Here is a 65645-nt window from a genome sequence, read left to right on the forward strand (position 1 = left end):
GAAGGGCATGAAACGGGGATGAAGGTTAAAATCTATCTCCATGCAGGGATGAAGGCGGGGATGAACTTACTCTTTCCCCTGCCCCACCCCGTCCCCATCACAATTCCCACCTTGCCCCGTCCACCTCATCTCCAATCCTTCAAGGGATGACTATAGACTGAGGGGAAACGGTGCTCCACCCTGCCTCACCCCCATTTGGATCGGGGATGGAGGACTTGAAACAAGGATGGAGGCTGGCAGGGGCGTAGCTAGGATTCATGTGAGGGGGGGGGGGGGGCAAACAGGGGCGTAGCAAAAAAAATTTATTTGTGCAATAGTCTGGGGATTCGGGGGCAGCGCCCCCGAAAAATAATTTTTTGAGATAAAATAAAAAATGGCTACAATTATTAATAAAAATCTATTTCATATGAACAAATCAAACTATTTGCAGCAGTCAGGGCTGGGCTGGGCTACAAAAATGGATAAAAATCTATTTCATATGCCAAACATCCATCCCTGTGTGGAGATGAAGGCATGGATGGATGTTTGGATTTTGAGATGGGGCGGGGGACTGCCATCCCTAATGGTGATTAGGCCATGGACACTGGTGATTTTGAAATACAAAAACTTGTATTTTGGCATATCACTTGATCTGACCTCCTGAGGGCGCCAGCAACCATGAAGTTTTACTTAACGTGGCACAAGCCATTCAGTGCAGCGGGTCTAAAGATGAGAGAGAGAGAGAGAGGGAGGACAATTTGGGTATATGATAATGACTAACCCACCTATTGAGATGAGTCAAGTGGCCAACATTATCTGAGGGCTTTTATAAGACCACCAAACCAACATTATCATTAGGTTGGTATATCTTTCCCCATCGATATACCAACCTAATCTCCTACCTAAAAAACAAGATATATATATCCCGTTTTTTTTTTCAGATTTTGTCTTGCAAACTGATGTAGGTTTAGGAAGAAAACCTATTTTTAAGGTATTCATTTGGGAGACTTCATGATTCCTGGATTTATTGACTTTATCACACCCATTTTTATAAAAAAAAGAATTATTTTTTTATTTTCTGTTAACTTTCTTTTTTGGTTCTTTATGTTTGCTTTCACTTTTTGGGTTTGTCATGGTTAGAGGTGTGAAAAGCTCAGGTGCAATCACATGACACAAAAATGTGTGAAATAAGCACCTGATCACCCTCCATCTTGGCACGGGCCTGTCAGGTGTGGGGCCCAAGACCTAATGGAGGGCAATCAAGTGCTTAATGAACAAAAATTGTGCCATGTGATTGCACCCAATACGGACTCGTTGAAGGTTGTCTTATTAATTATGTGCAAATCTTTGTAGGTTGAACTCTATTTACCTTTTTTTTCCTCATGCCATTCCTTTCTGTTTAAGCCCAAATTCCTTTAATTCATGGTATCATCTATGTTTTTCATAGTTTTTATTTTTCATTTCTGTTTCAGTTAGGGATGGCAGTGGACCGGGGGACAATGGCCCCACCCCGCCTCGCCCCGTTTGGACCGGGGATGAATGGCATGAAACGGGGATGAAGGTTAAAATCTATCCCCATGAGGGGATGATGGCGGGGATGGACTTACGCTTTTCCCCACCCTGCTCCATCTCAATTCCCACCTTGCCCTGCCCCGCCCCATCCCCAATCCTTTAAGGGATGTCTATAGACCAAGGGGAAATGGGGCCCCGCCTCGCCCCCGTTTGGACGGGGGATGGAGGACATGAAACCGGGATGGAGGCAGGGGGTGGAGGTTAAAATCCATCCCCGCCTGGGGATGGAGCCTAGGAAGCATACTTTTGCACTGCCATCCCTAGTTTCAGTTGAACATTTGCTGCAGTGAAAATTGCCTTTTAAGAAAGCATACTTTTGCAGTATTTTCATCTAAGTTCACATGGGTTTGTATCTGCATATTTTTTGCTTACATTTCTTTTTGATTAAAATTACCGACGGGGGCTCAGCTTGTCTGGCTGGAGCAGTTAGTGCACGTCACCTTGTGTTGGGACGTTGAAAGTTCGAGCCCCAAATGGTATGGTTGTATAACTGGTAAGGGTTTGCTTAACCCCAGCTTTCTCTGTCGAAAAAAAAATTAACTAATAGTTGCAACTAATGAAATTAATTTAGTGCCTCAAATTTACTTATTTTTTATGTATTTTTTAATATTAACTAAGTTGTTGATAAGTTAATGATACATATGCTATTTAGATATGATATGCTATATGGGTTGCAAATGATAAATTGCCGATATATTAACTTGTGACCATGTAGTATATTTACCACACCTGGTTTGCTTCAATGATGGTTAGTAGGCTTAGCGATGTTAACGGGCTTTGCAGCACATTAGTGATAATCCTTTTTTTTATTTATAACCCGAAAAAACTGCACCCTGACCGGGTTGCACGGGCTCAGTCTGCCATACCTACGGTCATTGTACCGGAAGTGTAAAACTCTAAGGCCAGGGCTCCTATCCCCGAGGCCTATGCTAGGCATTGGCTTGCGCAGAAGAGCGACCCCCATGAGAATCGAACCTTGACTGCCAGTCTAGTAGCCAAAGCCCCCACCCCACTAAGCCAACCCCCCTTGGGGCCACTAGTGATAATCCTACCCACAATTCTATTGTTACATTCCATATATATTCCATCACAATTCTGCTTTTACACATGAAAAGATTTTAAACCTTCTTGCAAGACGGGCAGCTTACACAATTATGAGGGAAAGTCTAAACCAATGCCACAACTGTCGTTCTCAGAAAAATCCTAAAGATGTAAAATCTTAAAATATTTTGAAAAATATGGATTTTGAATAGAAAATCTTGGAAAACTATCAGCACATATAAAAATACAAAAACATATAATTTTTTTGTATAAAATATGAATAATATAAATATACTAAAAAAAGTTTTTATCATGTTAATATCATGTGCGATATTTTCAAAATAGGAGGATAGTTTGAAAATATCACGTTCTTTCATCAGTATTATATGCCTTTTTCTTATAAAACGCTTGCTATTTCCAAAATAGCGATGATATTTATGACCTTTGTCACAAAGACACATGGACACAAGGATGCATGACACGGCTTCAACTCGCAAGTTCGCTTTTTTTTGGAAATTAGGATACAGATTTTTTAATTTTTAATAATTAAAAAACTAATTTGTTGATATTTTAATGTTAAAAAGGCATTTTATTGCAATAAAATGTTAAAATATTATCCATACATGTCAGTGTCCGCTCGGGTCACTGGGGACACTCCACCAAAATGGCGTATCACTGTGACATAGTTTATGACATAGGTCTGAACGCATGGATCATCCTAATTTTATCAAGCATAGCATCCTCCAAATATTGAAATGAATGATTCATAAACATGTTACTGCTGAGTCTGACTTTAAAAAATGGCCTCTTTAATTTACTCCTTCAATAAGCATCATCCACTTAATAGCTTAACCCATCCCCATAATTATTACACCAACCAACCAACGGGTGCTCCGCTTGTTTGGTAGGAGCTGTTAGTGCACGTCACCATGTGTTGGGACGTTGCAAGTTCAAAACCCAATGGTATGTTGTGTAACTGGCGGGGTCTGCCTAACCCCAGCTTGCCTATAAAAAAAGAAAGATAATCATTAGACCAACCAGAGGCTTTTCTATGATTGAACATGGAAATCCTTTCCAATTGATGGCTTTGGCTGAAGTTGTGGAGTCTTAACCAAGTGATCTTGATTTCGGTTCACATTTCAAGCCAATCCAAAAGTTGCTAGAGAACCAAGTGAGAACACCCGATATTTGAACCTCAATGTCAACTTATGGTCCAAGATCCACTTGCAATTAGAAATGTACCTAAGTTGGACCCCAATCTACACATTCATTAGTTTTCTAGATTTGATTCCACTAAGAAAGTACAAGTGGACTTCCATCTATATCTGTTTTTGGATCAGCCCAAAATAATTAAAGATAGAATCACATATTGACAAGATCAGGACCTTTTTTTTTTTCAACCAACACCATTTGTATCATTTGATGAAACTGATCCATTCTCACCTTTAGTTACAAAAAAGAGTGGGTTGGACATGTAGTCGCACTCAGATGCTGCCAAGATCTGAAAATTCCTCTATGTGCCTCATGGTAATAGAAAAATTCAGAAATCAGAGCTTTCAGAGGAATCCAATTGTGCCACTACAATTCAAGATATGCAGTGGACCACCCCGAGGGGGTTTGGTCTAGTGGGGTGAGGCCTAAGCCGGTAGATGGGGGTCGAGGTTTGATTCCTGCAAGTATCACTTTCTTGCACAAGCCCAGTCAAGAGAAGTTGAGGCCCTAGGCATATTTCATTGGAGGCCCATATTTCTCCATATTTTTTTGTCATGGGAGGCCCTGGCACATGTAGGGGTGGCAATTTCTGACACGACCCACCAACCCGACCCGCCAACCCGCCTCTTAGACGGGTTCGGGTTGGGCTTAAGCCAACCCGTTTAATAAACGGGTCGACCCGCGTAACCCGTTTATTAAACAGGTCGGGTTCGGGTTGGGGTATGCCAACCCGCCAACCCGCCTCTTAGGCGGGTTCAGGTTGGGCTTAAGCCAACCCGTTTAATAAACGGGTCGACCCGCGTAACCCGTTTATTAAACAGGTCGGGTTTGGGTTGGGGGTATGCCAACCCGCCAACCCGACCCGCCAACCCGACCCGCCAACCCGCCAACCTGACCCGCGAACCTGAGAACCCGTTTACCCGACCCAACCCATTTATTAAATGGGTTGGCGGGTCGTGTCGGGTTACCCGTTTATTAAACGGGTCGGGTTCGTGTTTGCCACAGCCGACCCGTTTAATAAACGTGTCGGGTTCGGGTTGAGGTATGCTGACCCGCCAACCCGTCGGGTCGACCCGCCAACCCGACACGATTGCCACCCCTAGGCACATGCATGTGCCATGTTTCATTGGAGGCCCTCAGCATGTGATTATATATATATATATATATTCATTTGAGGCCCTAGGCGGGTGGCCTCAAATATCAAAAAGGCCAGCCGGCCCTATCAACATCCAGCATAGGCTCTGAGAGTGAGGATCCTAGACTCAGAGTTTTATTCCTCTGGGCTAACGATTGTAGGTATGGCAGGCTGAGCCAGAGCAGCCAAGTCTTCGAGCCCAGCTGCGGTTTATTCGAGTGATAAGCCATTAAAATAGAAGATATGGACTGAGCCTTTGGGCCTATCCTAGCCTTGTTTAATGTAAGTTTGGACACCGTTGCAACAAATGACATTGAATCTCCCAATTTTAATGTATGGATAAGGGAATGCTGATTTATATGGGCACTTCATTTACCATCTCCGTATCTTGTGTTGATAAGACATGAGTGACACGAGACATGCCATGGCACTTAGTGAATATGGTCAACCTGTGTTGGATGCTTTACTTGCATTTAGCTTATCATTTACTGTATAAAATTTAATTATTATTACTAAAATAATAGCTTAAATTAGTTATTCAACAGTCTGCATTATATATATATATATATATATATATATATATATATATATATATATATATATATATATATATATATATATATATATATATATATATAAAGGGTGGGTGTGCATGGCTTAGGTGCACATGTAGGGCTGGTAAACGAGCTTGAAGTGTTCGAGCTTGGCTCAATCTTATAGCAAGTCGAGACAAGTTTGAGCTCATATTGAGCCTGAGTTAAATGAGCGAGTTCGAGCTGGCTTGTTTATAGAAAAAATATATTCGTTTAGAGCTAGAAGAAACAAGATTACAAAAAATACAAGTAAAATATATGTAAAATGCATTTTTTAATACTGAACGAGCTTACATGGGTCGAGCTTAGCCAAGTACCTATTGTTCATGTTCAGCTTGCCAAGCATATTTTACGAGTTTGAGCCAAGCCACGAGCAGCTCAGCTTGTTTCCTAGCCTTATTTACATGCCCCCAGTGCATCAATGTTAGACACTTTTTTTTGGTGATTCGACCATATGGATGTGTTCAACATCTTCTATTTGGTAGGAATTGTGTTTTTTCAATAAAAAATATGATTTTATAATATTTTAAATAAAAAATTTATGGTCCATTGATTTTCAACCTAAAAAAGAAATTGCTTACGTTAAGGGTGGGTGTGCATGCCCTCGAGTGCACTGATGTTAGACAATGGTCTCTATGATTTGAGTGTACAGATGTGTTGGGCATGATCCATTTGCTAGGAACTGGCTCTTGATTTATGTTTTCAAAACATGATTTTATTACATTTTGACCTAAGTGAAAAAGGTCAGGACCTTTTGGAAATGTAAACTTTTTTTTTTTTGGTTCGGCAAGCTAGGGTTAGAAAGACCCCTTAGCAGTATAACACAGAAAAGGCAAACCAGTCCGGTGGTTTATCCTTCCAACAATGATCTTTACCTACGACCCCAAGCTTTACAAGATGCACCGTAGTGTAGATGCAATCCTTTGCGATCCATACGCATCTGATTCTCTCAAAATCGGGAAGAATTCTTTTACATTGGGATCTATCAAATGACTGTTAACTCTCCCTGCCAATGCATTATTCATCGTGCACACCACATCCTTCCTATTACTCTCCACTATTAGGTTTGAGACTTGAACATCCTCTAGGATTTCCTTCCACCATACCCACTCTCCTATTCACTTTCGATTGACGAGTCATCCCTCCCATCTTTTAAGAAAACTCCCTCCTCATTATGTAACCCACTCACCACACACCCTGAAATTTGCTAAACACTGATAATTTCACCAATCCAGCAGGAAGTGGTCGCCATCTATACGCATATATCCATTGAAGAGCCCTCAGATCTGTATTCCCACACATTACACTCCCAGATGCGATTCATGATACTCATAACTTGGCTCTCCATTTGACTTTCCTCCCCTTGAAAAATAGCCTGGTTTAGTGCTTCCCAGAAGAATCTAACCTCAGATTTGCCATAGCCTACGTCACATAAGAGTATACCTGCATGGGAAAGTTTGACAAATATTGAATCATAAATTTTTCATCAGATAAAATATTTTGGACGCACCTCTCAAGAAATGAAACACTTCTCTCTTAACGTCATTCTCTAGGGGACTTATGATGGAAAAGTGGCCAACCCACTGATCATGTTGAAAGTGTAAATCTATTTTGGGTTATGAGTCAAAGTCAAGTGTTTAATTTGTCATGTAATTAGGAGTTGTGTGTAGTTTTGTCATAGTGAGATGTGTGCAAATTTTATGGGTAAAGTTGATATTTTCATAATATAATACCGACAACATAGACATGAAAAAATTGTTAGTAAGTTACCCATGCTCATAGTGGGTAACTCTAAAGTCATGTAATGGATGTAGTGGGGCATGTAGTGAGACATATATCAAGTGTAGAGCCATTGAAATGACATTTGAAGATTCTAGAGAAAAATTATGTGAGTTAAAGAAATGCAAGTAGTGGTCATAATGGCATATTATTAACAATTATTAAATGAGTCATTAAGATAAAAATCATACTTAGAAATGAAACTCATTAAAAGAAGGCCAAAAGTTGTCATTTATGCAAGAGAAGTGTATAGAAAGGGTCATCAACTCTATATATACCTTTGAGCTATGTATTTTGAGTATGAGCGAAAAGTATTATTCAATAAATTGATATTTTTGAGTGTTTATCTCTCTTGAACCTTTCTTTGTGTGAGATTGAGAGACTTCTCTAACATTTTTGTCTTTCAAAGTGGTATCAAAGCTACAATAACATCCAACAACATGCTTTAAACTCAAGTTTCTCATTTATCCAAAGACAATTATGAGAATTGGTACATCCAAATAAAAGTTTTATTAAACTCTCAAGAGTGTTGGGAGGTAGTCAATGCTGAGTATACTCTCAAACAAAGAGTATCCTATCAAAGAATGATAAAAAAAACTCCACGATGACTAGAAATATAAACAAGAATGCTCTCTTCCTCATCTACCAAGGTGTAGAATCTACCTTTGAGATGATCGCACTGGCAACCAATTAAAAACAAGCATGAGAGATTTTTCAAAATTACTACAAGAGAGCCAAAAAAGTGAAAAAAGTTTGGCTTCAAACTTTGAGAGCCGAGTTCAAGGTACTTCGAATGAAGGAATGGTGAGTCAATATCATACTATTTTCAAGAGTTATATGGTAATTTCTAATCAATTGAAAAAAAATGGTGAGAATTTGAGTGGCATTCTAATTATGAACAAATTCTATAATCTTTGAATACAAAATTTAATTTCATTGTTGTAGATATATAAGAGTCTAAAGATCTAAAAACTATAATCATAGATCAACTCATGACTCAATCTCTAAGCTCATGAATAAAGACTTGCAAAGAAGACTAATAATTCATTGAAACAAGTTTTGAAAGACAATATGTACTTAAGAGAAGTGGTGAACCTAGATGAAGAGGCCAAAGAGGTCGTGGTCAACCAAATAGAAGTGAAAGTGGATTTGGCAATATCATATGATGTGGAAAAGGGACATACACAAGAAAATAGAGGTCATGATGGTATAATGGATAACTGACAAAGGTATGATCATTCCAATGTTCAATACTTCAATTATGAGAAGTATGGTCATATTAGTATCGAATGCAAATTTAAGGACCAATGAGAATTAAGAACAAACAAATCTTGTATAAAATAAAATTGATAAAGTGACTTCAAGTATCTTGTTGGCATGTAAAAAATGTGATAAAAAATGAGACTTTGATTAATGCAATTCTTAGTATCTTAATAGTGAGGCAAACAATCACATGTACGGAAAGAAGGAGATGTTCATGGAGCTTGATGAATTGGTTAATAGAAAGGTGGTTTTGGTGAGGTTTCCTAAACTTTGGTAAAAGAAAAATGTAATATTTTGATTTGGTTAAAGAGTGGTAAGCAAGGCTTCATCTTTAATGTTTATTATGTTTCATATTTATTATATTCTAAACATGAAGAACAATATTTTGTGCTTGGATCGACTATCAGAAAAAAGACATAATATTCAACTAAAGACTTTAATCTTCACTATCAAAGATCAAAATGATAGCTTGATTGTTAAAGTTGGCATCTCAAAGAATCAAATGTTCTTACTTAACGTACATATTGATATGCTAAAATTCTTGAGTGCTTGTGTAGATGAGAAGCTCTGGCTGTGGCATTTGAGATATGGACACCTCAATTTTGATGTTTTTAAATTGTTTCATAAATTAAGCATGGTGAAAGGGTTTCCCCTAATTTACCATCATAATCAATGTTGTAAGGGATTGTCCTTGGAAAATACCATCGTGAGAGTTTTCTATATGATATTTCAAAAAGAGCAAAGAAACCTCTTGAGATAATTCATAAGAAACCTCTTGAGATAATTCATATCGAGCAATCCACTTAATTCAGTATCTTTTGGAGAGCATAAATATTTTTTCACCTTCATTGATGACTTTAGTAAAAAAATTTGGGTTTATTCACAAAGGAGACAAAGGTTTTTGAAATTGTAAAAGCCTTGATTGAAAAACAAAGTGAGTATTCTATAAAAAAATTGAGAACATATAGGGGGTGGTGAATACTACTCAAAGGATTTTGACAACTTTTTACAAGGAGCATGATGTTTTGCATCAATTCATGACACCTTACACGTCCCAACAAAATGAAAAGCAATTTTTTTTTTTGAATAATTCTTGACATAACAAGGAGCATGTTAAAGTGCAAAAATATGCTCAATGAATTTTGAGCCTAAGCGGTGCATGTGCGGTATATCCCTTGAATAGATATTCTACTAAGAGAGTATGTTTTATAACTTCACAAGAAGCATTGAGTGGTTATAAACCAAGTGTTAGCCATTTGAGGGTTTTTTGTTGCATCAAGTATGCTCTCATTTCATATAAAAAAGTATCAAAGTTTGATTATAAAAGTCAAAAGTGTGTTTTTATTGACTACCATGAAAACTCAAAAGCTTATAAGCTTTATGATGCCGAAAATAAGTTGGTCATAAGTAGAGATATTGAGTTTGATGAAAATGTGTCATGGAATTAGAAAATCAATGACGAGAAAAATGATATGGTTGAACTTGAAGGCAAGGGAAAGAAGCCAATGTTCCACCATCTTCACTTCCATAAGCCCCAAGAGTACCTCCAAATCTCATTCGTGATGGTGAAAAATCATTAGAAACAATAAGCTTGTATGAAATTTATTCTTAAACTGAAAGCACTAACCATGAGCATGCTTTGTTTTGCTTATTTGTTGATTGTAAACTTTTAGGTTACGAAGATGTCATTCAAGATGAAAGATGGAGGAATGTGATGGATTAAGAAATCAAAGCCATTAAGAAGAACAACACATGATAATTGACAACTCTTCCTAAAGATCACAAAACAATTGGTGTGAAATGGGTGTACAAAGCAAAAAAGAATAAAAGAGGTGATGATAAGAGATTCAAAGTAAAAATGGTGGTGAGGTATTTACTTTTATTGTTAGATTGAATATCATTTGACCAATTATTGTAGTAACTGCCTAAAGAAGATGAAAATTATTCCAAATAGATGACAAATCATTATTCTTGAATAACTATTTTGAAGAAGAAGAAATATATGTTGAACAACCACCGAGTTACAAATTGCATCAAGCACTCTATGGTTTAAATCAAGCTCCTAAAGCTTGGAATGCTGGAATTGACAAGTATTTTCATAATAATGCATGGGTTCTCAAAATGCCCATATAATCATGCATTATACTTAAAAATGAATGATGATGGCGATATCTTGATAACATGCCTCTATGTTGATGATGATATATACCAATAGTAATCTCATCATGATAGATGAATTAAAAAAAATCTATAACTAATGAGTTTGAAATGATGAATGTTGGGCTCATGAACTATTTTCTTGGCATTGAAGTGAAGCATTTTGATGATGAAATTTTTATTTCTCAAAGTAGATATAGCAAAGAAATTCTCAAGAATTTTTAAATGGAGAATCGAAAATCAATTTGCACACCGATTAAGTGTAAGATGAGTCATAAATATGATGAATTTCATGTTTATCCTACTTACTTCAAAAGCATAGTAGGAAGCTTGCATTATCTCATTTGCACAAGGACATTTTATATGGTGTTGGCTTGTTAAGTATATCCATGGAGAATCCAAATCAAACTCACTTAAAAGCCTCCAAACGATTTTTTTGATACTTGAAGGGAACACTTGATTTTGGCATGTTTTATTCATCATCCAATGAATTCAAACTCATTGAATATTGTGATAGTGATTGGGGTGGAGATATTGAAGATAAAAAAAGTACTATCGATTATGTATTCTATGTTGGTTTTACGATTTACTTGTTAAAAAAGCAACATATTGTGATATTGTCTATTTATGAAGCAAAATATGTGGCAACATCTTCATGTGTTTGTCATGCTATTTGGTTGTGCAACCCTACTACAATCATGGTGGACAATAAGTCAACAATTGCATTAGCAATGAACTCGATATTCTATAAGAAGAGCAAACATATTGATATTCAGTTTCATTTCATTCGTGAGGTTGTAAAGATCAAAGAAATTGTTGAAAGTCGGAGGAGCAGGTAACAAATATCTTTACAAAGCCATTGAATAGGGAGACTTTTTGCCATCTAGGATTGCTTTTTGGAATAAAGAGCTCCTCAAAACGGGTTTAAGGAAGGTTGTTGGAAGTGTAAACCTATTTTGAGTTGTGAGACAAAGTCAAGTGTTGAATTTATCATGTAATTAAGAGTTGTGAGTAATTTTGTCAATTTATGGGGTATAAAATTTTCATGAGCAAAGTTAGTATTTTCATAATGTAATATGGGCAACATGAATATAAAAAAATGTTAATGTGAGTTTATTATATAGGTTACTTATGCATATAGTGAGTAATGTAATGGATATAGTGGTCATGTGTCAAGTCATTGGGATGACGTGAAGAATATATAAGGAATTCCCATTCTTATGGACTTCCAACCCCACGACATACGACTTTTCTTTCGTTCAAATGACAAACTATTAAAGTGTAAATATTTTTGTTTGCACCAACTGCGACCAAGGATTTGAGTTTTTGCAAGCAACTTTCCATGCTCCTTTCGCCTAAAGAGGTAAATTAACATCCTCAAACTGCCATTTGCCTTTCTGTTGAGGTTTACACACATTATCCCAATTCATAAGATGCATCCTACATTTATGGCTAGAGCCACACCACCCATTTTATTGACAATAGTTTTAAGAAGCAACACATCATCCAATACACCGAAAAGATGCTAGCACCAAGATTATAAGAACCACACACCCAACCATAGCTAGAAGAAAGACAATCCACGAATCCAGCTTATTTTAAAACTTTGTAAGAAAATTTTGGCAATGATTGGCTTTAAGGCTACCTTGAAAAACCAGCAAGCCTAAGGGCATGTTTAGAAGCAAGAAAAATTTTGATAGGAAAATAAAAGTTTCGATATGAGAAGTTTTCCAAAATAAAATTTTTTGCTTGTTTGTGTAACATGAGAAAAACAAAGTAGGAAAAGCTTGAAAAAATTAGAGATAGGAGGAGAGTGGTGGTGGCGTTTCTTGGTTGGGGCAAGGGATGAAGCCAAGTGCGAGGTGCACTAACAAGGTGAGTGCCGAGCAGGGGCTATCCTAGGAGGAGGCAGACTACCGTCGAGCGATTTACGACCCCAACAAGCTTGAGCGCCCTTGGTGCGGTGCCTGATCCGAACATGCTGGTGTGGATTCTGCTGGTCATCATTGTCTTCTCATTTGTGTTGGCATGGTACGACAACGGCGAGAGGGAGATATAGGCATCATGACCTTAGTGGAGTTGTTGGTCATCTTCCTCATCGTCACTGACGAGAGCATCACGATGAACAAGATGCTCCGCTGGTGGGTGGTCACTGGTCTCCCATGATCGACCGATGGTGGTGGGTTGTAGGAGTGGGCAACTGGCCTGACAGCCCGATGGACCAAGTTGACTCAGTCCGCCATGGGCCATGATTTTAGGCTTGGGCCCATTAGGTACCCGGCTGAAACACAACCCATTATATACGTGGGCCGAGCTCAGGCCAGACCGCGGGCTACCAGGCCAGCCTGATGGGCTTGAGTTAATTAATTTTTTAATAATATATTTTTTTAAAAATTAACTATTATATAGTAACTTGGATAACTATTATTATTTATCTAATTAGTTGCATGGAAACTTGCTATTTGTTAATTATTACTATTTACCTAATTAGTTGCATTAATTAAGAATTTGTTGCATGGGAACTTGCTATTCTCATTAACTCATAATTTCAGTCAAGCATTTATGCATTTTAAGATTGTGCCAAGCCAGGTCGGACCTGGCCCGCTTCACATTGGCTCGTTGGGCCAATGGGCTGGGCCATAGGATTCTCTTCAAACCCGAGCCCATTAAGAACCAGACCAAAACCCCGTCCATTGGTAAATGGGCCAGGCTGACCCTGTTTATTAGCGGTTCGGGCCAGCCTGATACCCTCCTCTAGTGGGTGGTGGTGGTGGTGGTGGTGGTGGTGAGATGGGTGGTGGGGAGTGTAAAATTAAATTTTCTCTTGGTAGAAAACATTCCTCCACCCTCCATGGAGGAATGTTTTCTATCAAAAATTGTATCTTTTAAAAAACTCTCTTAGAGAGAAAGTTTCTCTAGTTTGAAAGGGTCAAAAAATCCGTACAGTTTTTTCATGCATTTTGCCTCGCTTTTCTTACATCTTTCTCGCTTCCAAAGGTGCCCTAAATACTTGAAAGGGAGACCTCTGCCACTGACAAAGGCTTTTAAAACTTAATCCACACGAGAGCCATTAGCTCTAAAAGAAATAATAGAAGACTTTTCTTTGCTAACCCTGAGCCCAAAACCTGCCTGGAAATGTAAACTTTGCAACGCTAGATTAAAAACCTTCTAAAGTTTAAGATCTAAGCCTAAATGTCATGATACCCAACACCAGGTATTCTGACAATCAACATTTGAAACATTTGATTCCTTGGTTTGGGAAGCACATGTAAAGGGAAAACATTAGCTACCCTCGTGGATTGCAAACCTTCTCGTTGAAATTCATATGAGGAAGTTGTTTTGACCAAATCTGACTTTATGGACATGTTGAGAATGGTGAAGGAAGTAGGAGTTAACCCTTAATTGGTATATTTTTGACATAAAATATGGTTTCTTGAGGGTTGAAATTTTGGTAGATCGTAAGCCATCCATTTTTTAACCCTAAAAAAACACGTCATACATATACAAAAACATGAACTGGTGTGGGCCTTACTGAACTTCCACCTCTCTAAACCTCTCCTTCAAAAGCCATCTTAATAATTTGGTTTGTATCTCTTTGCCGTTTCCATTTGAACATACGGGATGACTTCTTTTTTCACCAACGAGGCTTCTTGTGGTGGGATGTTTCTAGTTAAGAATCCAATGGTACGTTGAATAATAACTAGCGCTATCAACGGGTCAGGTTTGGTTTGGACCTAGGTGGAATCAGATCTGACCCCCATTTTCGGGTATAGTATTAGGTCCAAACTTGGGTCTAATTGAACCTATCATAAGAGAAACCATACCCGAACCTGATAAGAACTACATGAACCAGACCCGGTAAAATACTATATTTTATCATTTTTACATTGAAAATTTGTGGGTCTTAATCGAAACTCGGGTTAGGCTCGAGTCTAGTATAAAATTTCACAAACTATACCTGAATCAATGTATTAATCAGACCTTCAAGTCCAAACCCAAGTCTTAATTGGGTCTTTTTATTTGTCATCATAGTCAGACCCTATAGAGTTTGGTACAAGTCAGGTCCGAATAAACCGGACCGTTGATACTTCTAATAATAATTGGTGGGGGTCTGCCTAACCCCAACTTAACTTACTGGATGTTTTTTTATAACACCCCCAAACTCCCACCCCCCACCCCCCACCCCCCACAATTTGTTCCAATGGCAGTCGAATATTGAACAAGGGGTCAGCACTCAACACCTTATCCAAATGCCTGCTACCAATCAAGTGTTTGGGTTTTATCAACTAGTTTGATGAGACTCTTATGATGACATTCATACATTTAAAAATTATTTTAAGAATAATGACAATGGTTGTCCCGTGTCGATCTTTCAAAATGGGCATGTGCAGTGCAGAGCTCTATTGAGTAAAAAATGCATCGAGTGTAGGAATGCGCGGTATGTGTTCACTTGATCGGTGACGTGCGGTGGTAACATGACATGCGATAGGCATCAATATCATCGTTAGTGCATCACTGTGTGGTGGCATAGATACAGAGCGTTCGGTTAAGCAGTGCCAGTGGATCAGAGGATGTTGCCTTTGGAGATTTGGATAAAGACCTCTTAGCTTGCAAGATTGGTCCCACGCGTACCGGTTGGACGCACTGGGGTGCATGTGGGTTAGGGCTAATTCTCCCAAGAATCACCTTAGGTGATTCCAACCGATTATGGTGACTCGGGGCTAGGTGAGTGAATGCCTAGGCATCGACGAATGTGTCTGGGTGGTGCTCTTCGCTATGGTGTTCAATCATCAACTAGTCTTCAGACTGAGGGCTGCAAGGTCGTGTTCAATCATCAACTAGTCTTCAGACTGAGGGCTGCAAGGTCGTGTTCCTTCAATGGCGAGGTTTTGTTGTGTCGTGCGCATGGAGCTGCAATACGCTTCATGGCATGCAAGGATAAGGAAAATTTTATGCCTATTTTGGAAGTGATAGTTGGTATGAGACAACTATGCACTAAGCGACATGGACTACATGGAATGCACATTTGAAAATACGCTTGATCAGCTTCCGCTAGGTAGTAGCACGTGAGGTGGTGCGCAGGACCAATGAAAATGATCCAGCACATGGAAAAGTGTTGGTATGTGGCCTTTGACTGTTAGGTTGGTCATCTTGACGCATCACGGGTTTGCAATACATTCTATGTCCGTGACAGAGCGATAGAAAAGCTTGCGACGGTAAGGAAGGACCGACGTGCCATACTAACTTATTGGAAAAAGTAAGCCCGTGACAAATTGGCATCAGAGCAGAAAGATTCACGGAGACCTTGTTCTTCATTGTATGTGACACTGAAGAGGACGACGATGATTTATCTTGGTTACATAATTTTGTGCAGTTGAAGTGTGGTTGGCCAAGCATAGAAGCAAAATGTTGTCAGGATGGTATGAGACATCTTGTTGATGACAAGCAGAGGTGTAAGGTTGTTGTTCAATTGGCTAAGGGAACGTAGATAAGTCAAAGATTCCTATCAGTTGTGCGTTAGGCTCACAGATAGAGTGTGACGTTTGCCTTGTGTATGCAGAAAATGCATGTTGGATTTGACTGGATGAATTTGCACCTTTGGGTATGAGAGACTCAATTAAACTTCTAGATACTCGCCCAAGAGTGTGGGTTAGCGGAGTGCCCACGTTGAGCAGAATGCTTGTTGTTTTGGCCCCTTGAGTTGGCAGATCCTCAATGGATTGTGTGTACAGAAAAAGTTATTATTCGTAGCTCGTTGGTTTCTGCATAAATGTTTTGCTGACTCTAAGAAAGAGTTACAACATGCTGGCTTCGGAAGGGGAGTTCCAGTGTTGAGTCAAAGGCGCCCATGTGTGGACGAGTGCCCAGGAAGATGCTTTGAATGATCACTTTGAGGTGATACGCAAGAAGGCGTCCTCCATTTGAGGACTAGTTTGGACCATTGGAAAATCGTAAGTTGGTGCTTAAGGGAGTTGATGTCTCTGCGGCACACATTGGTGGTCATCTTTCTCTATGAGGACCACAAAGAGCTTGAACTTGCCCTTACTGGGGTTGGAAGGCACCCCAGCCATGAGCATGAAGATGACAAGTTTGTCGTGCAGGCGAGGATGACCCATTTGTGTTTGAGACTATACTGGGGTCTCACGAGTAGAGAATTTTCGATATTGATAATGTAGAAGACTGTCGTCTAAGTGATCGAAAATGCGTTAAGGAATGAGATTTGACGTGTTAAAGGTTGCGACGATGGTGAATGTAATCTAGAACAAGTTGAGTAGACTTAAGAAAAAGAGTAAACCAAAGATAAGTACAAAGAAAAATGGCATATCAGTGAAGACTGTGTTCTTACCTGTACCATCATTGTTGATGACGACAATGGTTTTGGGTGGGAGAGAATGTCCCTGGCCGATCTTTCAGAATGGGGAATGTGCAGTGCGAAGCTCTACTAAGTGAAAAATGCATCGAGTATAGAAACACTCAGTATGCATTCTCTTGATCGATGATGTGCGGTGGTAGCACAACATGCGATAAACATCGGTATTGTCGTTAGCATTGTTTGGTTAAGTAGTGCCAGCGGATCAGAAGATGTTGCCTTTCGAGATTTGGATAAGGACCTCTCGGCTTGCAAGATTGGTCTCACGCATAGCGGTTGGATACATGAGGGTTCGTGTGGGTTAGAGATAATTCTCCCAGGAATCACCTTAGGTGATTCCAACCGAGTATGGTGACTCGGAGCTAGGCGAGTGAATGCCTAGGCATCGATGAATGAGTCTGGGTGGTGCTCTTCGCTATGGTGTTTGATCATCAACTGGTCTTTGGACTGGGGGCCGCAAGGACCTGTTCCTTCAGTGGCGATGTTTTGTTGTGTCGTGCGCATGGAGCTGCAATACGCTTCATGGCACGCAAGGCTAAGGCAAAGTTTGTGCCTCTTTTGAAAGTGATAGTTGGTATGAGACGACTATGCACTAAGCAACGTGTACTACATAGAATGCGTATTTGGAAATGCGCTTGATCAGCTTCTGCTAGACAGCTATACACGGGGTGGTGTGTAGGGTCAATAAAAATGATCCAACACATGGAAAGATGTTGGTACGAGGCCTTTGGCCATTAGGCTGGCCAGCTTGGGCAGCTTGGCACGTCGCGGGTTTGCGATGCATTTTATGCCCGTGATAGAGCGATAGAAAGACTTGCAGCGGTAAAGAAGGATCATTGCGCTGCATTGGCTTATTGGAAAAAGTAATCTCATGATTGTGTGTCACGCATGAAAAACATTGTAGAAACACAATTTCAGAAAATGTACTACAAATGTATCATAAAAGGTTTTTTTTTTAGGAAAAGAAAGCTGGGGTTTGATGAAACCCTATCTGTTTATTGCTTAGATGAAAAATATGTACAACCATGCACCCCTACAATAGATGCATTTAAGTTGGTTTAAATTTTCAACAAAACAAGACAACTTTTATTGAAATTTAATAGAATATAGAATCGGACCTTAAAAAAAATGATAGAAACTTATTGTCTTAATGGATTTCAATGGGATCCAAGGTTTATCTCTATGTTTGGATGTGGGCCGGCTCCGACACTGAATTCATTTTTTTTAAAGAAAAGCTGGGACAATGAATTCAAATTTGATTAAAGAAAATCCTATTAGTCAAATTTAATATAATCTATATCCAGATCGAATCTGACCCGCTTACATTCCTCATCACTCGCACTTTATTGAACTCCTATTTTGTTTATTAAGCTACAACAAATATCGTTAGGTGCCTAAACTAAGCCTAGAGACTTGGCCAAGCAAGGTGTGCAAATGGATTAGTATGATCAGATCTCTAATCAGAATCTGACTCCTTATTTTCATATATAAATTTAAATAAAATCCGGATGTACAATTTGAACATGACTCAGACAAATTTGAACAATCTTCTTTTATTAATTGAGACCAAATTCCAATTAAAAATTTCTGCTAGATTTTTTTTTTCAAATATAGTTTAAATCCATTTTTTTGTACTTTTAACATGAAAATTTATTGTTTTCAACATTTTTTTACCGGATTCAGCAATATACATAAAATTTGAATGAGATAGCTGAATGGCTAAACCGCATCATTATAAGCCAAAGGTCTCCAGTTTGAACCCCACAAGAGCTATCATCCAACGTGCTTTAAAACACCAAAAAAAAAACGAATTGAATTCAATTCTACTTCATCAAATGTAGTTCAAGTCTAGATTACAATCAACCATGATCCCTCCCATACCTGGTCTGTTTGAGTGGAATATGGTCCAATTTTTGCCTTAGAGCAACATACTGACTATAGTTAATTTGTCGAGCAGTGGGAATCGAAGGGGTGCTCACAGTGCATCCTTTTCAAGTCTTCACTCACACGGTATGCTTGGGAGTTTTTTTTTATATTTACACGAAAACCATCCAATGGTGTCTTCTATATCATATCATGATCCACTCATGGTAAATTAAATTCATTTGCTTATTGAAAAAATATTTGGAAAAATATTAACGAATTTAAAGCATTGAAAAATATACCAAATATTTAATATAAAACAAAAAACAAAAAGATTACAGCACTGAGTCTCATAAGTACCATGACATTTTCAAGATGGTGATATTTTTGGCTTATGTCGGCTTCCGAAAATATCTCTATTATTGTTCTCAAAGCATGAAAAACTCGTATCTTGCCAAAATCCTTACAATTCAAATTACCCTAGTGATCAGATATGGTCAATTAAGGGTACGAGTCTAATGGGTAGAAAAGGCTTTTCAGATGCATTTTAACCATGGGAATGGAACAAACAAAAAGACAGTTTTTCCAGAAAATGAAACATAAAAGTGTCTTTTTTAACAAAACAGAGCTCTGTTTTTTGAAGCACCAACAAATAAATAAATTAAAAAAGAAAGAAAGAAATACTGACCGGGCCACCATGATGAAAGCTTTTTTGAAAATCATTAAAGCCTAATCATCCTTCCTAGGCCTCTAGTTTAAACCCATAGATAGCGTGGAACTCCGTGTGGATCATGAGACTAAAAGCTTCTCTCTCTCTCTGGGGACCCATTGTGATGAAAATATTAAATAAAAAAGTCCGCAGTAAAAAGGGGATCCTAGAGAGAGAGAGATTTCAAGTTGGATAACCAAGGGGGGAGCTTTGATGGCGGATATCACCATGAATCAGTGGATCAAAATCCAGTGGATTGAAAGCGATTTCGATCGTGGGGTGCAGAATAAAAATGTTAAATGGACGTGGGCATTGAAAGAGATCCCTCTAGCTTCATCCGAAAGAGCAATCCAGATGTGGTTGTGACAAATCCACCCTTTCCTCCAACACCCATTTCGCGAAACGAAGCTTTTCCTCTCCATTTGGGTTCGTCTTTGTTGTAACTGTTGAGGTTGCTTCTGAAATGGCCGGCGTTTTTGGTGTGGAGCTAGCTTCCTGCAGATTTGTTGCCGCCGGAGATCTCTCTTCTCGCAGGGCAGTTTTTCCCGCCGGGAAGATCGACGGTGGCGCGGCGTCGAAGCACTCCGATGATCACTTTCGCTGTCTGATTCGATCCAGTAGAAGGTATAACTTTTGCATGCTCCACTTTACTGGACTTTGTTCATCTGAATTGTTGGCTGTTTATCATCTGCTTTGAGATGTTTCCGTTTCTTGGTGCTTAATTGGACTGTCTTTCAAAAAAAAAAATTGAACTGCCACTATTAGGTGTACTAAAACTTGTGGGTTTTTATATGATAAATTGTTTGTTTCACCCTCTCATTCATTTGATTTTTTTTCTCAAGTTTTGTCTCTCTTCAAAGTGACATTATCCTGTTATGTGTTGAATATGGTTTTTGTTAGCTTAAGATTGTTTGTTATTTTCTCAGATTCTTTATCCTATTCGCATGCTTATTCCTTCTTCAGACACAGATCCGTATCTCTCGTATATAAATCTATGATGAGCATTATAAGAAGATTCATTTTGCATCATACCTACCTGATTCCTTGGTTTGACGTCACTCAGAAATGCTTTTTTAAATTACTTGGGAAATTTATTCTTTAATTCTTAAATTTTATTTATATATGCCATGTTGGTTCATTTTGATGGTATTGGTTTCCATTTCACAAATGGCCATTTCACGACCAACCTAATATTGTCCCTCACACTTGGCTTTTCCCCGCTATTCTGCACATTTAGAAAGTCTGCCTGCTTATTTCTTTAGAAATTTGGATTGCACTTCTTTTCCCTGGATTTCTATTTGGTGTAGTTTCTTGAACAGTCTTCTGAACTTTGCATCAATTGGTTGCTTATTAGATACTCCCCTATTTTCTGAAGTAACACGGACTTACATGTTTTATGTATGATTAAATTTTTTGTTCATTTTTCTTGTAATTTTGTAGATCTGTGTATGTAGTGGCTAAACTTTCACAAGCTTCATCTACGTCAGCTTTGGAGGTATTTGAATTGTTTCTTCTATTGAGATGGGGATGACTCAGTCAGTTATCTGTAGTTTCTTAATTTCATGGATTAACAGGGTGGAAGTTCTAGTGAAATTGAAACAGTTCCTACACCGAAAGTCATAATAGATCAGGATTCTGATCCTAATGCCACAGTTGTGGAGATAATGTTTGGTGATCGGTTGGGGGCTCTTCTTGATACTGTATGATAGTGATCCTAACTCTTGTCATACTTGCATGTTGTTCTTAACTGTTTTCTTGTTGTTTTCCCCAGAAGTGGTAGTTTTGTTATTCTCATCTGAAAGTTCAGGAAATTTTTTAGCATGATCTTCTTGTAACGTGGCTTGAATTTCTGTTGCAGATGCGTGCACTTAAGAATCTGGGACTCAATGTTGTTAAGGCTAATGTTTTCCTGGACTCTTCTGGCAAGCACAATGTGTTTGCGATTACTAAAGTGTAAGATCATGACCTGATTACTGTAATTGTAGGTTGGCACGCTATTCCTTTTCCATTTTTGAGCTTTCATTTGCAGGCATTGGTTGAACTGAGGAGTTAAATCTAACAAATCTTCAAGCTATTAATTTTCTTTTACTTGTTCAATATTTCTGAAAGCAGCAAAGTTTGTGCTCAAACCGTTTCTTTTGATATAGATAGTTTGTATGATGCAGGTTCTCTAAACTTTCCTGATAAATCAAGTTATTTCCTAATCTGGTCTTCTGTGTCAAGTGGACACTGCAAGGGACATGCAGAGACACTATTCTTGTCTAATTTCTCATTAGCAATAGATAAGGGGACACAACATGGGAGTAAATTTGGGCATCCCTATGGTTTAGCTGGTCACATTAGCTACTTTTGTTAATTATGGCAGCCCTTGAAGCTGACAGGACGAGTTAACTTAATATTTTGTCTAGAAGGGTGGGGCATAGGCTCCAAGATCAACATGTGCTTTTCTTCCATCGAAAACTATGAAAAATGTGTTCATTGTCTTAAAGATTACTGAGATGTTTCATCATCCAGAATTTTCTTTTTCTATGATCGTTCAATTGTCTGGTCACAGAATACTTGTGCATTCCTTATCAAGTACAAGGGCCTCACCTTGTTTTGGTGGTGGCTTTTCTCAAGTATTGTCGATATGGATTTCTTACCAGTCAAAGCCTGTCTACTTTGACTTTGGCCTGTTCTTATGATAACTTGCCTTGTATTTACCACTTCTTGCTGCTATATTTATGTCAATGCATTTTATGTACTGATAAGATATTTGGATATACCCTCAGTCATCGATTATCTTCATTTGTTGTCAATTGTTGATTGATCCTTCAAAGAGGGATATGTTAGAGGAGTGTGTGATTTGAGATAATTGACCACTCCCGTTCTAACATGAAATTGATTGTTGATAACCCATGTTGGATACTTTTTATCAATGGTTAATTGATGGAAGCTATTTCCAAGGTTTTAAATGTAGCTGTCAGTGTGCGGCCGTGCACGTGCATGAAATTGTTGAGCCTTTTTTTTTTTATGGAAGGTAATTTAATGTAGAGAACCTGAATGCATGCTGCTAGTCTTTGGACATCCTTCTTCTTGTAAGGCTACTCATGGAATGTGGATGTCTGGTCTGGTGAGAAATTTATTTAGAATGTATTAGAATGCTTTATTCACTTAGATTTCAATTAGAGATTGTCTTCATCAAAAGGTAAACGATTTCAAGGTAGTGTCTGAATACATGGTGCTATTCCTTGAACATTCTTGTTCTTGTAAGACTACTTCTCATGGAGTGTGATTTGGGTCGAAACTTTTTGGGGTTAATAACAAAGGGCCACCCAACTTATCAGCTATTTTGGAAGATCCACCCAACTTTTTTATTAATAGATTTATAGATTTAACCACCTATTTTTTCAACTTTGTTTCAGTGACATTTGATCCTAGAGTCACTCAGTTGCTTATTTTTAAGCAAATAAAATACTAAAATACCCTCAATAATTATTTCATCTTTATCAACAAAGGGCCAAAAGTAATTTGTGAATATTGGGTCGTTATTTGAAATGCATTGTGAAAAAGCATGCAGCTGAATGTAATAACCAAAATGTTGGGTTGTTCTTTCTAAATTGTTGATGTTGGGTGGCTTTTCGTAATTTATTTAATCACTTGAGAATTTTACTTAGCTTGGGTTAGAGTGCTTTAGAAGCAATACGATTGACTACTATCAACTTAGATATTCATGGAGGTTGTCTCAATAGGGATACTGGACGAAAAGTTGAAGACCCTGAATTGCTAGAAGCAATACGATTGACTATTATCAACAACATGCTTGAATATCACCCGGTAACCCTTTTTGTTTGTTTTATTATTAATTTTTGGAGTTTCTATAATAATGATTAAAAAAAGTTTAAAGAAGGATTACATCCGTGAAATTTATTTAATTTACAGGAATCCAGCGCTCAATTGGCAATGGGAGCAGCCTTTGGAGTGGTACCACCAAAGGAAAAGGTATGCATAAACATTTTATTATTTACTCTGGTAGGATTTTCTCACTTTTAGTCCTAAAAAGGTCTGTGGCATGCTGCTAAGAAATCTGTTCACTAGAGAAAGCATAATTACGTGTGTAGTCTATATGATTATACACTTATGTACAAATTGGACCAGACCAATCTTTCTGCTGATAATATAGGTGATTATATTCAAGTCCAGGTTTGGTGCTATCATTATGGGTTAGAAATGCAGCTTCCATCTCACCCTTGTCTATGCCTTTCTTGAAAATACACCGACTTTCCATGAATTTACTATCCAACATCTGGGTAGGACAAAACAAATAAAGGTGTTAATTACCATCTTTCTTGATACATATTTCATGAGATGTTAGAAGTGGAATATGGAGTATCAACAGTTACTATGCGACGTGTCTCCTTGGAGACATCCGATAACAGTTATTATGCTACGTGACATTCCTAATCTGTTTTGAGGGATGACAACTTTCTCCTTTCATGCAAGGGTCAAGTTGGAATTCCCTGTCGGATTTTACATGTTCATTTTTTCATGCAAATTTTGTAGAATAATAGTTCACTAATGAACACCGTTTCTCCCTTCTGAAAACTGTAAGAGTATTATGTGTTAAAATGTATCTCCTCCTAAAATCGTTGATGTAAATATAAATATATATACTTATATACTTAGAGATACATATACATATAATATTTATATGTATATGTATCTCTATATATATAAGTATATATATTTATATATTATTTTCTTTTTGTTCACCCGATAAGGGTATTATTGTAAATTTCCTTTTTGCGCATATTCCAATAAGAATATGTTGTATCTTTTCTTTTTATTTTTTATCCTTTTTATTTTTATTTTTTATTTCTTTTCACCTTTTCACAAAAGGTGCATTGGGGATCCCCCAATAGAGTCGTTGGGGGGTCCCCAATGGTCACAAAAGTGACCGTTGGGGGCTCCCCAACGACTCCTTTGGGAGCCCCTTTGCACCCTCTTCTTCTTGTATAAATAGGGGTGATCCCCTCTAGTTTTTCCTAAGCTTGAGAGTCTCAAGCATTCGGTTCCTTCTATAAAATACATGCCATTGTGCATGTTTATTGTTTTTACGCTTTTGCGTATTTGTTCAAGTGTTGTGAGAGTGCCTTCGTGCACATCTTTTCCATATTTTTTGTGCTCATATGCGTATTGTCTTTTCATAGACAATTTCACATGGTATCAGAGCAAGGTTGATTATTGAAGATCGTGGGATTCTCCTTTTTTCGAGTGCCTCGAAAAACGTGCCTTCCGATCCTTGAAGATTGAAGTGGTGGATCTTTCTTCTCAAATATTTTAGAAGAATCTTGTGCAAAATTGGTGTTGGAAATATTGTGTTGGTACGCTTTTTTCTCTATCTCTCTTCTCTCTAATGGGCGAAAAAGAGTCCCATTTTGCTCTTGGTTTCAAATTAAATGGGTCCAACTATCATGTTTGGGCCGGGAATATGGAGGCTCATATAAAAGGGAAAGGCCTATGGGGATATGTTCTTGGCACAATTCCGGAACCGGAACCCAAGATTACAATAGTAAAAGAAGGCGAAATCAAGATTCTTGAGGGAGAAGAAAGAACCAAAGCTCTTGAAGAATACTCCAAGAAACACGATGAATGAGAAATGAAGAATTTCAAGATTCTCTCATGGTTTTTCTCATCCGTAGAAACCAAGATTAATGCCAACATTATTAAATTCAAAAAGGCATCGGAAGCTTGGCATTATCTTGAAAAAATGTACACCTCAAGGGATCTCTCTCATAAGTATTACCTTCAAAAGAAGGCTATCTCTCTCTCCCAAGGTGAAATGACGATTAGGGAATACTTTGCCGATCTTTCCTCTATTTGGGATGAGCTTGCAATGCTTGAACCAAAATGGAGTGGAGAGGCAATTGAGCTCCGTCATAAGCAACTTGAAGAAGATCGGTTCTTCAATTTCTTAAATGGGCTAAGGCCCGAATTTGAGCAAATAAGGTCATCTCTTCTCTCCTCTTTCACTCCCCCTTCTCTTGAAGATGTTCTCACCAAGTTAAGTGGTGAAGAGACTCGTATGAATTTATGTAAACAAGGACCAAATGTCCTTGCGGTCCCTTGTAATATTGAAGAACATAGTGAGGTCAATGCCGTATCAAGACCCGGAAACAATGTAAAAACCTATCGTCCCCCTCACTTTAAATTCCAAAATCAAGGTGAAAATGGTGGTCAAAGAGGAAGAAGGGACTATAGCAAAACTATTTGTCATTTTTGTAAAGAACCGGGACACATCAAACCCGTATGTCCTAAATGGAAGAGACTTCTACCTATGGCTACCACTGGTGTACCACAGAAGGATGAGGCATCTTCAAGTGGGACCCTTTCTATAAATCAAATAGTGGAAGCCCTTCAACCTCTCCTCAAGGGATCTACCTCCGGTGCGGCCGTATCCACTTCTTCTCCTCCAGGTAAAATCTCTTGGCTTTTGGACTCTGGTGCATCTTTTCATATGTCCCCAAACTTTTTGTCACTTTCCGATTATTTGAAAAACCGTTCCCCATCTTATGTCTCTACTGCTCATGGAACCTCTCTTGAAATTAAAGGAATAGGTAATTTTGAAACTCAAGAGTTTTCTATTCCGAAAATCAGATTTATACCTAAACTTAACTTAAACCTCCTCTCTGTTTCTCAACTCACGGACCATGGCTGTGATATTAAATTCTCTTGTGACAAATGCTTAATACAGGATCGCCAGTCCGGGAAATTGATTGGGGAAGGCTTTAGAAGAGGAGATCTATACTATATGGAATCTCTTCAAGTTCCAAAAGTTTTGTGTAATGTTGCCCGACATAAGGATATAAATGTATGGCACAAAAAACTTGGTCATCCTAATATCACCAAGTTATCATATTTACATTTTGCAAAAGACTTATGTAAAAGCTCTTTTTCTTGTAATGACTGCATTCTCGAAAAAATGCGCAGCTTACCTTTTGAGCAAAGAACTATGTTCTCTTCTAAAACTTTTGAAATTGTTCACTCAGATGTTTGGGGACCCGCACCTGTTGTTTCAAAAGGAGGTTTTTCGTATTATGTAATATTTGTGGATGACTTTTCCCGTTACTCGTGGATATATTTTCTTAAGTTTAAACATGAAATGTTTTCATGTTTTAAAAATTTTCACTCAATGATTAACAATCAATTCAATAGCAACATAAAGATTTTTAGAAGTGACTCTGGGGGAGAATATCTCTCCAATCAATTTAAGGTATATCTTGAGGATCACGGTATTATTCACCAAAGGTCTTGTCCTAAAACACCTCAACAGAATGGGTTGGCTGAAAGAAAACATAGGCACATTATTGAGACCACTAGGACTCTTCTTATATCTCAAAATATTCCTAAAAACTTTTGGGCCGAAGCAGCCCTTGCTTCTGTTTATTTAATAAATCGTCTACCATCTAGGTTATTAGGTAAAATATCTCCTTTTGAGATATTACATAAGCTTGAACCTGATTATAATAGGTTAAGGGTCTTCGGATGTAAGTGTTTCATACTTACGGATAAGAATGACAAGCTTTCACCCAAGGCTATCCCTTGTGCTTTTCTTGGTTATTCTGAAACTCAAAAAGGGTTTCGTTGTTACGATCTTCGAGAGGATAAGCTATATGTCTCTAGAAATGTAACCTTTTTAGAAAATGAGAGTGGTTTTGAAAAAAATGTTTCTCAACAAGAAAATTTTGATTACTCCTTCTTATTTGACTTGTTATCTAGTAATGATGACATATCCAGTGATGATGATGTATCATTAAACCATGATGAGGAAAATGATGAAGATATTGGTGAACATAATGATCCAGAAAGTAGAGTTCCAAGTGAGCCTATTACCTGCTCTCGTAGAAACCAAGACACCTTTAGAAGTGCTATTGATCAATATAGTGAGCTTTCCACTCCTCTTGACCATAGAAGATCTGAAAGAAATAGAAGACCTCCAACTCGCTTTGTATCGTTTGATTCTTTTTCACCCCGATATAGGGCTTGTCTTAGTGCTATTCACTCTTATTTCGAACCAAGAAATTTTGCAGAAGCTAAAAAATGTATAGAATGGCAAGAAGCCATGCAAAGTGAACTTAATGCTCTTAAAAGGGCAGGAACTTGGGATTTTCAAACTCTACCTATAGGAAAGAAAACTATAGGCTGTCGATGGGTCTTTAAAGTTAAAACTAAGAGTGATGGTTCTTTAGAAAGGTATAAAGCTCGCTTAGTTGCTAAAGGGTATGGGCAAGAGTATGAAATTGATTACGAAGAAACCTTTGCCCCTGTAGCTCGGATGGTTACCGTTAGGTGTCTTATTACTATTGCATCTATTAAAAATTGGAACATTTTTCAAATGGATGTTAAAAATGCCTTTTTAAATGGTGATCTTAACGAAGAAGTATATATGGATGCCCCACCAGGCATGATAATTCCTAAGGATAAAGTTCTTCGTCTTCGAAAGGCTCTCTATGGCTTAAAGCAGACCCCCAAAGCCTGGTATGATAGATTTACCAGTGTAATGTTGGAAAATGGTTTTTCATCGTGTTATACTGACACTGCTTTGTTTACTAGAAAATCTAATGCAGGGATTGTAATTTTATTACTTTACGTTGATGACATGTTAATAACAGGTGATGATGTTCAAGGAGTCAAGGGTATTAAGTCCGTCTTGACTTCAAAATTTGAGATGTCAGACTTAGGTTTTCTGACATATTTTCTTGGAATTGAGGTTGCCTATTCGCAACGTGGTTATTTTCTATCTCAATCTAAACTTGCCTGCGAGATTATTGACAGGTCAGGTATTTCTGATGACAAAGTATGCGAAACTCCTGAAGTTGTGAGAGCAAAAATGAAGATTGACGACGGTGTTCCTCTAACCGATCCTACTCCTTACAGGCAGTTGGTAGGGTCTTTAATGTATCTTAGCATTACTCGACCCGACTTGTCACATGCTATACACATCGCCAGTCAGTTTCAGCATGCTCCTACAACCATTCATATGAGTGCTGTGCTCCGCATCATCAGATATTTGAAGGGAACGGTAAATAAGAGAGTATTTCTATCCTCTTCCTCTGAATTGAAATTGCTTGCTTATACTGACTCAGATTGGGGAGGTGACCCTAGTAACCGTCACTCCACCACTGGTTTCTGTGTTTTCTTAGGTGAGTCCTTGATCTCATGGCGATGCAAAAAGCAACAAAAGGTCTCCCTGTCATCCACTGAAGCCGAATATAGAGCCATGACATCTACCACCATGGAAATTGTATGGATTCGAAGTCTTTTGGAAGATATGGGAGTGTTTATCAGAGAACCAACAAAGTTGTGCTGTGACAATAAAAGTGCAATTTATATTGCCAAGAATCACACCTTTCACGAGCGAACAAAGCATATAGAGATGGACTGTCATTATGTCAGAGAAGAATACTTGAAGAAGGTCATTGATCTTCCATACGTAACGTCTGAGTATCAGCTTGCTGACTTCTTCACCAAAGCTCTATGTTCGCCCAGATTTCATTTCCTCCTTGGCAAACTTGCGGTTATCACACCGTAAGTTTGAGGGGGGGTGTTAAAATGTATCTCCTCCTAAAATCGTTGATGTAAATATAAATATATATACTTATATACTTAGAGATACATATACATATAATATTTATATGTATATGTATCTCTATATATATAAGTATATATATTTATATATTATTTTCTTTTTGTTCACCCGATAAGGGTATTATTGTAAATTTCCTTTTTGCGCATATTCCAATAGGAATATGTTGTATCTTTTCTTTTTATTTTTTATCCTTTTTATTTTTTATTTCTTTTCACCTTTTCACAAAAGGTGCATTGGGGATCCCCCAATAGAGTCGTTGGGGGGTCCCCAACGGTCACAAAAGTGACCGTTGGGGGCTCCCCAACGACTCCTTTGGGAGCCCCTTTGCACCCTCTTCTTCTTGTATAAATAGGGGTGATCCCCTCTAGTTTTTCCTAAGCTTGAGAGTCTCAAGCATTCGGTTCCTTCTATAAAATACATGCCATTGTGCATGTTTATTGTTTTTACGCTTTTGCGTATTTGTTCAAGTGTTGTGAGAGTGCCTTCGTGCACATCTTTTCCATATTTTTTGTGCTCGTATGCGTATTGTCTTTTCATAGACAATTTCACATTATGTTCATGCATATCTGTATAAGCACAAAAGATATTTCATAGGATATTTTCTCTGTTTTGACTAATACTTATTTGAAAAGAAATATTAATTTATTTGCATGTTTGGTAAATGTAACTTCCATCACTTGCAGTGTCTGTCATGTGTGCACACAAGTTTGCTCTCTTTTATCTGCTTATTGTCTCCACCGCAATGCATATTTCTCAATTCTCTGATGTTAGTTATGCATGGCCTATAGATGCCATCTTTTTAACTGTGATGTCTTTAACAGCCTTGGTTGGAAGTGTTGTCAAGGATGTTAGTGTTGTCTTTAATATTTTTAGCTGTTAATATTTGCACTATTAGTCTCATACATTTGTTCCATGTTGTTGAATCATTGGATTTCCACATATCAGGTTGATGTTGATATTGCTACCCATATAAATGTTCAGGACGATGGAGCCAACAGAAGGTACACCGTACACATAGCCGACTTTTTTTCCATTGCGCGTGCGTGTGTGTATACTTTCATCTTTGACATAAGACTCCTATTAAAATCTTTCTCTTACTAATGAGCAGAATTCTCAATTAATTCACATTTCACAAAGTACTGATATTAGATGGATCTTCATGGGGCTCATTGACATCTGGAATTCATGCCCTGCCATGATTATTGAAGTTTACAGATGTTCCTTGCTTGTCTAGGGCGTATCTTAAAAAATTATGTTTAGATGGGTAATATGCTGCGGGTACAACACAGCAATTCCAAAAAATATGGGTACGGGGACACGGTTATATATATTAAATATTATATAAATGCAAAATAAATTCAAAATAAAATGAATATAATTTAAATATATATGCTATATCTAAAATATATATTATATACTAAAAATATAAGGTTATAAACTGAAAATATAATTATAAATTATAAATTGAATACAAACTTGTATGTGCAGAGGGTAAAATGGCATGTCCAGGTGTTGACACGGGGACACGTGTGTCTGTAAGGAAATATGTGGAAAAGAAATATATGTCCTACAATGGACATTCACACATAGAAACCAAAGAACAAGTCCAAAAGAGGACATACACAAAAGCCAACAATGGCTTGAAAGCATAAAATCTTATAAAGGCACAAGAAGGCTTGAAGAAGCCACACATACAAAAGGGGGAGACCCCACTTATTTATAGGCAAGAGAGGAGTGAGAGAGAGTTAGAGAAGGGAGAGAGAGAGACACCATTGGGAGTCCCAACAAGGTGTCGTTGGGCTCCCAACGGTCACGACCGTTGGGGGCCCAACGACTCTTTGTTGGGACCCCCAATGAGTGTGCATTTAATGCACAAAAAATAAAAAAAGAAAAAAAGAAAAAAGAAAAGAAAAGAAAAAGAAAAGAAAAGGTAAAAAAGACTACAATGCCCCTATTGGATTGATTTACAAAAATACCCCTTATCGGGTATGTGGATGAATATTTATATATATATATATATACTTATATATATAAATATATTGATTACATGTATTTTAACACCCTCCCTCAAGCTTTACAGAGATATAACCGAAAGCTTGTTGAGAAGAAACATGAAACGAGGAGCAGCAAGGGCTTTAGTGAAGAAGTCCGCCAACTGGTACTCGGATGTGACATAGGGCAGTGCTATGGTTTCTTTTAGGTATTCATCTCGAACATAATGGCAGTTCATCTCTATGTGTTTAGTACGCTCATGAAAGGTGTGATTGCTTGCAATATAAATGGCGCTCTTGTTATCACAACACATCTTCAAAGGAGTAGAGATGATTATGCTCATATCACTGAGGAGACTTCTAAGCCACACAAGCTCCATGGTTGTAGTGGTCATTGCACGATACTCCGCTTCTGTTGAGGACAATGACACTTTGAGTTGCTTCTTGCATCTCCAAGAAATCATAGATTCACCTAAGAAAACACAAAAACCAGTAGTTGAAACTCTATCATTGAGATTTCCTCCCCAATCAGCATCAGTATAAGCAATTAAATCAATAAATGATGAAGAAGAAAGAAAAACTCCCTTAGTTATGGTGTCTTTAATGTATCTGACTATTCTTAAGACTGCACTCATGTGCACAGTTGTAGGTGCATGTTGAAACTGACTGACTGAGTGAACTGCATGAGCTATGTCTGGCCGAGTGATGGATAAGTATGTCAGTGACCCAACAAGTTGACGGTAGGGAGTAGGATTCTCGAGAAGTGTTCCATCTTCCAACCTTAACTTTGCATTGATAACCTCAGGGGTTTCTGTCTTCTTATCATCCGAAATTCCAGACTTGGAACAAATGTCAGCAACAAGTTTCATCTGAGAGAGAATATACCCTCGGGGAGAGTATGCTACTTCAATACCTAAAAAATATCTTAAGAAACCAAGGTCAGACATGTCAAAATTTTCTTTTAAAACTTTCTTAATATCATGGATTCCTTGCTTATCACTTTCAGTGATGATCATATCATCGACATACAATAGTAAAATAACTACTGAAGTCCCTGCACTTTTCACAAACAACGCAGTGTCAGTATTGTTGAGAATAGGTGGTTCTTTGCTTAAGTTATTTTATATTAGAGGTTTTCTGAATTTTTGTCCTCATAAGGACTTACATGTAATTTCTCTTTTTGCCTCTCTCTATTTAATATAGAGAGAAGCCCTAATTAAAGAGGTTAACGAGTTCTATTCTCACAGTCGTCTCTCTCTCTCTCTCTCTCTCTCTCTCTTCCTCTCTCTCTCTCTACCTAGGGTTCGGGTCATCACTTCTCTTCTTCAACATGGTATCAGAGCTAGCGATCTCAGGAGCGTGATCGGTCTGATCTCAGGAGCGTGATCTACATCCTCGAGCGTGATCGATCTGATCTCAGGAGCGTGATCTACATCCTCGAACCAGGTGTGCATTATTTTTTTTTAGATCTGATGACAGATCTGGCCTAGATTTGTTATCAGACCTAAAGAGCATAGTGGGAGTGAGCCCTCAGGTCAGGCAATCGTAATTTTTTTTCCTCTTGAGCTTCACATGCCGTGACTTCTGGGTGAGGCAGCTGATAGCAGATCCTATCGTCGCCTGCCATGATGTGTTTATCGTGTCCCTATCGTGACTGTTTTGTCCTTTGAAGAAAGGAACTCCCTGCTGGTGGCTGTCGTGAGTTACAACATCTGTAAAAATGATTTCAGCGACTGCTGTCGTGATTTTAAGCCTCTGTCGTGAGTTCAGCATCTGCCGTGACCCTTCATGCTGTTGCTATTATTTTTTCTGTCGTGATTACAACTGTCGTGACCCTTCATGCTGTCATTATGATGTCGTGATTGTTTTTTCCATGCTGTCGTGATTGGTTTCAGCATCAGAATCTCTGTAGTGGAAACAAGTTTTTTTTCTGTTGTGTTGAAAATTCTCATGTTTATGTGAAAGTTTTTGAGGGAGGCTAATGCGTGACTGTTATGTGTGTGGGCTGCTGTTCAAGATTCATCTCTTGTGGCCTGTTGTTCCTTACTGTCGTGGTTTTTTTTTTGGTAAACAGCTGCTAGGTTGCTTGAAATCTGTCCAGATTTTTTTTTTCTGCTGAAACAGAAATATTTGGTTAGTATGGCTGAAACTTCAAAATGTGATTCCAAATTGGAACACATTGGAGAATATAAAGCATTTGCCAACCCCTTCTCGTATGGCTCTTCCGTAAGGTTGAATGAAACCAACTATGCCAGATGGTCCAGAACTTTTATGATGTCGGTATCTCGACATCGTCGAAAACATATTTTGTTGGAAGGCGAACCCACTGAGAAATTGGGAAAATATGTTACTTGGGATGAAAATAATGACATAGTTATGTCATGGATCATGAATAGTGTCGAACCCCATATTGCAGATGGATTGATCTACTATAATACAACCAAACTGATGTGGGACAATCTTCGTGATACATATTCACAAGAAACAAATGTGAGTCGTATCCTGCAAGTCGAACAGGAAATATATAATTTGCAACAGGGAGATCAGACCTTGGCCCAGTACTATGCCCCGGTCAAAGCTGCGTTTGAAAGACTTAATGCTCACAGGCCCCTTTGTTGCTCGAAGCAAAAGGATCATCAAGAACAAACCATGGTTGCTCGTTTTCTTACAGGTCTTTCTTCAGATTTTTCGGTTGCAAAAGTTCAAATGTTGACTGGATCAGATGTTCCCACTCTTGCTGATGCTTACAATCGTCTGAGTAGACTTGCGATCTCTCTGCCCCAATCTCAGCCTGTGACTCAGTCATCTGCTCTTTTTGTCTCATCTAGTTATGGGCGTGGAAATATTCAGAATATCAGAGGACGAGGACGTGGACGTGGACGTGGTATGGGAGGCAGAGGAAAGCTTCAATGTACATTTTGTGGAAAATCTGGACATTTAGAAGATCGTTGTTGGGATAAGCATGGTCGGCCACCCTCTTCTTCAGCAAAGTCATATACTCCAAAAGCAAATGTTGCTACTATCGAGGCAACAAATGTACAAGATAATATCACTGCAAATGAAAGCAGTATCACCCTTAGTCGTGCAGAATATGATGAATTGATCGCTCTTCGACCTGTGAGTTCCACCCCTCCTGTAGCTGGTGTTGCCTATTCAACCGGAAATCATCTTCATCCGACCGACAGTAAGTGGGTTATTAACTCCGGTGCATCCAGACATTTGTGTGGAAATTCACGTGTTTTTTCAGATCTAAAGGATATTAAGGCTCAGCTTGGAGTCTCATTAGCCGATGGGAGAAGCTCCCCGGTTGTTGGTCAGGGAAATATTTCTATATCCTCCTCATTACAGTTGAAAAATGCTCTTCATGCTCCAAACTTTCCTCAAAGTTTACTTTCTGTTAGTTGCCTTATAAAAGAACAAAATTGTAGAGTAATATTTGATCAAATGGGTTGTCATTTTCAGGATTTGCTGACGGGGAAGAAGATTGGTGGAGGCTATGAAGAAAATGGAATTTACTACCTACATCATCCAATGGGTTCGGTTCATGCTGCAGTGGAACATTCCTTCGGTCCTATTCAGTGGCATCGTCGTCTTGGTCATCCTTCATTGTCAAAGCTTCGGTCGGTATTTCCTCAGATTCCTTCCACCACATCATTTCAGTGTGAAGCATGTCAGTTGGGCAAGCATCATCGAAGTTCGTTCCCTTCGAGTCAGAGTTAGTCTAGTAATAAAGTTTTTGAACTTCTCCATGCAGATGTATGGGGTCCTAGTAAGATTCCTACTAGGACTCAGTGTCGTTATTATCTTGTTATTGTTGATGATTTTTCTAAGTTATCATGGGTATTTTTAATAAAAGAACGATCTGAAGTTCCAAGTATTATCAAATCCCTAATTCTTGAAATAAAAACTCAGTTTGAATCTATGGTCAAGATTGTTCGCACTGATAATGCTCTCGAGTTTAAATCAAAAGGTCTGTTACAATTTTACCAAGATCAGGACATCCAACCCCAAACTTCCTGTGCCTATTCATCTCAACAAAATGGGGTGGCTGAGCGAAAACATCGGCACCTCCTTGATGTTGCCAGGACCATTATGATTCAATCAAATGTTCCTGCCTTATACTGGGGTGATGCGATTACCACTGCTTGCTATCTGATCAACCGCATGCCTTCGTCTTCTGTGGGTGATCAAATTCCATTACATATCCTAAAACCTAATGCCCCACTTTTTTCTTTCACACCAAAAATATTTGGATGTGTTTGTTTTGTACACAAACTTGGCCCTGACCGTGATAAATTAGCCGCTCAAGCTACAAAATGCATATTTATTGGTTATCCAAAAAATCAAAAGGGCTATCGATGTTATGATCCTATCTCTCGTCGAGAGTATGTCAGTGCGGATGTATCTTTCCTGGAATCCTCTCCATATTACTCTAGTTCCGGTTCCCTGCTGCAGGTTGATCTAGCTGAATCTTTTCCCTTACCTATTCCTCCTTTTCCTTTGGAATTTGTGCCTACATTACAGAACCAAACTTCATCCTCTTCCAGATTTAATAATCCTCCATTGGTATATGTGCGTAGAGCTCCACTTCCGCAACAACCTTCATCTTCTTCTTCTCCTGAGGTAAGTTCTACTGACAATAATGATCTTCAGGATGATGACAACAGGCCTATTGCTCTACGAAAGGGGACAAGACAATGTACCTTATATCCCATATCTCATTTTGTCTCTCATGCCAGAATTGGACATCAGTTGAAGTCGTTTGTTTCAGCCTTGTCTGCTGAAACTATTCCTCTGAACTATCAACAAGCAGCACTTGATAATCGCTGGAAGCTGGCTATGCAAGAAGAAATGACAGCTTTAGTATCTCAGCATACCTGGGATCTTGTTGATTCCCCAGCAGATGCTGACATTGTTGGATGTAAGTGGGTATATACAATAAAGTACAAATCTGATGGTTCTATTGAAAGGTACAAGGCCAGATTAGTCGCGAAAGGGTATACTCAGACATATGGAATTGACTTCTTTGAAACTTTTTCTCCTGTTGCACGGATGGGTACCATCCGTCTTGTTCTCTCAGTAGCTGTTCAACATGGTTGGAGCTTATTCCAATTAGATGTGAAAAATGCTTTTCTCTATGGGGATCTATCTGAGACTGTTTACATGCAACAACCTCCAGGCTTCGAGGTTGAGGGGGAGTGTCAGAAGGTGTGTAGATTGCGAAAGGCGATTTATGGCTTGAAACAAAGTCCTCGTGCATGGTTTCAAAAGTTGTTTGAAGTAATGTCAAGCTTTGGTTTTAATCGATCAGCAGCAGATCATACACTTTTTCTAAAGAAAACTAGCTCTGGCATAGTTGTTATGGTGGTATATGTGGATGACATCATTCTTACAGGAGATGATGTGAAAGCTATTGAAGCCACAAAGGCTCATCTTCAAAAACACTTTGTTACAAAAGATCTTGGTTCACTCAGGTATTTTCTGGGTATAGAAGTTGCTAGGAGCCGTGAAGGGATGGTGTTGTCTCAACGGAAGTATGTTCTTGACTTATTAAAGGAAACAAGCATGTTGGGAGCTAAACCAACAAATATTCCCATGGACCATAAAGTTCAGTTGTTTGAAGAAGGGTCAAAACCTGTTGATAGCAAAAGCTATCGCTCCCTAGTAGGGAAGTTATTATATGTAACTGTGACCAGGCCAGATATTGCTTTAGCAGTAAGCAAAGTTAGCCAGTTTATGGACAAACCAACTGAAGTGCACTGGAATGCAGCCATAATGATTCTCAGATATCTAAAATCATCCCCTGGAAAAGGGTTATGGTTCAGGAAAGGTGGAACTCTGGAGATAGTAGCCTATTCTGATGCTGACTATGCTGGATCTGTAGTAGATAGAAAATCTACCACAGGATTCTGTGTGTTTTTGGGAGACAACTTGATTTCATGGAAAAGTAAGAAACAAACTGTGGTTTCCAGGTCGAGTGCAGAATCAGAATATCGGGCTATGGCCCAAACAACTGCTGAATTGATGTGGGTTTGCAGTGTTCTTCATGACCTCCAGGTGAAGGTTCCCTCTCCAATGACCATGATGTGCGATAACAAAGCGGCAACATATATAGCAAACAATCCTGTCTTTCATGAGAGAACAAAGCACATTGAGGTTGATTGCCACTATGTAAGAGATATGATTCAAGCTGGGCATATCACTACCAAATACCTAAAGTCGGAAGACCAAGTTGTAGATATGTTCACAAAGCCTCTTGCTAGGCCAAATTTTTCAAAGTGTTGTGACAAGCTGAGCATGATTGATATCTATGCTCCAGCTTGAGGGGGAGTGTTGAGAATAGGTGGTTCTTTGCTTAAGTTATTTTATATTAGAGGTTTTCTGAATTTTTGTCCTCATAAGGACTTACATGTAATTTCTCTTTTTGCCTCTCTCTATTTAATATAGAGAGAAGCCCTAATTAAAGAGGTTAACGAGTTCTATTCTCACAGCCGTCTCTCTCTCTCTCTCTCTACCTAGGGTTCGGGTCATCACTTCTCTTCTTCAACAAGTATAACATGAACGAAAATTTAAGCTAGTCATTACATTGCTAAATCTGTCATGCCAAGCCTTTGGAGCTTGCTTTAAACCATACAGTGCCTTTTTAAGTTTGAGAATTTTATTTTCACCAATAGATACTCCTGGTGGAGGATCCATATAAACCTCTTCGCTTAACTCACCATTAAGAAATGTGTTCTTAACATCTAATTGGTAGATAGGCCATTTTTTAACAGATGCAACCACAATAAGAGTCCTAACACTAGTCATTCTAGCTACGGGAGCGAAGGTTTCTTCATAGTCTATACCGTATTCTTGAGCATATCCTTTGGCTACCAACCTAGCTTTATAACGTTCTAATGACCCATCACTTTTAGTTTTAATTTTGAAGACCCATCTACATCCAATAGATTTCTTTCCAGTGGGTAATGAGGTTATTTCCCAAGTTTTAGCCTTTTCAAGGGCACTAAGTTCTAGTTTCATGGCTTCAACCCACTGAGGAATGTTTTTTGCTTCATTAAAGTGTGACGGTTCATGATAAAAGTGTAGTACAATTAGACATACCCTATACTTAGGTGTTAGGGACTCATAGGAAACAAACCTATTAGGAGGATTGGAGATTCAGCTAGATCTCCTTAAAGAGGTTTCTTCTATGTTGGAATCTTGAGAATATTTTTCTAGAGCACTTATGGGAACTTGTTGACCACGCCTAACATGGGTTTGAATTGGCCTATTTTCAAAATCATTACTTTCATTTTCAATATTATTAAGAGGAATATCCTCTAAATCATTAGGAACTTCCTCTTCGTGAGGAGTCACATCTTTTTTAGAGAGAAGATCAAATAAAAAAGTATATTCGCTTTCATCAATATCTTTATTTTTCTCAAAGCCGTTTTCATTTTCTAAAAAAGTAACGTCTTTGGATACATATAGTTTGTTGCTTTTTAGGTCGAAGCATCTAAAACCTTTTTGTTTTTCTCCGTATCCTAAGAACACACATTCAATAGCTTTAGGAGATAACTTATCTCTTTTATGTGTAAGGACAAAACATTTACACCCAAAAATTCTTAATCTATTAAAATCGGGTGTTCTTTCAAATAGTTTTTCATATGGAGATATATTTTGTAGGGATAAGGATATCATTCTATTTATCAAATAGGTGTAAGTTAAGGCGGCTTCGGCCCAATAACACTTTGGAATTTCTTTGGAAATGAGAAGAGTCCTAGTGGTTTCCAAAATGTGTCTATGCTTTCTTTCAGCTAGACCATTTTGTTGAGGAGTCCTAGGACATGACCTTTGATGACAAATGCCATTTGTTTCCAAGTATTCTTGAAATTCATTTGATAGATATTCTCCACCGGAATCGGATCGAAGAGTAGAGATATTACTTGAAAATTGATTTTTGACAATCATATGAATTTTTTTGAAGAAATTAAAGACTTCGGATTTTAGATTGAGCAAATAGATCCACACATATCTAGTGTAGTCATCAATGAAAGTAACATAATAGGAGTATCCTCCTTTTGATATGACCGGAGAAGGACCCCAAACATCCGAATGGACTAATTCAAAAGGTCTTTTGGACACAAATGTTCTATTTGGAAAATGAGTGGATTTCATTTTTCCAAAAATACAATTCTTGCAAACAAAATATTTCTAATTACAAAATTTCTTTCCAAAGGGAAAGGAGTACATTTTTGAGAAACTTGGATGTCCAAGTCTTTAATGCCAAGTTTTGATATTTTTATCTTGGACATGATTACAAAATGAGTTAGTGGGAAGTTTCAAGTTGTTCATGTAGTAGAGATCTCCCCTCCTATGGCCTTGCCCAATCCGCTTCCCGGACTGGAGATCCTGTATAGAGCAATCCTTGGTTGAGAAGGAGATTTCACATCCATGATCATATATTTGAGAGACAGACAAGAGGTTTAAATTAAGTTGAGGTACCACCCTTACGTTTGGTACAAAGAAATCTTTTGAAAAGTCTAAAGTTCCAAAACTTTTAACTTGTAAAGATGTACCATCGGCGGTGGAAACAAAAGAATTTTTGGAGTTGTTACATAAATTGGATAATCCATTTTCAATAGGGGTCATATGAAAAGATGCTCCAGAATCAAGAATCCAAGAAGACATACCTGGAGGAGAAGAAGAGGCAATGGTGGCTCTCGAAGTTGATGGTGATTTGAGTAGAATTTGAAGTGCTTCGGATAGTTGAGCAAGGGAAAAGGACTCCTTCCCTTTCATTGACTCCTCCTTCTTTTGTGTGGTTTCTTCAATAATTGCAACCTTACCTTTTGGAGGTTCATTTATCTTAGGACAATTAGGTCTTATATGACCCGGTTCTTGGCAATGATGGCAAATGGCTTTTCTATAATTGCCATTATAGTTATTTTGTCTCCCAAAGTGTGGAGGCTTATAAGCTTTCATATGATTGCTGGGTTTAGACACGGCTAGAACTTCATCTCCTCCTTTAATCATGCCAAGACACGTTTCTTCTTGGTATATTTCGGCTATGACATCTTCTAATGGAAGAGGTTTAGATCTATGAAGAAGGGAGGATCTAACTTGTTCATATTCAGGCCTAAGACCATGTAAAAATTGGAAAAAGTGTTCTTTTTTCATTTGTTCTCTTCTCATTTTCACATATTCACTAGACACCCATTTTGGTTTTAGTAGGGATAGCTCATCCCATAAAGGTCCAAGAGTGCTATAGTAATCTCTTACACTCATTTCACCTTGCTTAATGGTACAAATTTTTTCTTGGAGAAAGAATTGACGAGCAAGATCCTTTTGAGTATACATACCTTTCATAAAGAACCATGTTTCATTTGCTAGGCGAAATTTAGCAATGTTGGCGCAAATTTTGAGCTCCACGTTGTTCATGAACCATGCAAGAATTTTTGCATGCTTACTTTCCCAATCTTCGACCTTAGATTGGTGATCTTCAATAGCCTTCATGCGAGCATTTTCTTCTAGAGGTTTTTCTTGATCACCATCCATCTTTGTAAGTTGAAGTTGAGGTTCCCTAATGGTGCCCATAACATATCCCCAAAGCTTTTTACCCTTGAGGTTGTTCTCAATGGCGGCGGCCCACATCATGTAGTTGGTACCATTAAGCTTGAAGGAGAGATCAATCTTTTGTTCTCCTTCCATCATAGACTCAAGAGTGGAGGACAAACCAAAAGAGAGAGAAAAACAAGGTATAACCAGTCAACTAGCTATAAGAATCAAGAGCATAACCAAGGCTTTGATACCATGTAAGGAAATATGCGGAAAAAAAATATGTCCTACAATGAACATTCACACATAGAAACCAAAGAACAAGTCCAAAAGAGGACATACACAAAAACCAACAATGACTTGAAAGTTGAAAGCATAAAATCTTATAAAGGCACAAGAAGGCTTGAAGAAGCCACACATACAAAGGGGGGAGACCCCACTTATTTATAGGCAAGAGAGGAGTAAAAGAGAGTTAGAGAAGGGAGAGAGAGGCACCATTGGGAGTCCCAACAAGGTGTCGTTGGGCTCCCAACGGTCACAATTGTGACCGTTGGGGGCCCAACGACTCTTTGTTGGGACCCCCAATGAGTGTGCATTTAATGCACAAAAAATAAAAAAAGAAAAAAAGAAAAAAGAAAAAAAGGAAAAAGAAAAGAAAAGGTAAAAAAGACTACAATGCCTCTATTGGACTGATTTACAGAAATACCCCTTATTGGGTATGTGGATGAATATTTATATATATATATATACTTATATAAATATATTGATTACATGTATTTTAACAGTATCAACACGGGTACAGAGGGCAAAATGGAGTGTCCAGGTACCATATGTAATATGCTAATAATCTTTTTGAAGATTTTTGTTAATATGTTGGAGTGTTATATAAAAATATTGATTTATTTATTTTTTAATGGAACATGAGCATACCGTGGGCATGCTCACCTGGCTAGGAAGTGAACGTGATTGTCTGCTGCTTCTGGGTCATCTTGTGTTCGAACCATGGGTGGACATCCCTGGCCATAGTGCTGATGAGGGGGAGACTTAACCTAGTGGGAAAAGTTTGGGGGTGTTGAGGAGAAGTGAGGAGGGTGGATAGTGTACCCTGAGGGTTTTGCACCAGAAAATTCTGGAAAGGACGCGGTAAATGTTAATTCTCTTGGCGATTAGGGCTGGGAAACAAGCCGAGCCGCTCGTGATTTGGCTCGCCATGAACTTGTTTGTGTTCAGTTCATGCAGTTGGCGAGCCGAGCCATGAGCAACTTGTTAACCAAAAACAAGCCGACAATGAAGAAAGGGTGCTCGGCTTGGTTCAGCTTGTAAAATTATAATATATAGAATTTTAGTGCAATATCTGTCACAAAAGGTAGTTTTGTACTGTTGGTAAAGACTTATGACATGTAAGAGAGAGGTCTGCAATTCAAGTCTCATTGTTGTCATTGTTAAAATGCATGTTTTTTTAATGAGCCAGCTCATGGCTTGGCTCAGCTGACTTGAGTTCGGCTCGTCTAGTTATGAATATGAGCCAAGCGGCCCAAGCTTGAGCTGAATTAAATGATAAATGAGCAGAGCCTGAACAAGATGGGCTCGACTTGTTCGGCTCATTGACCAGCCCTACTGGCGGTTCCCCTGTCATAACTAAATTAATAAATATATATAACATTTCATGAAAATACAGACTCTTGGGATGATAACTACTTTTAAAAACGAGTGCCTCATCTGTTTGTTTTGCCTATTGCTGGATGTTAAACGCATGGACTCTGTGTACCATTCTGTATACTTTTCTATGCTAGTTGTGTTTGTGTATGCGGTTATACCTCTGGATATGCATGACACAAGTATACAACCTGCATGCTCATGTCATGCAAGAATTCATCTGCATCTCTATCGTCACTCTCATATTTGGTTCATTTGTCTCAAAACGAACCTGTTCACTTTTAGGTTGTGGCTTGCTGTGTTGTGATTGGATGATAAATATGCTTGTTTGTTTAATGGAGAACATTCTTGATCAATATGGAAGCTGCTCCCAGAACCAAATGTTACGAAGTGTTGGGTGACAGTTCTGATCATGCTCCCAGAATCTAATGTCATGAAGTGTTAGGTGATAAGAAATGAAATCATGACTGCTTAGCCTCTCCAGACCCATTGAATTTGTTAGTCTGCTCAAGTAACAGTAGCATTTGGGCACTTAATCATGATTGCTTAGCTTCTCCAGAACCATCAAATTTTGTTTGACTGTTCGAGTAATAGTAGAACTTGGGCACTTGGCCCCCATTAGGTTGCTACTTCACAGATTCTGTATTTTTTGGATTTGGTGAAAACTTTTGATTTATGTAGGTGCTTCCTTTGTGAAGTTACGTTTGTTAAAAAATCATATGGTGGGTATGGGTTTGTGCAATCAACATAATGATTATATGTACACAGATTGATATCATAATGTGTACCAACTTTTTCCTGGCTCATGCCTTTTCTAGTTTGCTTATTGTTGAAACTGTGGACCATCCTGGGCTGTTGGTAGAGATTGTCAAGATTATCACAGATATTAATGTTTCGGTGGAGTCGGGAGAGTTTGATACGGAGGTAACTACAGTTGCACTCTCTTGTTATCTCTAAAATTTCTCTGGCTTATTCCATGTTATATCTAGGGTCTTCTAGCAAAAGCAAAATTTCATGTCAGTTATCAGGGTAAAGCCATCTCCAAGCCCTTGCAACTGGTAAATGTCAAGTTCATGATGTTCCCTTCTGCAAGCTCAAAGGAGAGTTAACTTCTTCACGGAGTTTACGTGTCTGTTTTACAGGTTTTGGCTAATAGTTTGAGGTACTTCTTGAGGCGGCCATCAACAGAGGAAGCAAGTTTTTAGTCCCCTTCCCAAGCCACCCTTCTAATTGCAATTCTGGTTAACCAGTTCAGCATACCCAAAGTCATACAACTCTTTTTTTTTTTATGCAATGTATTAATTCTGTATTCCTCAAACGTTTTTTTACCTTATGGGCATTGGGCTTCATAAGATACCATGATACAACATATAGAAAATCGTGTTCACTATTGTGCGTTTTCTCTTTTCTTTCCATGTGTCATACACGAGCTTTACTGTATATGAAGGCAAAATGTCAACTTCCTATGGCTTTTGCTTTTTGGTAAGGTAGAATATTTTTACTTCTTTCTGGAGGAAGAACTGAGAGAATGATGTGATACTTCTGCCGTTGTGTTTTACGTGTTATTTATGACCTTGTATGTCATAGGAAGCAATGTCATGTATAATTCAGATGTGCTTCTAACATATCTCCATTTTTGCAATTTCTTTAAGGATTAGGACATGCCTGCAGCAAATTGGTGCTTATCACAGTAGCATCACTCGATTTGCATGGACATGGAAATTGGTGGTGCATATCGTCCATTTCTTGCATTTCTTCGTCTCGGTCTAATTCATGCGCACACTATATGATTGAGAGTTCGAAAATACCCAACAAAGTTTTTACCTGGGTTCATCAAATGACCCCCAGTTTAGTTACCTCTAACAGGTTCTTTAAAATGGTGGATGATTTGAAAATTAAAACTAATGCAGTCGGTCCAACTGATCCTTGCTAATTTTATATCTACATGGTCAACTTTGGTTAGATCCAGGTTGGACTGGATCCAGTCTGACTTCATAAACCCTTATAGTGTAATGGGATATGATATGTATCCTTCAAGCTATGCATTGTGATGGATCCGATATGCATCTTGGATCCGTTAGGTGGTTGAAGACTTGAAGTTCCAAATTAACTCCGTATATGGGAACTTTTTTCCCCCTTGACATTGCAAGTTGAAGATATGCCATAAGATTAAGCTCTTGTGTTTCAATAATTCTGTATAATCACTAATTTACTGTTTTAAATTAGCAAGCAGGCCTTCTCTTTTACATAGTTTTTTTTTCCGATAGTAAAGTACTTCCATAGCGTCACACCTTAAAATGTCAAACATTTGGCTGGTAATTTCGCCCGAGCTTTTTCAACATTTTGTTCTTTTATCGCATATTCTTGTAAGAAAATATCATTAAAATAGTATAAATAAAAATAAAAATAAAAATATAAATAAAATATAAATATAAAGCTAAAATGAAAAAAAGTGAAAAATGAAATAAAAATTTTCCTTGTTAAAAAACATAACCGTTGCTATAAAACTATAGGCAAGTATTATGACAAATTTTTTTTAGGCCAAGGAGAAAACCTGTCATCATCCACCGCACATTGTCATCATGCCTTTGGTTGGCAGTTCCCCTTGGCAAATGAGTGCAATAAGGTTGAAAGAATCACATTAATAGTTGCATTGACAGTTGTATTCGTTCTCAAACCAATATGGATAGTTGCATTAGGAATGATATCTACAATTCCAGCGACAATTACATTTATAGTTACATTTGTAGCGATAGTGAAAGGGTTAGTGACCGTGGGAGCTCTAATCTAAAAACTAGTGTTAGTGATTTCGGAAGACAGTGATTTAGATAGAAATCTAAAATACGGACATTTATGGGTTCAATCTGAAAATTGTTATGGATTAAATTATAAGATTTTTTTTAGTTCAAAAATGAATATTTGTGAACAATGTGGATACCACTTAAAAATGAGTAGTTTAGATAGAATCGAACTTTTGAGGTCTCAAAATCAAAAGGGCGTGGAAACACATAGGAACTCTTGAATTAAAATTTAAAAGAGATGTAGCTCCAGTTCCTTCAGAAATGGTAAGATCTTTGGCGCAAAAAGAATGGGTTGATCCGTATCATCTTGATTTGGTTATGCTTCCTCTCTTTTTTGCATTTTTTTTTTCTATTTTAACAATACCGAGTCAAGTTCTTCTCCTACCAGTATCGAATAGAACAGGCTGAGCAAGATTTTCTTCATGTAAAACCTGCTCGATTTAGATCAGAAAAATTATACGAATTTTATGAAACCATGTGCTATGGCTCGAATCCCTAGCCTTTGGTTGGCAGTCCACCGCACATTTCCATGAGTTTTGAGCCATGGTCACCCCTAGCTATGAAGGCAAAAACCTTGTAACTAGCATTGGGAAACAAACCAAACCACTCATGGCTCGGCACTCGTAAAATAAGTTCGACAAGCTGTTTATGAACAATAGGTAGACTTATAGAAGCTTGTTAGGTAGTAAGAAATATATTTTAGATACAAATTCTTAGTTGTAGATAAGCCTACTCGGCCTGGACTATTATGGAGAGGGAAGAGGAGAATGGCAGCAGAGTGGGAAGCGGAAAATGAGCTTGGCTGGTCTCCACTTAGTGGAGGCGTGTGGCACGCCGCCACTCACAATCCAGGAGGACACACCCCCTGCATCTGATCCAGAGAACGGACATGTCTCCGGATATATTTCACACATTTTACATGCATTTTTTGTAATCTTATTTCCTCCCAGCTTTAAAACAATGAATTTTTTCCATATACACGTCAAGTCAAACACGGGTCATTTAACTCGGGCTCATTATGAGCTCGAACTCGGCTTGGCTTGCCACAAGAATGAGCCAAACTTAAACGCTTCAAGCTCGGTTTGTTCAGCTGGTTTACCTCGCGACCTGGCAAACTTAAAATGGGTCTAATTTACCCTTTTACATTTAACTTTGAATCTGATTCGGAATCCAATTGCACAATAGATTTGATTCAACAAGCATTACACCCAAACGGACCCTGATCCGTTTACATCCGCTGCTAGGGATGGCAGTGGAGCGGGGCGGGGGACAAGGTCTCCACCCCCGCCCCGCCTCAAGATTTTATCCTCCACCCCCGCCTCCATCCCCGGCGGGGAATGGATTTTATCCTCCATCCCCGCCTTCATCCCCCATTTCATGTCCTCCATCCCCGGTTCAAATGGGGATGAGGCGGGGCGGGGCGGGGATATTGCAGGGAAAAGTGGTTGGGGCGGGGTTGGGGCAGGGATCGTGGTGGGGACGGGGTGAGGCGGGGAAAAGTGCACGTCCATCCTCACCTCCACCCTCGGACGGGGATGGATTTTAACCTTCGTCCCCGCCTCCATCCCCGTTTCATACCCTTTATCCCCGGTCCAAACGGGGCGAGGCGGGGCGGGGCCCCGCTTTCCCCCGGTCCACTGCCATCCCTATCCGCTGCACTTGTCAACCCATCTCACAAAGAATCTATCAGTGGCATGAAACATCATTTTTGCATAGTCTTTAGTAAGAAAGGCCAAAAAACAAAAGGGAAAAACACAAATCAACCATGAGAAGCAAAAAATGGGCCCCCGTTAAGCTTGAAATGGTCATATTATAAGTTTTGCTTAGGCTCAAGTATTTATCACAACCAGTATGGTAATATGGTAACATCATAGTGACAAAAGTAAGAAACGGCAAAATCTCGGGAGCCAAAATCTCGTGAAAATTATTTTTTTTTGTAAGTCTCGCATTTTTTGGTAAAATCTCAGCAATCAAGATAAATTTTTATAAATAAATAAAAACATGTAAAAATAAAAACACATGATTGTTCTATGATAAATAGCCGATAAAAACATAAATATCATGTTTAAAATACAATATTTATATTTTTGACAAAAAAATTGCGAGAAATTAAAAATATCACAACAAATTAAAAATTGTGAGTAATTTCTCACTATATTTTCATAAGTCTCGCAAGATTTGTCGGGGTAACATGAAATTAAAAGGGTTAGGCCATCAAAAGCCAAACATTATATATATATATATATATATATATATATATAGAGAGAGAGAGAGAGAGAGAGAGAGAGAGAGAGAGAGGTTATAAAAGGCTTTTGGACTAACCTAGTGAGTCATACTTACCTGGACAGGGTCTATCAGCGCGACCAATAAGGCCGATGGCCTAGGGCACTTGGGATGAGATTTGTCCTACCATCTCCCCAAGTGGGAGAGTGGACGTCATAATTTGTGGTAGTGGGGGTATGTGTACGTGCAGCTCCCACCAATCCATTAAAATCATGATTTTTTTTGCAATAATTGTCATGATCTTCATTGGTTTTGACATAATTTTTGTTTATCCACAGCCACTTGCTTGTAAATTTTTTTTTTGAAAGGCAAGCTGGGGTTAGTCTGCCCCCCACCAGTTACAAACATACCATTGGGTTTAGAATTTGCAACATCCCGACACATGGTGATGAGCACTAACAACTCCTACCAAACAAGTGGTGCTCCCATTGGTTCACTTGGTGTATTTTTCTTCATTGTAGATTATGAATTTTTGAAAATTTGGCTAAGTATTTTGTAAAGTTGATAAAATCTTCGATTTTAGGTGATGTCAGTTTAGTCTGAGCAGGGTCCAGGACCCATTGACAAGATCAAAATGAGGCAAATAAGATTTGTAAAACTTTTTATTTTTGACCTTTAAAATCGAGCAAAATTCAGGTTAAATTCAGATGAAAATCAGGTAGTATATCATTAGATGCTTCTCGTAATTTTAAGAACATTGATATTTCATTTTTCTGAATTTGAGTTACGATTTACCCAAAAATCGTATTTTTTCAAAAATGACTCGTCTCTATTTTACCAGTTTTTGGATTGAATATGATCAGATCGTTTGATCCAAGTTGATATTAGATCTGAACTCAATCCAAGACCCATATTAACTACGATCTGATCTAGGTTGAGATCTATATAGATTTGGATCTTGGATTCAGATCCAAAACTGAAATTCAAGTCCAACCAAATTAAAGCTTTAAATTTAATCTAAAGGTTAAATTGAGTAAGAATTCCATGTTGAGAGGATTCCCAGAGGGAGAAGATACCCTCTGAAATATTTAAACAAATTAATTATTTAATAATTTAATATTAAATAATTAATAAAAATATTAATTAATTAAATTCAAAATTTTATTTATCTGGATACGGTGAAACTCCACATTTGGTAGAACTCTACTTAGATAGGTGTTCTAGATAAAATCTAAATTAGTTAATAAAAATAAAATAAAATAAATAATAATAAGAGGATAAATAGTAGTTAGAGAGAGATAGAGTTCTACATTTGTAGAACTCTATCTTCTATATAAGGACTTTAGAGAGGATGATACTCTCTCTCTAGAAGACAAAAAAAATTATAAAAAGGTCTAACTCGTCTATCTCTAGATTTTGTTTTCTAGAGAGAGAGAGGGAGAGAGAGAGAGAGAAGGAAGAAGGGAAAAGAGAGAAAGAGAACAAAAAAAAAGGAAGAGGAAGAATAAGAAGAAATGAGGAAGATCTATTTTTTTCACCTATTATCTAACGATTCTCAGATCTGTTTTTCGGTTCCAACTAAGGTACAGGTTTCTCTCTAGGTTCAAACAGGGAAGAACTGGGTATAACTCAATTTATACATAAATATTTCATGAGAAAAAGGAAAATCTATTTTAAAAATGATATATATATTCTTATATAGAGTGACATTTTTTTATTTCCCTTTTGTCGTGTTGATTTCCCTAAAGTATCCACTGCTTAAATATGTGTGATATTGATAGTAGTCGATCTTTCTTGTTGTGGAACTAATACATATTAATGACCTTTCCTACTTATGCATGCAAATATACATGATACATTTATTCAATATCGATTTTAATTTCTATTTTTTGTATAATGAAAATACATGTTGACAAATTTATATTTCATGAAATTCTATGTTCACGCACATAGCCAGAACACATATTTATGTATATATAGTTTGGCTAGCTGCATCACGATTCTGGTTTGGGATCAGATCTGACCCAAACCAAAACTATCATAGAACCAAACACACACACACAGTGTGTGTGCGCGCGTGCGTGGGACTGACCATGCGAGGTCTGGTTTGGATCGGATATGATCCAAACCAGATTTGTCATAGATTTCCAGCATGCTGTCATTAATACTGTTGTATTAAATATGTTAAAAAAGCTGCCACATGTATATGCACAAAAGAAATCGGTTGGTTGTTAAAGATAATAAGAGAACCAAAATTTTTGGTTATATGTACAACAGATTCCTCTTTCCAGCATTTTCATAAGTTTCATATTAATGTGGTTGTGAGGCTACCGAAACTATTTCTTTTCATTTTATGCATCAAAATTATTTATGATCTGTTGTAGTGTTGTCTTATTTAATTTTTTATGCTGCTAACTGCATATCGGCAAAGCTGGTCCAAATTTACTGAGCTTACACAAGTAAATCTGGACAGACCTGTCTCTTGTGCTCTCATGGACTAACGACACCTGGTTATATATATATATATATATATATATATATATATATATATATATATATATATATATATATATATATGGGCAGTGTCAACTGTGTGCACCTGTAGATTTGAACCGATCTGCCGATGCACATGTTATAGCAAGGTCACTTTGAGTGTGTTGGCCGACTGCTTTGATGGTCAGTCCTTCAAAACTGACTTAGCAAATCATTTTTTTTTATTCTTGGCCATTAAGCTGACTTGTGTAAGGTATGCTCAGAATTGTTATACATGTGATCTATTGAATGTTATGCAAGAAAAAAATTTGGATATGCGAATAGTGTTGTTTTTCATTAAATTTATCGTATATTTCTTGATTTCATAAGACTAGACATGTAAGGAGCATGAGCAAGTTGTTTATGCTCGATTTTATTTATATTATGTAGTTGTCATTATGTGGTTTGATGATATCACATGGGTTGGCATTAAACCAGCCTTAAAATCATGTTTGCCGAGTTATGTAAGCACGTTGTTAAAATGAATTTTTATGTTATCTTGTTTAAGCTGAATTTTTACTTACTTTCAATGTTGGCAAATGAGTTATTTTACTGTTGTTAAATGTACTCTATTTGTGATTTTGGTGAGCTGTTGTAAAGCAGAGCAATTCTGCGCATTTATGTGCAACATTTTTTGCTGTCCACTGCTTGTGACATGAGAAACATGCTGCTAACACCATACTAATGTTGTCCTGTGCATGTGCTGCAACATAGTTATGACTGGGTGGTTATGTTATACTTCTCGAAAAATGTAGATATGCTCATAATTATTTTGTATAAATGGCAATGCATTTATTGGATATCTTATGCATTGGATTTTCATATTTGCAATTGCTTATGTCTTACGCATGAAAAATTGTGAAGATTATTATATGCATGAGTATGATCATGTGCAAATGGATCATGAAAAATGCATGTTGCAAGCATTTATTCATATGCATATACAAATTGTTTTATATGTACATTCTTGTTGTATATGAATGAATGTGCATTATGGACATGTTTGAATAACCATGTGCAGGTTCACTAAAGATTTTGATAAGATGCATTAGTGGTCAGATGTGATCCATTGTAGGCCATGCGGGTCAGGAGCATGTGTTACTCCAAGAATTATTTTATGTATTACAAAATTCATTTTTGAAATTATTGCCTTTTTAATTTAATTACACTATTAGATTTTAGCGGGCCAAGTCTCGTGCTCGGTTTTGCATGTTGATTTGCAAAACAAATCTTGTATAAAGAATTTGATTTTTGGTTAATAAGATAAAAGATATAAACAATGTAATTAATCTTCTTCCTGAATGTTCCTTCTATAGTGTGAGAATCCTAGATGATGATTTTGAGAAAACTGTAAGGATACTAAAACTTCGTGTGCATTTGTGCTCCTAAACTCGATATGGTGGTTTACATCTCGACCATAATTTTAGAAAGTTTTCAACCACTTTTTCTGTGAGTGATGTTGTGACACAGTTGTTGTTTATACCAAGAAGGTAACATCAATGGATGTTGATTTTCCTGATGTCCCGATATTAGATATTGATTTTTAATGTTTCGATGAATAATGTTGATTCCTAATATCAATCGAGGAACAAGTGTGAAACTCAGTAATAAAATACAAATTATGTGTTAAGCTACAAGAGAACCTAACTTGAACTTTGAAAAATTTTGTGCCCATTTTGAGTACCCGTGGGTTTAATGAAAAGTAGAATTAAACTTATGTGCATTTAATAGGGACATGAATGCAAAAGAGAACTATGATAATAACTTAATAATTTATTCATCCATGTGCATTGAATTATGCATATTTACTGTTCTGTATTAGTTCATGCATTCTTAATTGTTATGTCTCATGTGAGAAATTATTATTGCATGATACTTTTAAATGCTTGAATGATAAATGGATTATGAGATGATTGTTGTTATATTCCTCTTAATATTTGTATGAATTTGATTTATACTCTTTTATTTTCTGTTTGGATTTTTTTAGAAAAATTCGTAAAAAGAATCTTTGGTTCTTACCCGGTGTTTCAAATATTTTTCTCAGGACCTGGAGCTCAGTGATGAGGTGACTGTCACATGGAGCCTGCGAGATTGTGTGACTAGTTTCTAATGTTTCTTGATAGTGTGGCTCTGGATTTTATTCATTATTTTATTTTTGTTCTATGACATTCATTTTATTGATTAATAAAGTTGGTTATTCGTTGGTTGGTTCAATGAAAAGATCTCTTGTGGTTTGGTAGTTGTTAAGTTTGTGAATCCCCGGATCCTTGGGTTTTGGTTTCCAGAATTGTTAATTTTTTTTTTTTTACTTTTCACAAGGGTTGAGGTCATTACACCACCTGCTCGTAAATTTGGAAAGCTTTTTCCAGTATAACTAGTAAATCCCGTATTTGAAAGAATCCACCAAACTTCAACATGCAATTCTTGAATTTCATTTTATGCAGTAGCATGCATGCTTTTCAATGATTAAAAAATATGAGGTTTGAAAACCAAGTTATAGGAATTTGGGGCTTTGAATACAAGGATCTCTACACTATTCAAATTCCATGATAGAGTTTCTTCAAATGTGTTTTTTCTGAAATTCCATCTCTCGTATTCCAAAATGATCGTCAAAAGAGTTGTTTTCCCAAATGATTGTCGCAAAAGAGACATTTTCTATAAAACAAAATAAAAATTTTCATCACATAAAAAAATGCGTTTGCCGGGAGTCGAACCCGGGTCTATTGCTTGGAAGGCAATTATCCTAACCGTTGGACTACAAACGCAATGCATGATTTGTTTACATGCAATAATACTTATGTGCTTATATTTAGATACATGGATTGCATCGAGGTAGATTCAACAGGTGCGAGTTAATTGGATTTGGATCTTTCAAAAGTTATTTGGATTGGGATATTTTCAAAAGTTTTTTGGATTTCAAAAAAACCACAAGGACACCAACTTTCAAGTTTTAAACACTAGAGCAGGTCGTGGATAGGGATGGCAGTGGACTGGGGGACAACGGGGCCTGCCCCTCCTCGTCCCGTTTGGACCAGGGATGAAACGGGGATGGAGGCGGGGATGAAGGTTTAAATCTATCCCTGTGCGGGAATGAAAGCAGGGATGGACTTACGCTTTCCCCCGTCCCCGTCTCAATCCCCGTCTTTTCCCACCCCACCTTGTCCCCAATCCTTTAAGGAATGACTATAGACCAAGGGGAAACGGGGCTCCACCCCGCCTCACCACCGTTTGGACCGGGGATGGAGGACATGTAACAGGGATGGAGGTGAGGGTGGAGGTTAAAATTCATCCCCGTGCAGGGATGGAGGCGGAGATGAAGGTTCAGATTTTGAAACGGGGCAGGGGTGGAGACCTTGTCCCCCGCCATCCCTAGTCGTGGATTTCAAACCTTGAAAGTTTGAGAATGTTCCCTAGCAGCTAGCCAAGTTTAGCTCCCAATTAGGATTTTGGTTTAAAATGAGTTTTTCCGACTCATTCACCTATTGGGGTATGACTGGACCAAGTAACCAAGATGCTGAGTCAATTAAGCGGGTTTTGCCAAGTTAATTCAGTGACTTCATTGGCAGCTTGGTTCCACCACCTTCCATAAGGGGGAAGTCAAAGGCAACCAACAGTTTTGACAATCAAACAGCTGTCTAAAAACCATGCATTTTTTTTATTTGAAGCCATTGAGAAGAGGAGAGATTAGTTAAGGTCATGCATGTCAACCGAGTAGGACCCTTCCTGATTCATGTTGGCTTGAATCCTGGAATTCAATGTTAACAGGCTTTTCTTTGCTCTCTCTCTCTCTCTCCATATATATATATATATATATATATATATATATATATATATATATATATATATATATATATATATATATATTGTGTGTGTGTGTCGGGTTTCTGAAGTTTTTTTCATGGTTTTCTCAATTTCGATCATACAAATATGTTCTACATGCTTGATTTTATAAGAATAGACTCTTGGAAGTATCCAATTCTAACACATGTATAGGTTTTTATAAGGTTTGAAAATCCATAGTCTAAAATTTTATAAATATTCAAGCTTAAAAATTTACGTTTTTTCATAAAAATTATCCAAGTGGCATTTTCTAGCAAATCGACTATGCCAATCATATCAGGATCAAATTTGCTAAAACAACCCAAAAACCTCCCCCACTCATGGTAGGCACCTACTCACTATATATATATATATATATATATATATATATATATATATATATATATATATATATATATATATATATATATATATATAGAGAGAGAGAGAGAGAGAGAGAGAGAGAGAGAGAGAGTAATGGGTCTGTGCTAAACCCATTTGGTGCCAAACTGCATTTTTAATGGGGTTTTCAGCTTCTTCGGTGCTTTTTATGAGGTTTCAGCCCTATAAATGTGTTGGGCATAGTCGATTTATGAAGAATCCACACCTGAATCATGTGTTTTCGATGAAAAATATGATGTTTGGAGCCTTAAAATCTTACAAAGATTTTGGACCATTGATTTTTTTGAACTTTATAAAAACCCACCCATGTGTTTGAATCAAATGCTTCAAGAGTTGATCCCTATAAAATCAAATACATAGAACACATGTGTATAGTCAGAATTTAAAAATAAAATGAAAAAAGCCGGAAAAACCTATTTACCACACGGTTTAGCTAAGACCCATTACTCTCTCTGTGTGTGTGTGGGTTGGGGGGTGGGCAATTTTTTTTTAGATTTTTTTTACATCAGACCTTATGGATGTGATATAAAAGATAGTGGAAAATGAATTTTGAATCATATCTGACGTGCAACCAGCTTTTTTAAGAGCTTCAAAAATTAATGGCCCACGATGTACCAAAATTTTATGATACAAAATTATATGTTTACATTGAAAAAGTATCGATCCATGGTTCTATATATCCTTAGTAAACAAACTATGTTGTGGTCAGATTAAGGTGATAGATTTTTCAGCTCAATAGTCCCTTATCTTCATTAGCACAAAATATAAACCTTATATATATATATATAAGGTTTATATTTTGTGCTAATGAAGATAAGGGTTATATATATATATAGTAATAGGTATGTGCTAAATGAGTTTTTCAACCGTTGACAAACTAAAAAATTTTGTGATCCCCATTTCTGCCAATTATGCTTCAAAATGAGCCCAAATACAAATGGGAGGTGACTGGCCCTAGTGGTGTCCCATATCTCATGTCAGTTAGATATGGCCCATTCAAGATTTTTCAATGCTTAATTGAACTGTTTAATTGTGGTCACCAACAGTGACTCCCCTTGTCTGGCAGAAGCAGTCAGTGCACGTCATCTTGTGTTGGGACCTTGCAAGTTCGAACCCCAAATGGTGTGGTTGTATAACTGGTAAGGGTCGGACTAACCCCAGCTTTCTCTGTCGAAAAGGCAGACCCCTACCAGTTATACAACTATATCCTTGGGAATCGAACTTGCAACGTCCCAACATAAGGTAACGTGAACTAACTGCTCCTGCCAGACAAGCGGAGCCCTCGTTGCTAACAACATACTTCCATGTATCCCCTGCCCTCTCCCCCTTCTCTATCAGTTTACAAGTCTGAGCCCTACAAATTATTCCAGATGTTTTTTCGCTAAGATTTAGATACAATGCAAATACACGCGGGAAAAACACGCAGGAAAAAGCTGTGATTCATTGGTAGGCGCTCACAAAGATAACAGATTTAGAACTTAATTTGAAATGTTCAGGAATTTTCCAAACAAATAATTTCAACGATTTTGTTCCTGGAAATCCCCTACGAAAGATACAAACCATTTCATTCTAATTTTCATTGATTCGAAATGTCTCATTGTCAGGAAGCTTTGCAGACTTATTGTGTTGATGTATTAATGTAACCTCAAACCCGAGGAAGCAGAAAATCTATGTTACTCTACTATTAAAACAAGAGAGACAAAAATAATGATAATTCAATAATAAAATAATTCATAAATCTAAAAAAATAACTAGCATATAAATCAATCAAGTCTTTGTTGGGATAAACCACCAACCACCACGTTGGTGGTGGTAACGCTTCCTCTCTGAATATGTTCCTTTCGTTAAACATGCACAAATAAGGGGGAACGATTACCCAACCGTTCCAATTTTGTGTCTATAAAAAGGAGGTTTCATAAGCAACCTCATACAGGAAAAAGTGCGGAAAAACAAATCTATATATAGTAAAAAACACAGTGAAAGAGGAAAAAAGGTCGACTCACCGGTGGCATTCGGAGGCCTGCACTTGCGGTGGTTGCAGATTGGTTGAGTTGAAGGAAACCCCTCTCCGGCAACATTCTCCGCCCTCCGGCAATGGCCGCCTCAAGTACACATTTTGTGTGTTTGATTTTGCAGGGGCTCCGACCGGCGGGTGGCTGAGGCGCCGACGACTCCGGATCGACGGTGAAACACCCCCAACAATGGGTTATGGGCCCACCCCCCGCATCCGCTGCGGGGTGTGCTCTAGCCGTTTGGCATGGAAGATCGTCGTGGGGCGATTCTGCAGTCAGTCCGGCACCGACTTACCTCAATTTTTTTTTGGGGGGTTTCTTTCGGCTAGGTCATCGCCGGCCTTTTCTTTCTCCATCCGCCTTAAAGGAGCCGCCAGAATCGTTGCCGAACCTCTGCTTTTCACGATTCGTCGGTGGGTGGTTGTTTTTGCCGGAGAAGGATCGCCATCGGGGCGCCGGTGTTGGTCGTCGGCAGGCGGCGTGGGTCGTCGGCAGAAGGCGACGACCGTCTCTCTCTGTATCTAGTGAAGAAACACGAAATAGGGTTTCATGTTTTATTATGGATCCGATTTTGGATCTGGCTTATACCGGGTCAGACCCGGATCCGGTAAGTATCGGGTCCGACCCGGATCTGGTAAACCCCGGGTCAGACCCGGATCTGGTTATAACCGGACCTGACCCGGATCCGGTAAGTACCGGGTCCGACACAGATGCAGTTGTTACCGGGTCCAACCCGTATCCAGATGTTTTGCTGGGTTTTCGACCCGGATCCAGTTTTACCATGTTCGACCCAGATCCAATTAAAAGTCGGGTCTGGCCCGAATCCAGATTGAACCGTGTCTGACCCGGATCCGGTTATTACCGGGTCTGGTCCGGATCTAGTAAATATCGGGTCTGACTCGAATTCGGTTTGTGCCGGTCCGACCCGGATCCAGTTTGTGCCGGGTCCGACTCGAATCCAGTCTACAACTTGGTCTGACCCGGATCCAATAGGGTCTAAACACTATTTGGCCTGAACCGGATCAGGGACTGATTCTGCTCCTTTACAAAACCGGTTCAGATCTGTTTTTGGCCGGTTCCTTCCAGTTTCTCACCGGTTTCGAGATGCTAAGACCCTATTTTCTTAAATATAAGAAAATACATGGATTTTTGGATACGGTTATAGGATTTTTATGAATTTTTGTTCATACTTGACCTGGTTCATAAGGTACAGAACTGGTTCGGACCCTTGGATGACCGGTTCAGGGCTGTTTCAGACCGGTTCAGAGTGCTTTAAGACCGGTTCGTGATACATATGACTGATTCATTCAGTTTTCGAACCATTTCGAAGGTCATATGACTGATCCATTCAGTTTACAGACCATTTCAAGATATTATTTTTTCATATTGGCATTAAGGATAGTTAGATGACTTAGTGTTTTCATGTCACCAAAGTGACTGAAAACACGTATGTCATCAAAGAATTTTTATACTATCCTACAGTTTAAGCTGATTTCCACATTGTACTTAGATTTATGAAACGATAAACGACCCAAAGGTAGTTTTATCGTGTTTGAAATATAAGTAGGGTAAAATAAGGTAAATGTGTTGAGATACATCAAACATGTGTATCCAAAGGTACCTTGTGTTGATGGTCTAACTTTATAAAAATCTTAGTTTAAACGAATATGGTCGGTAGGCGAAGTGGTTTCGCGTGTCGGAGCTCTTACTAAAGTAGGACTCTGATGACCCCCTTCACTCGCCTGAAAATAAGCATATTAAGGGCTTTTATTCTTTTGCTTTTTCTATTAAAGTTTTAGTCTCGTACGAATGCTTCTTGATACGTGCCTTTTGTCATGCAGTTTCTAGTTCTGTGATTTTAAATGGCTCAAGCTCTATATATTTTCTTGATGGATCTAACTTTAGTGATTGGAAAGAAATTATTCTTTTTACATTAGGGTATATGGATTTAGATCTGGCCCTAAGGATAGATGAACCCGCTGCCCTCACCGATCAGAGCGCTGCTGATCAAAAGATTGCGTTTGAGAAGTGAGAGCGCTCGAATAAGCTTAGTTTGTTGCTTCTGCAATCTAAAGTAGCTAAGAATATTTGCAGTGCTATCCCACAATGCAGAACAGTGAGAAAATTCATGAATGCCATTGAGGCACAGTTTGTGAGTTCAAACAAGGTCAGAGCCAGTACCCTGATGTCTAAACTCATATCTATGAAATATACTGGAGGAGAAAACATTCTTCAGCACATTTTGGAGATGAGGAACATAGCGTCTCGGCTAAATGACATGAAGCTCAGCATCTCTGATTCTTTCCTAGTGCATTTAGTTCTAACGTCCTTACCTTTGGAATACGGACCTTTCAAAATCTCTTACAACCCACATAATGATGAATGAATGTTCAATGAACTTATGTCTAAGTGTGTTGAAGAAGAATAGAGGTTGAAAATGGAGAAGGCGAAGAGTGCACATATGGCTTCTCATACATCCAAGGTAGGACCAAAGAAAAATGCATTTAAGAGAAATGCTAGGAAGAAACCAACTGAGGATAAGTCATCCCAAGACAAGCAATCTGACTCTACTCCCATAAGGTGCTTGTTTTGCAAGAAGAAGGGACACAGGAAGACAAATTGCATAAAGTATAAGAAGTAGTTGAAAAAGAGAAGTAATTTGTCATTTATTTCTCATGAATGTAATTTATTACAAATTTCTGAAAATAGCTGGTGGATTGATTCTACTGCTACTGTTCATATTTTCAATTGTCTACAGCTGTTTCTGAGCAAAAGGGAACCAACAATGCATGAGAAGAGCATATATTCGGAAATAAGATGCGTTCACATGTGAAGGGTGTTGGAACCTGCATGATTACTCTGAATACAAACATAGTTTTAGATTTTCATGATGTCTTTTATATTTCATCTTATAGTAGAAACTTAATTTCAATTTCAAAGTTGGATAAATTTGGATATTGTTTTAAGTTTGAAAATTCCAAATTGTTCATATTTAGAAATTCAATTGAAATTGGTTTTGCATCAGTTTATGATGGTTTATATAGATTGAATGTGAAGGTCCAAACTCAGGAGTCTCTAACTTCTGAATACGCATTGGTTGGAAATAAGCGTAGCTTGACAAATGATAAATCTTATATGCTTTGACATCGAAAGTTGGGTCATATCTCTGAAAAGAGAATAAAGAGACTCGTAAATGAAGTGATCTCGAAATCTCTAGATTTTACCGCAATGACCCATGTGTTGATTGCATAAAGGCTAAGCATACAAACATATATAAAGAGGGTGTCAAACGCAATAGTGAGATATTGGAGATAGTCCATACGGATGTATGTGGACCGTTTTCTTCCTGTTACGCAGGCGAAAAATATTTTATCATCTTTATTGATGACTATTCTTGGTATATGTATCTCTACTTAATCTTTGAAAAATCTGATGTTTTCAGATGTTTAAAAAATTTAAGAAAGAAGTAGAGAAACAAACTGATAAGGTTATTAAGATAGTCAGGTCTGATAGAGGTGGCGAATATTATGGTAAATTTACTAAGATGGGGCAAAGAAAAGGACCATTAGTGCAATTTCTCAAGGAGGAAGGCATTGTGCCTCAATATACCATGCCTGGTAGTGCTTATCAGAATGGTATAGCTAAAAGGAGAAATCATACGCTTAAGAAAATGGTCAGAGCTATATTGAATTATTCAACGCTTCCCATAAAGTTGTGGGGTGAAGCCTTAAGGACTGCTGTGCATATTTTGAATAAGGTTCCTATGAAATCTGTACCTAAAACTTCTTACGAGCTGTGGACAGGTAAGAAACCATCACTGTTTTATATGCACATATGGAGATGTCCTGTAGAGGCTAAATTGTATAACCCCCATATTAAAAAGCCTTTGATCCAAGAACAAACAGTGAATATTTCATTGGTTATCCAGAAAGATCAAAAGAGTACAAGTTTTATTGCCCATCTCACTCACCACAGATTGTTGAAACGGATAAGACAAGATTCCTAGAAGATGGTTCAGTAGGATTAAGTGCACTTCAAAGCCTTGGTTTTGAGGAAGTACAGGATCCAATTTCGTCACCTGTTAAGGAAAACATCAAAAGATACCACATTATTATTCCTAATGATGGTGTGGTTGATCATTCGATTGTTAATGCACAAATCCAAAGTGAACCTATTATGGATAATGCAAAAGAGCACGAACAGGATGATCAGGTTCAATCTGAGCCTGAAGAATGACCTGTTTGGAGATCCACAAGGATTAGAAGATCTTTTATACATCCTGATTATGTGGTGTACCTTCAGGAGCCTGGTGATTTCATAGATATGGATGATGACCCATTGACTTTTATGGAAGCTGTTGAAAGCAAACAATCTTTGCACTGGATAGAAACCGTGAAAGAAGAGTTAGATTCTATGGCTAAAAATCAAGTGTGAGATCTTGTCACGTTACCTAAAGGAGTAAAGCCCGTAGGGTGTAAATGAGTTTTTAAGACCAAGATAGACTCCAAAGGTAACATAGAGAGACATAAAGCAAGATTGGTTGCTAAAGGATTCACCCAGATGGACGACATTGACTATAATGAGACATTTTCTCCTGTCTCAACTAAGGAGTCAATGAGGATAATTTTGGCCCTCGTAGCTCATTATGACTTAGAGTTACATCAGATGGATGTGAAAACAACGTTCCTCAACGGGGATTTGAATGAAGAGGTATATATGGAACAACCTCTTGGTTTCTTTGAAAATGATCGTTTGGTTTGCAAGCTTAACAAATCAATATATGAACTTAAACATGCCTCCCGACAGTGGTATATTAAATTTTCTCAAGTCATTGTGACTTTCGGGTTTACAGAAAACATTATTGATCAATATATATACCTTAAGGAAAGTGAGAGTAAGTTCATTATATTGATGTTGTATGTGGATGACATTTTACTTACAACCAACAATATAAAGTTGCTTTCAGAGACAAAACAGTTTCTTGCATCATATTTTGATATGAAAGATATGGGTGAGGCTGCTTATGTTCTTGACATTGAGATTCATCGAGACAGAGCAAAAGGTGTTCTAGGCCTCTCCCAAAGATCCTATATAAATAAGGTGTTAAAGCGATATGGGATGGAGAATTGTTCTCCTAGTTCTACACTCATATCAAAAGGTGACAAGCTGAGCCTAAAGGATTGTCCACAGAACGATATTGACAAAGCACAAATGAGTGCTTATCCATATGCATCAGTTGTTGGCAGCTTTCAGTACGCGCAGACAAGTTTTCGACCAAATATTTCTTTTGCAGTAGGGGTACTTGGCAGATTTCAGTTTAACCCAGGTTTACCCCATTGGAAAGCTGCAAAGAAAGTCTTGTGGTACTTGCAAGGGACAAAAGACTATATGTTGATGTATCATAAAGTTGATCACCTTGAGGTCATTGGCTACTCAGATGCGGATTTAGGAGGATGCCTTGATAGTAGAAAGTCTACAACTGGGTACGTCTTCTTACTTGCTGGGGGCGCGATCTCTTGGAGGAGTGGAAAGCAAACGACCACTGTTGCCCACACCATGGAGGCAGAATTCATAGCATTGTACGAGACTACTTCGAGGCTATATATTTAAAGAACTTCATATCACAGTTAAAGGTGATCGATTTCATTGGGAAGACACTGAAGGTCTACTGTGATAATGAAGCTGCAATGTTCTTTTCAAACAACAACAAAAGTACTACGTCATGTAAGCATATGGAATTGAAGTATTTTGTTGTTAAAGAAAGGACAAAGAATCATTTAGTGCATATTGTTAATATTGGTACCAAAGAGATGATCGCTGATCCTCTTACTAAAGGGCTAGCACCGGGATTATATTCCGAACATATAATGAGGATGGGATTGTTAAACTCTTTTTGACTTATGCACACAAATAAAGTGATCACTTTCAGTTTTTGATTCTCATTATGGTTGTTGTTAATTTTATAAGGATTAGAGATTCAACTAAGAACCTATAGAATAGAATAAAAAGGTCATTCTATTCATCAAGTTATTCCCATAAGGTTTTCTGGTAAAAGGGTTTATCATCGGAACAAGTGGGAGAATGTTGGGATAAACCACCACGTTGGTGGTGGTTACCCACGATGTGGGTAACGCTCCCTCTCTGAAGATGTTCCTTCCGTTAAACATGCACAAATAAGGGAGAACAGTTACACAACCGTTCTCATTTTGCGTATATAAAAAGGAGGTTTCATAAGCAACCTCATACGGGAAAAAGTGTGAAAAAACAAATCTGTGTATACAGTGAAAAACATAGTGAAAGATAGAAAAAGGTTGACTCACCGGTGGCATTCGGAGGCCTGCGCTTATGGTGGCTGCAGACCGGCTGAGTTGAAGGAAACCCCTCTCCGACAACATCCATCGCCCTCCGGCAATGACCGCCTCAGGTACACATTCTGTGTGTTTGATTTTGTAGGGGCTCCGACCGGCTGGTGGCTGAGGCGCCAACGACTCCGGACCAGGTGAAAAGATTTTGTTTTGCTCTTTGTTTTTTGTGATGTCTTGAGGATCGACTATAGGTGTGTTGTACGAATCTAACTCGTCCCATTTGGATTTCAAATTTCTAAGATACTCGCTTACTGATGATTCACCTTTCTTAAGTTCGTAAATATCTTATGTAAGTTGATACATACATACAGTGTTATAGTGCTCACTATACAGTTGTTTTGTTGCCTTCCATATAGCCTCAACAAAGTCTAAGAACAAGAACCCTTCGACTATTTTTGCTTCTATGGAATTGAGTAACCAAGACATCACACGATGGTTGTTTGATTCTCATTCTTCGAAAGATGGATCATCTCTACTCGGTTTTGGTTTTCGACCATTTATAAAACCAAGTTTGGATTTTTCACTTAAATAAAGTGTGGCAGCTTTAGACCAAGCCAAATAATTTGATCCATTAAGCAAAATATTGGTGATTCTAAGATTGGACTGACCTATTCTTGAATCATTATTTTCTGCATCATAGTGGATATTGTCATTGTTTGTGCCTTGTCCCTCCGCCATTGAAGAAAACTTCTCCTTTGTCTCAGGATATTTGCTTCCGCTTTGATACCATGTAAGAAATCAGACAAGAGAGAAAACACACCATCACTCAAACAGTTTTAACGTGGTTCGGCTTTGATGAGCCTACGTCCACGGCAACCTCGACCCTTTAGCTCTTATTCAAATTTTTGCAGATAGTGTTGTATTCTCTCACACAACTTACAACATCAATGGAGTAATTTAAGAATGAGAAGACAAAGTTTTTTTTAAGAGGCAGGTCACGTAGGTTGAGGAATGGAAGGTTTTTAATAAGTCAAGTCTATATAAGTTCAGTTTGGACTTATGAAAGGATGAAATAAATGGTTGCTAAAAATAAAATTCTGAACATTGGGTCTAGTCGTTGTAGAGGTTGCTGGAGCTGGACCACTTCTTTCATCAGAGTGCACAATTTGGAAAGAACAAGACATCGATCCAAGGCAGTAGCTGTTGGGCAACTCATACTGATATCCAAGATTATCGTTGAGGCCTATCCTTGGATCTCAATCACGATACTCATCTCGTGATATCCTGCCTTTTCTTGAGATTCCACAGCTTCCATTATGTATCTCTTTACTGTATTTTTACAGTTTTCATTTTGTATTTTACAGCTTCCGTTTTGTATTTCTTCTTTCCATTTTTTTTTATTCATTGTATTATTATATATTGAGGATCTTTCTTCGTCTCAACACCGTGAAATATATATTCATTCTGAACTCACACATTGCAAGTTGAAGGTATGTCATAAGATTAAGCTCACGTTTCAGTAATTATATATAATCACTACTTTACAGATCAAATCAAGGTAATATAGTAAGCACTCCTGCCTCCCAGTACTTTTACACAGTTAACAGCAAGATGCCTGCCAGATGATGCCAAGATGTGAAGCTCGAAATGGGTACCGTTTATCCTTTTCCATCCAAATCTAAATCTTAACTCATACAATAGATCCGATTCAATAATGTTTCCCATACAAACCGAACCCATGTCCCAAACAATTTTCCAGTGGCATATAATTTGGCATTGGGCTTTAATAGAGGAATAAAGAATATTGCAGAAATTAATCAAACAATATGCGACACAAAAATGAGCCCACGAAAAGCTTGAAATGATCATATTGTAGGGTTTGCTTGGTCTCGAATTCACCAATACCAAGATGGCAAGTTCAAATAAAAGGGCCTGCGTGTAATATCTGAAAATTTCTAAGTTCTTTTTTATAGCATTATGAAATGTCTTGAATTTCGTGCCAATATAAAACCCTAATTTCTTTAAAAAAATTAATGTTTGAGTATATTCGTAAGGATTAAGGGGTTTAATTATATTGAATTGTAGTAAATATAAACCCTACATGGTTTGGATATCTGAGAAAATTCTAAGTGATGTCTAATTGAAAACGTCTTACTTAAAAAGAAAATGTTAATTTTTCTTTTAAGTAAAATTATTTAAATAAAGTAAATTAACAAAAGTAGATTTTAAAAATATACATATTAATATGCTTAATAAGATGGAATTAACTTATATTCAATTCCTTTACATTTTCACATGAGTTATGGTTATATAAAACAAAAACGGTTTTTAATTGGAATTTTATGATTTATCAATAATAGTTTAATATAATAGTTTTCTTTTGTATACATTAAGATCCATTTTTTATTAGTTTAGTAGGAGCCCATAGGTGGGTCATCCCATCCTATGTGGCATCTTACTTCAAATTCAAATTGAAAATAAAGGTATAGTGATTTTCAAGGTTATTTAAAGTTTGAAAAGTCAAAGTGGAGATCAAGGGCTCCAAATGAATTTCATTAATGAGATCAAGGGCTGAAATTAATTCCAACACATAACCAAATTTAAGAAGGGTTACAAAACCCTCCCATAGCCCTTGCCCTCCTCATTTGTGCTGGAAAAAAAAAGGAGAGCTTCTCTCTCCCCCAAAAACCCTCTTCTCTCTCTCCTCTCTTTCCCTTCCCTATTCTCTTCTTTTAGGGTTTCTTTTGGTTCTTGAGTGCAAGATCCAGACCTCAAGGGGTGTGGTGAGGAGATCTAAGGTCCTCATCTTGCTGGAAGAAATAGCTGATTGGTGGATCAATCAAAAAAGGCTGTTCATCCATCAAGAAATACATTTTTTTCATCAAAAGGTAGGGTTTCTATGCTTTTCTTGCAAGAACGGAGTTCTTGGCATGGATTTTGATGCTTTTTCATGAGTTTAGATCATAATCAAACCCTCCTAACCGTGGGTTTGACTCAGATCTAATGATCCATGGCAAAAACACATTTTCCCCTAAAAAAAACCATTTTTGAAATCGGGTTTATTAT

General features: G+C 37.9%; 1 protein-coding gene, 1 non-coding gene and 1 pseudogene across 3 annotated transcripts; 2 read left to right on the forward strand and 1 right to left on the reverse strand.

Annotated features, from left to right (window-relative positions):
• Window positions 1–19841: 19841 nt before the first annotated feature.
• Window positions 19842–43875, forward strand: LOC149835593 (ACT domain-containing protein ACR11-like). 2 transcript variants are annotated; one of them, XM_090008615.1, is made up of 10 exons: window positions 19842–20297; window positions 21114–21168; window positions 21248–21373; window positions 21532–21626; window positions 23405–23489; window positions 23595–23654; window positions 30247–30302; window positions 43304–43409; window positions 43475–43543; window positions 43628–43875. In XM_090008615.1, the coding sequence occupies exons 1-10, from the start codon at window positions 20137–20139 to the stop codon at window positions 43688–43690; spliced, it is 876 nt and encodes a 291-aa protein (XP_089864741.1). In that variant the 5' UTR covers window positions 19842–20136; the 3' UTR covers window positions 43691–43875. The 2 variants fall into 2 exon arrangements, with proteins under 2 accessions (XP_089864741.1, XP_089864742.1); XM_090008616.1 differs by lacking the exon at window positions 43475–43543.
• Window positions 43876–47618: 3743 nt separating this feature from the next.
• LOC149835594 (U1 spliceosomal RNA) lies at window positions 47619–47766 on the forward strand (annotated as a pseudogene).
• A 4968-nt stretch (window positions 47767–52734) lies between these two features.
• On the reverse strand, window positions 52735–52806 carry TRNAG-UCC (transfer RNA glycine (anticodon UCC)). The gene has a single exon. It is a non-coding gene; the product is annotated as a tRNA-Gly (tRNA).
• Window positions 52807–65645: the final 12839 nt, after the last annotated feature.

The sequence above is a fragment of the Nuphar pumila genome, chromosome 6 (genome assembly GCF_984573655.1).
Source record: "Nuphar pumila chromosome 6, dmNupPumi1.hap1.1, whole genome shotgun sequence".
Taxonomy (NCBI): Eukaryota; Viridiplantae; Streptophyta; class Magnoliopsida; order Nymphaeales; family Nymphaeaceae; genus Nuphar; species Nuphar pumila.

Excerpts from the sequence above, each read along its gene's own strand:
- LOC149835593 (XM_090008615.1), top strand. The coding sequence starts at position 20,137 with ATGGCCGGCGTTTTTGGTGTGGAGCTAGCTTCCTGCAGATTTGTTGCC. Across the intron at positions 21,374-21,531 it reads TGGGGGCTCTTCTTGATACT|ATGCGTGCACTTAAGAATCT; the intron begins GTATGATAGTGA and ends TTTCTGTTGCAG. Across the intron at positions 43,544-43,627 it reads TCTCCAAGCCCTTGCAACTG|GTTTTGGCTAATAGTTTGAG; the intron begins GTAAATGTCAAG and ends TCTGTTTTACAG.